Below are 72,089 nucleotides of genomic sequence, written 5' to 3'. Positions count from 1 at the left end.
CCAGCCCACTGCCCTGCCTTCTTTCTTTGGCCTGTGAAGGGCAGGACCCTTCCGTTCCTCCCTGTCCCTCAGCTGGGCAGGCATAACCTGCCAGTCATCATTAGGCCTAGATGCCAGGCCATGTGTGTGAGGGTCTGCTTTCTCTGGGCCTTCGCTGGCCCACTTGCCACCCATCTCTGCTTGCTGCCAATCTTTCCAGCATCACCTTCATGCCCCCGGGAGGTGGGTCCACCATGGAGGCAATCTTTGGCCTGGGGTCTGGTTCCTGAATTGTCTTGATGCCCACAGTGAATAGAAGGGCAGTGGTGGTGTGCTGGGCAGTCAGGATTGGCTGAGGAGGCCCTGGCTGGGTGCTGGCAAAGTCCAGAGCAGTGACTGCTGCTGTCTCCAGACAGGTGTTAACCTTTAAAGCCCTGAATGGTCTGGGACCCTGGTAGCTACACGACCACAGCTCCTTTACCACCCCTTGGAAGGCACAACACTCTTTTGGAAGTAGCCTTCCCTGGCCCGAAAGAGGTTCAATTGGTCTCAACCAGGGCCAGGGATTTTTTCATCTTTTCCCCTGCCTGGTGGAACTCTCTGCCACCTGAGGCCAGGGTCTTGTGGGATGTGGCATGACTCTGCAGGGGCTGCAAGGCTGAGATATTCTCCAGGCCTATGGTTGAGTCAGTTTGGTTCTACCAGCTTGCCTGGCCTTCCCTTCCCCCCTTCCCCCCTTCCCTCTTCTTTTCTATTTTCTTCCTCCTCTTTCCCCTCTCCCTTCTCTTCTCTTCTCTTAATCTTTCCATTTCCCTTTTTGTCCTTCTCCTCCCCTCTCCCCTCCCCTTTTACTGAGTAATCTTAGCTTGGGGGTGGATGAGCTACATTTGATATAGCTGGAATTATCGACTTATATTCCTCTCGTTTGAGAAATAGAATGAAAAATGATGGAGCATTAAATTTTTGTATATAAATTAAACTGTATTGATTAGTTTGAGTATTTTAATTGTTTTATGGTACTATATTAACTATGTCTGTGATATGTACACATATATAGTTCACAGTGTTTTAAGCCATATATATATATATATATATATATATATACACACATATAGTAGCCTGCACAAAGGGTGGAGCATGTTACATAAACTCATTTTAGCTAACGAAACTGATGGGGCCTGTACTATTGAGTTTGCTGAAAGTTTGATAAAAAGAAAGGTAATTTAAAGGGCACCGAGAAACGAAACTCAGAGCAGCCTGACACTGGCCTTGAGTTGAAAGAAATAGGGCCCCATCAAGGAGATAAGAAATTAGCAGAAGACTTGATTGCTATAGAAACCAGTAGTTGTTATAGAATTTTTATACATGAGGTGTTTTAGACTCAAGTTACATTAAAAATATGAGAAGAAAAGGTGTGGTAAGAGGTGGGATAAGATGACCAGGTCTGTACGTTTACTTGACTCAAACCAATGAGCAAGAAGACAAGGAGGGATGTTGTAAGAAGGTATAAATTATGTTACACAAGCAACAGCCCCTTTGAACCTCCTCCCTGTTGGTAACAGAGGAGAGTTCCCTCTTCTGCGCAGAATTGAAACAATAAACTCTGAACACTGAAGAAGCTTATGGATGGTTATTTGTGAGTAACCGGACAGAGCTTAGCTCTGAACACAGGGCTCTGCCCTGTCCCTAACATCTGTACATTGGATTGTGAATGTTGAATTGATGGGTTGCGTTGTAAGACAACCTGAGCGCATCTCTTGACTGGAGTAGAAACCAAAGTAAAGTACAGTAAAAAAGCTAGTGAAATGCCGATTTATATAACCTTAAGTGAACTGGAAGAGCTGCAGCTCTTGCAACAGTTGTGACACAGTGGGAAAAGAATAGCTGTTTGCAAAAGTTTTCCAGGTACAGGAGCTTATGCTGACAGCCAGTGACAAACTGGTCGAAACCACCTATTACTGTTGCTGCCTCTTTGCCCAATGCTGAACACATCCCTAAAGCAATCAAAATAAGCACAGAAATATCTCTGCAGAGTCTGCAATGAAGTGATATTCAAGAAAAATAAATGAAAAGATGCAGAAACACAGCCTGCATGACAAACAGAGCCAGGGAGGAGAGGCTGAAAGCTGCAGCGGGCTCCGTCCCTGGCACTGGCTCTGAGGTAGCCGGCCGCTTCTGACCAGGCAGCCAGACTCCTGATATTCATCCAGGCCCCCTTTCTACCAGCCCATCAATGAGGCCGAGGTTAGCCCCTTGTTCTTATTGATTTTTTTAAAAATTATATCCTGCTACTCTTCCCATCAATGCGACTCAAAGTGGCTCATATCATTAAAACCACAGGCAGTCCAATCCAAGGAGGTGTGGTGGGGAATCAGCTTTTGGAGCTGACATGGGGCTGTGCTGGTGCATTTGTCCACCCCGTTGGTGTAAATGGCACTTACACCAGCAGGAAGGGCAAAGAGAAAGGCGAGCAGGCACCGCAGAGCTCTGCAGTGCCTGGCCCAGAAGTGGGCTCCGGCCTCAGAGCTGCACGAGCCCAAACCTGTCTGCCAGCACAGCTAGGGCTGGGGTAGGGACCTCCCATCAGTTGCCTTTTACCAGACATTTGGCCCAGGAAAGCCTGAGTTCAGGAGTCTATGAAGGGCTTTCGGGCTGCCAGGGATTTTTTGCCTTCTGCCGCCAGTGTTTTCTGCCTTCCTGTGGTGCCTGAAAGCCCTCTGGAGGTGGTTCAGTGGCATGGTGGTGGAGCCATCCCTGACATCCAGAGCCCTCTGGATTGGGCTGAAAAAATCTCATTTCATAACAAACACTCTGAGGAAAGCAAGCCATTTCCCCCATGTATTAACTGATTTTCACTCACAAGCTGCCAAAAGCATGTCAGAAAAGCTCTGCCTTACAGATCCTCGGAAATTAATCTGAGGCTTGGACTTTCCTCACATTCTCAGGAAACACCTTCCATGAAGCAGTTGTGGCCATTGAGAAAGCATGATCCAGAGCAGAAGCAGTCCTTATTAACTTGGGTGGAGAGGAATTGTTAATAATCTCTGGTCTGATAATCAGAGCTGCTGTGGCCCATATGCGAGCAAAGGCTTCTCCATTGCCAAGGCTGTTGAGAAAGTGGGCTAAAAGCAAAGCATATGGTAGACATAACTAATCCATTATTTTAAAAGTTATTTTTAAAAGCTGAACAACAACCTGTTGTGGTCAAAGAGAGCCCAGAAGCCTGAGTGCACACAGCCACAGGTAGCTTACTAGATTGCTTTCCAACCTCAGCTCCCACACTCCCAATTCAAGCACCAATCCTCATACAATTCTGGAGGGCTGCTTCAGATGGGATTGTTTCACATGAGGAGATCAATCCCACATCAGAAAGCACTGCGGACCTAAACCATAAGACAAATATTCAAGCTTCCCACCATGTCTACATAAAGTGAATCAGTCTTACACGCATTTACTGTGTGTTTTGTGTACACAGCTGAATTTTTTTGTATGAAAATCATATCTGTGTAGGAAATTGTTTCTTGCAAGGTGCCATCAGTGTCATTACTGTGGGCGTAGATGGCTCATGACTTTGGGAAAGGGGACAGGCATGTGTTGCATGTGTGTTGCAGGTAAATTAATTCCTCCATGGCTTTATTTAAGTTCATCATTATGAACTATAGTTCATCATCATAATGGCTAACTTCACAGCTGCCATAATAGAATTAGATCAAGTTTTGATTTCTGTATCCATAGGGATATTCAGGCCTTTCCTCCACTCCAACCTTTTTTAAAAAGTCAGATAAGAATTGCACAGTTGGGCAATCTACCTTTGTTTTCAGTGAAGGGAACCAACTTTGTTCAAAGCACAGCAGTATGCGATTAAATTCTATGACTTGGGATATCAACCAACATCTGCTTCATTTGTATTTTACATCATATAGGTGTATGGGAGCTATACATGTTGAAAGAACATTGAGATTTTGTTAATGAGCTGTCTCATTGGGCTAGTCACAGTTTTTTGGACCTCTCTCAGCCCCACCTACCTCACAATGTGACTGTTGTGGGAAGAGGAAGGGAAAGGAGCTTATAAGCCACCTTCAGCCTCCTTACAGGACAGAAAGGTGAGGTATAAATTCAGACTCCTCCTCCTCTTCATTAGTAGACATAAAGTTGAAGCCTTTCTTTAATCCAAAACATTTTTTAGCAGGGTCATGTTGGAGGACCTGATCTGGATGGCTCAGGCTAGCTTTCTCTTGTCAGATCCTGGAAGCTAAGCAGGGTTGGTCCTGGTTAGTATTTGGATGGGAGACAAGGAAGTTTAGGATTGCTATGCATAGCCAGGCAATGGCAAATGACCTCTGTTCACCTCATGCCTTGAAAACCTTAGGGGTTGCCATTGTCAGCTGTCACTTGATGGCACTTTCCACCTACATTGAAGATGTACTTTGAAGTGTACTAAAGAGTCTCTGGGATCCTGACAGCCACTTATGTTCTCATGGAAGAGAGCCATAAAATACACCAAGAGGTAAATAAGAGCAGATATAAATTTCTGCAGACAGATAACCATTGGCACTGCCTGCAAAGAGGGTAGCTTCTGTATTGAGATGTGTGGGACACTGGGAGAGGCTTCCCCTCCCCCCAACCAAGGCAGGAAGGGTTAAAAGACTGATGCCTCCATTTCAACATTGAAGATAACTCTTCTGTACTGCTTAGTGTTATGCTTTCTATTCGTTTCCTTAGATCTATAACCACTAGGCATGACAATTATTTTTCATGTATCCTGCTGTAGCTTAATCTATAGCAGTACAATACAATAAACCTTTATTAGGCATAATCTATAGCAATAAAGTATTTTCTTGTTCCAGAAAGCCGAGAGCAGACTGTGGTTCAGCTCCTCTTTGAACGTCTTACATCACTTGCTGACACTTAAATATGCATGTACAGGAGAAGAGCTGGAATAGGAAATTTCCCTTTGCACATGCTCACAGATAGCCTTTACTAGTGTTCTCCAAGTTATTGGTGTCATGGGACACTGGATTTCTAACTTGGGGTGGTGGCATGAAGAGGAAGAACATGCTTCATATGTCCCTTAATACACCACATGCATGTAAACATAACATACATAGATTCAGAGAGGGTTTATCTTAGAATATGCATATACATTAGCATTTGTAACTGGGAGATTAGTTATTTATGTGTGCTGTAGTTCTGTGTTAATGAAGAAAATGCTCAATCTGTAGTATTGGATATGTAATTAATTATCAAAGGCAAGTTTCTGGTTTTTATGGCTGCAAACATATGCTTGAAAATATGAAATCACAGGAATTAAACTTGGCCGACTATGACTTCTTAAGGGCTGGGTGATTGGCTTTCAGCATAGCATGTACTCTCAACGCATTTAAAATTTATGCCAAATAGTAAAAATCATTGAATAAATTTTGAAAAATAAATCATATACAAACTATCTCACTTTAAATAATTCATAAAAGACAGACTTGAGTTTCCCTTGGTACAAATTTTCTTTTAGAATTATAGAATACATACAGTTATATATTATAAGCATCTTCAATTGCTGGGAACCAATAATTAAGGTGTAAGTGCTCCAAGAAAATATTGTGTTGACTTGTGAGGGTAGGGTTGCAGAGAAACATGTTAAAGAATGTTTTAAAAACCCAGGAATCTATTAATGGATATTTACATTTTTAGGATGCTTTTAAAAGATATTTTTAAGATGTTTTCTGTCCTGTTTCTCAGCACTGCCACTATGCAGTTCCAAGAGCTTGCTTAGTAAAGAGACATGAATGTTTGAGATAAAGGGTTGCATTCTTAAACATAATTGAATGTGTTTGAATGTTTCAGTGTATATTTAAACTGTTTGATGATCACTGTGAAGTTCACCAAAATATGTGTTTTTGACATATTGTTTTTCATTTCTAATGCTTTGCTCCCTTGTTGCTTGGAATAGTTACTCTGAATAATGTTCTTTCATCCTGTGCTTGGGCTATCCAATTGATGACTCATAAGAAACCTGACAACTTCTGCTGGAGACACCCATAAGCAGGTTGAGGCAGAATGCTGAATGCATGGATAATAGAATGGCCATTGAACTCTGAAGATGCATATTTTTAAACCCAGAACAACAAACATGTTTTCAAGCTAAACAAAACAGACAATACAGAATACAGACAACTTAGTGCATTTGAAATTTGCTTTATATATTTGTGCCAGTTTTACTAAACTCACTGTTACCTTGGTGACTGAGGCCCTGTTACCTTGATTTCTTGTCTAGCATTGAAATATTGGTGTCTATCTTCATTTTAATAAATGAACACTGTCTGCTGGTGTATTTAATGAGATATCAGATGCATTTTGAAAACACAAATTTAAGTAGGTGTATGTGAAATAACAAGAATATTATTTGCCTATTTACTTTACATTAGTCCACATATTGCATGTCTGGAATATGGTAATTTTCCACAGGACAGATACAGCCTTGGCTCAAATGAACGCTTTGCTATAACTTCTATTTGGCAAGCAGTATAAAGCTCACATCCTGTGACCTGCTGGAACCATTCCTTTCAGATTTCTGAAAAGCCTGGCCCATAGCCCTTAATGAGTAAAAATCTAGATTTTGAAGGATTTTGTTATAAGAAGGAATCAACAGAACAAAAGTAGAAACCCCAAAGTGATGGTTAAAGAGCAGTATAGAAGGACACGCTTGAGTTTGAAATAATTAGACTGCACACTTCCATTCCTTTAGGAATAAATGGAAATATGGACCTCACAGGTGAGGACTTTTTTTTTAGAAGAACAAGTAATCAATGTCTTGGCCACCATGCCTTTCTTAGAAGAAGTCTGTTCTGAGATTTGTTGTACAAGTCCCAGCCTAATGGTTCCCACTGACCCTGAGCCATACGTTGTACCAAACAGAGAAGCAATGAAGGAAAAGGTTTGAATGTGCCCAGTGACATACTTAGGGAGGACAGCTGCCACTGGAGGGGCACAAGGCAGCCCAGAGCCCCCACCACACATCCTTCCCCAGTCTCTCTGCCTGGCTGGCTGCCATGGCAGAAGCCACCCTACCCCCACACCCCCAGGCAGAAAGGACTTGCACTGCTGGTGACCCAGCTCAATGCAAAGCTCCTTTCCCGAGCCATAGGAGGAGTATGGAGGAGGCTTCCTTTCCCTAAAACCCTCCCCCACTCTCTCCTAGTCCCTCCAGGGGCAGCCCACACTCCATCTGCCCTGCATAGTGGACAGAGGCTGGTTGGGGAGGCATGGGGCTTGGCTGGTTGCCAGGTGGGCTGTAGTGCAGACACTGAGGTGAATGTGCAGAAACACACAGAGAGATGCCTCCCTGCCTTGCCTGTGAGCTCATATGGTGGCACAGGAAGCATCACGCCTGGGATCGGAGATGTGGGGGCTTAGTACAGGCATCACACAAGAAGGTGCCCCAGCAAGGCTGAGGCAGCTGTAGGAAGTGGAGGTGTATGGCCGCTAGCAACTGAGCAACAAGACAGGAATCAGGCAGGCTAGCGAGGGGGTGGTCGGCTGAGGGGGAGGTGGGCAGTGGCCTCCAGTGCCCGGGATGGTCAAGCAGCTCAGCATGAACTCTGATCAAAGGAGTGGAGCTGACTGTTCTCGGATCCCTAGAGGAGTGGGTCCTCAGAGTATGCAAAAGTGAAAGCAGAGTGGGCTGTGGGGAAACTTTCAAGAGAGATCCCAGTTCAGAGGGTGTGGAACCTGGAGCCCAGGGGCTGCCTACCAAAGGCAAGTCTTGCAGTCCTCTCCCCAGCCTCTTCCCCCCCAGCCCCTGCACTGGCCGTGTCTCACCGCAAGCAGTGCAACCCTCAACAGTTCATCACAGTCTGAAAGGGTTCCACAGCCTTCGAGAATGGTTGTTTCCCCAGAGTGGGCTGGGGGGCTGGAATAGTCATCACAGGTAACCCCATTGTTTGATTCCTCTTTTTTCCTTTCATCCACTTGTTCTCTTTCCTTTCCTCCTTCCACTTCCTTTCTCTTTAATTTCATTCTTATCTCCTTCCTTTTCCTTCTTTCCTTCCTTCTACTTTTTCTCTTCCTTTACCTGCCACTTCACCCCTTCCCCTATTTTCCTCTCTCCCTCTTCTCAGTCTACCAGATGGATGAACAGCTGAAAGAACTGCCAGGTTTCTTTCCTCCCTCCTGAACCTTTTGATCCACCCACCCACCTACCCATGCAATTCAGGCTCTTGAGCCTCCAAACGGTGGGTGTTGGAGGCTTGCCATTATCTGTAGATACGCCTCTGACTGTGCTTGAAGAAGGGCCTCTTGAACTTTACAACAGATTACACTGAGCTTTAAGCAAGTATAGGTGAAGAACAGTGTATAGTTTGTGCATGTTTAGAAGTTTTCCCGAAGCTCTTCCTCCAATAGGATACTCACAAGGAGCTGAGTCACACTTATAGCATGTGATCGTAAAGCACATCTGCCCATCTAGTTCAATGGTTTGGTGCAAAATGAACATGGGAATCAATCCCTGAAAAAATGAACAAATATCTGCACTGATCCAACAAATTCTCCAGACTGGTGTTCGGGTAAGGGGAATCTTGTTGACTGTTTGTGGATTTCATATACTTTTCAAACATCAGAGGTAATGAGTTATAGTATTAATATCTTCCAGACACCCCTCCATTAATGTCTCTTGACTTGGAAAATGCATCATAGAGGTTGTGTGTGTGTGTAGAGTGTGTGTAGAGTGTGTATATAGTTGGCTTGTAGGGTTTTCAAGGCAAGTGACTACTAACAAAGGTGATTTGCCATTGCCTGCCTCTGCATAGAAACCCTGGAATTCCCTAATGGTCTCCCATCCAAATACAAACTAGGATGACCCTGCTTAGCTTCCAAGATCTGATGAGACTGGCTAGCCTGACCCATTCCAGGTCAGGGCAGGCCACTTATAGCCTGTCATAAAACAGAACTTCCTATTGCAGATGGATGTGCTTAGAGAACTCTAAGCAGTTTCATAACCTTCCTAGGCAGCTGTGCATGTAGTTAGTTGGGAAGGAGGGAAAATTGAACACAGGGGTCAGATAAAGGTAAATTAGATTGAAGGAAGGAAGGAAGAAAGGTGGAGGGGGGAAGAAAGCAGAAGAAGAGAAGAGGCTACAAGAGCTTTCAGGGAAGTGAAAGCAGAAATAGTAAGGGGGGGGGGGAAATGTTGCCCTCAAGTCCTATATGGATCATCTTAGGTTTAAAAAGGCCACAGTATTACCCAATTTGGTCTGGTTTCTTGCTTTAATAGCTGGGGGAAATAGCTCAAAACAGATTGGCAATGCGAGAGGCAAGTAGTGGATTTCCACCAGTGTATACAGAGGTTGATTCCCTAGGAAATCCATTCAAAACCAGCAGCAATGCTCCCCTCCCACCGTGCATCTGACTATAGGCTTGCTTGGTATCAACAGTATCATATTCTTGACATGTGTAATTTGTCATCCACTATAACCTGTAAATGTTTTCCAGAAATCTTATTCCGCAGGCAATTATTAAGCCATCAGAAATATAAATGAAATGTTTATGTACATACATAAAAATATGCTTATGTGTCCTCATTCACTTTACTCTGATATAACCAGCCCAAAGCTCCATGTTATTGAAGCCATTGTGATCAGGGGCAGAGTGAGGGGGAACTGCTCCTGGGACACGTGTGCGCCCTGCACCCCTGCCACACCCTGCCTGCCCCATCCCGGAACGCCAACACCACGCCCCCACAGGGGTGCATGCCCCTTTGGCACTACGCCACTGATTGTGATAGCTTATTATCTGCAGGATTTGCAGTTTGTCCCAGTTCTGTGTAAATTTGATGTTGTCCACTATTTCATCCTCTTAACTAATGAAGATGCAAAATATGTTTCAAGGTACAGCAACATTTATCGAACATTTAGAACTTCATTTATGGTAGAGATAATATATGTTATGTATATTAACTCAGATAAGCTTCTTGATCAAAGGACAGACATTTTTTGTTTGTAATGTCAGACCCACAAGAGTGGAGGTTATCCCTTGACAAGGATGCCTTTGTGCCAATTTGAAATGTAACCAGAATGTTTATCCTTCAAATCGCCTAACTACTGAAAGTCCTTGCTATTTTTGAAACTAGGAACTTTTTTCTTAAAGAGAGGGCTATCTTCCTCCTAGGCAAGCAATGATGAGAAGGACAATTATTTGGAACCCAGCTTTCTAGATGCAAGGAAACTTACTTTTCCATCTCCTCCTGTCAAAGCATCCTAGCATAGTTTGTGTTTGTTTATATTCTTGATTTGTCTTCTGCTGTGTTTTCCTGTCTTTTTTCCACTGTCATTTCAGATCTGTTTTGCCTTATGTTATTCAAAAATGTTTATTTACCATTATGCCCTGTCTACTTAGTCCTATGTCATTTGAGGAAGAATGGTATAGTTGAAAAGCCCTCCTTCAATAAATACAAAGGGAGTGCACATGCTTCCCATCACATCTAGCTATTCCCACTTGTGAGTTAATTAGGAATTGATACCTTGATGTAAACATGAAAGAGTAGTGGCAGCATGGTAACATTGATAAAGCACTACAATGAAATGTGATGGCTACTTTAGTCTTCCAAAAAATCACAAGTGAGCAGAATCTGATTATCAGAAACACATTGGTTTAGCTCCCGGTCTCACAAGACTCTTTCTCTGTGGCAGAGAAGATATCGCCTGCAAGCATCCCTCAAGGACAGAAGATACTATCGTTCTCTCAGACTGGAAGAACTCTCCCAGAAAACAGGCATACAAAATATACTGATGGACCATGGCTGTCTTCAGGGGAACCAGAAAAGATGTGAAGCGCTGGGGAGATTTTCATGCAAATGTACCCATAAAATTAGTCTCCAGGCTTCCCACAGAGTGATTATGAAATCCTCAGAGGGTTGGCAGATTGCTGCTATAAAAGTTAATGGAACAAGAGAAGAAAATACAGATGATTGTTTCCCTTCTCTATTTTTCAAAAATTATGAGATTACTCTGCTTTATGTGGGGGATCCCCCACGATCTATCGGTATCCTATTTGTGTGTTATTCACAAAGAGATCTTTGGACAGAGTGGGATATATTTCATACCTGCGAGACCGTCTTACCCCATATGTCCCGAATAGGCCTCTGTGTTCAGCGGAGGCCAATCTGCTGGTAGTCCCCTGCCCCTCATCGATGCGGCTGGCCTCTACCTGGGCCAGGGCCTTTACAGCCCTGTCCCTATCCTGGTGGAATGCTCTACCATCTGCTGTCCGGGCCCTGCGGGACCTTGGTGAGTTCTGCAGGGCCTGCAAGACTGAGTTATTCCACCGGGCCTTGGAATGCTAGCCGCAGTTTGCCTGCCCCCCCTCTGAAGCCCCCACCATAGCTTGCCATCTTCAGCATTGCCTGGTTACTGATTCCATCTATTTTTGGGCAATGCTGACCCTCCTGGCCTTTGGTCCGAGCGCCATCAGTACTTGTATTTGGATTGATATATGAACTGCTGCTATAATGTATTTTAATGTTTTTTATTGGTACTCTATTTTATGATATTTTACATTGTAATTGCCTTTTACATTTATTGTACACCGCCCAGAGCCCTCCGGGGGTTGGGTGGTCTATCAAGACTAATAAATAAATAAAATAAATAAAAATAAATAAGCCAAATGCATGCCTCATCCTATACACATCACTTGATACCACAATGTTAATATCAGTGGGGTGTACTTCTATATAATCACTGTGAACCAGGTTATTGACTGTGTAGAGTTCCTGCAGCTGTGGACAGAAATAAGGAAGCATCCTGTAACAACATTAAGGTACCGTATTTTCTGTCCACAGTTAAATGGACAGCCAATGTGGCCTGTGTTCTCAGTTCTGGCTGAGTCCTGTCCATGCCTAATATGATACTGAGTGGACTGATCTGAGCAAATCATATTGCACAGTGTGAACATGAGTGTTCAGGAAGCTGCCTTCTCAGTGACACACAGCTGCAATCCAAATTCCTTAATCCTTCAGTGCTGTTGCCCTCTAATGGTGCAAAGAAGGTAATATAAAGTGAAACCTTTTTGCTACCTCACAATCCTGCCTTTTTTAAAACAAGGACCTGTCAGGAAGATTCCTTTGCTGCAACCAGTGTGGCTTTTGAGCCACTTTGCATAGTTGATGCGGCCAGCGTGGCTGATAAGCAGGAAAGAGATAGCATTTAATGTTCTTTGTAGCAATAAGCTTGATTTAGTCAACCAGAAAAGGCAGGAATTTAAGGAACAATTTGCTGCTATTAGAAAGCGTTCAAATTGGATGTTCGAGCTCAGAGAAACATCTGCCACTTTCCTGCAAACTAGAACAGCAATTGACTGCGAACAGTCAAGCCATTCAAAAACAAAGGTTGCCACTAAGCTTAAATATGGATTCAGCATGGGTGTGTATGTGTGCATGCACAAGCATACATGTGGGCTCTTGATGCTGTACCAAGACCTACTTAAGGTCTTGTATAAGACTTAAAGATCCTTTCCAATCACAATTAACATATGTGGCGCTCACAATAGGATTGTGGTGTTTTTTTTTTCCTTCCAAGTGTTTCAACTGAGCCACTCCCAGGGGCTTCCCTAATGATCTTTGGCATTGTGGGAAATAATCCACTTGCAGGCACTGGTTTTCTCTCACAAACATAGAATTGCCTCATTTATTTAGCTTGTCTGTGGGCATCTAAGGAAGCAGGCTGTAGTTCAAGAAAGCAGGCTTAAACTGAAACAGTACTACTTATTATCAAGAAAGCAGAATTTCCTAAACAAGGACTGGATAACTTGCAAAGTAGACTGGTAGAGGTTCCTGAAGACCCTCCCTAATCATTGCCTTATTGAGTGGCAGGGGAGTGAATTCTGATGGAGGTACCCTTCCTCTGGGCCCCCCTATTTCTTGTCCCCCCATCTCCTTTCCCCCTTTCTTCCTGTCCAAGCGCACATCTTCTCACTGAGTTCTTCAGGTGAAGTTTTGAATTCCTCTGAAAAGGCATCAATTTTGTATTGCAGCCAGAGATCTCATTCCTCCTTCAAAAACAAGGGGAAATTCACCAACCTTGCTTAGTTTCTGAGCTCTAATGAGGTCCCTAGTCTGGGCTATTAGGGCTGCTACAGCATTTGAGTCAGAATATTTATTTATTTATTCGCTTAATTTATGCCCTGCCCTTCTCTCCAATGGGCACTCAAAGTAGCCCACATTATTCTCCTCCATTTTATCCTCACAACAACCTTGTAATATAGGTTGGGTCAAAACTGTGTGACTAGTCCAAGGTTGCCCAGCAAGTTTCCATGGCAGCGAGGATTCTAACCTACCCACTGGGTCTTTGGAGACTTGCTTTAACATGCATAGATTCTTCGCTGTGAAATATGTGTGGATATCAAAGCAGAGGGTGGAGGTGTTCCTCATCGCCAGGTGGGTGCAGATGCAAGGGGCAGCAGGAGAGCAGCTTCTCACTGCTTCTCCACAGGGCCATCTTGTTGTTTGGGGTGGGGGAGGTGCTGGGGTGCCCCGCTGGCTGGTTGGGACCTAGGAAAGGGCAAGTGGGGAGGGTTGGGCCAGGAAGGCAGTGCTCTGCTGGCTAGCTCCTGGGTCGAGGAAGGCGGGCTGGGTTGTGGGTAGAATTTTGGGAGGATGACCTTTCCACCAATGGGTGTGCAGGAGTGAGTCCTGCGTACCATTGGTTAGGGGTTCATCATTGGACATTCCATCCCTTAGGGAATGATGTATAAGGATATGTATTTCATGAGACAGAACGGACACAAAATGGAATGCTGAACATTGAGCTTGATATAAATGACACATATGGCCAATTTATTCCTTTATATACAAATTCAGCCACAGGCTGAGACATTAAATTACTTCATAGCAACAAATACAGCCTTGCACACAGGTTCACAGGTATTACGAATGTATCTCTTTTAAAGAGCTTAAGGGGACCTGCCCCACATCATATGCAAGGAATGAGCTTATCTCTGCTTCTTTTTCCCTCCCCACCCCATCCAGAAGAGCAGAGGTTATTACAGAAGGTCTTGTCTATGGCTTTCTTGAATTGACAAGGCACTGACAAAATAAGTGGTGTCTAAATGGAGGACTGAGGACCACTGGTGAATCTGGACTCCTGCAAGTCAAGACCCAAAGGAGTAAAGGCATTCTCAGCATTCTCAATCTGCAGAGTGAAGCCATTGGAAGACCCACAGTACAGGCGTGCATAGGGCTGTGCTGGACTCGAATGTGTTCCTTCAAAGAGTATCCACTTAGTATACAGCAGCTGCTTCTCCTTCACTAGAGGAGTCCGGGTCATCTTCACAGTGGACTGAGGCAGTGAACAGCTGACCTTGATTAACGTTGACATAGGTAACATTGAGGTTAATGTAATGTTCCCCTTTTAGACAAGACATAATATGCTCCAGTTCCTGGATCAGGGTAAAGAAAGTTGGCCGTTTTTCAGGACTTGGATCCCAGCAGTTCAGCATCAATGTATACCTGCCTCAAAAAACACAACTATATTAGAGCAGAAAAACTCCTTGGACAAGCATGCTAGTTTCAGATTGTAAGGGTAGCAGAATATCATGGTAGTGCTAGACATAGACAATGTCCTCCACACATGAAGAGTAATTAATGGCAGCTCTCCTCCCCAGCTGCCATTCAATGAGCTACCCCATTCCCAACGCCCTCATCTTAGTCCTCATTCTTTCCAGATCCACCAACTTTTTGCTAGTTCTTGTACTGTGGTATGCTTCTAGACTCTCTTATGCCACATAGACCTGAGGGGAGACAACAGATATGTAGAAGTGGGAAGGAGATGCTATTTTAGAGATTCCTCTGTGGAGTTGGGAGTCATGTTGAAAATGAGGGATTTGGAACATTGGGCAAGTAGGCTGAGTGACTGTGACATATAAGACTGTAATGAGGAATGCAAGGAAGGGGGGAAATGCATCCAGAGATCAGTTGGGATAATCATAACGACTACATGTAGCAAAGTATTTAACACACAGCACCGGGTTTCTGGATTTTGCAAAAATCCAAAGGGTGGGCAGATAAGTTGTGCTTTGGTTTTTTGCTTTTTTGTGGGGGAGGGGGCAATTGCCAGGATCTAAAAGGCTCACCAGATTTGTCTTCCTGACCAATACTCACTTAGCAATCTCATCAAATCAGACTGTGTTCAACATGTAGAGGGCCCTTTCACAAGAAATAGATCTTACAAGATAATGAATGCAAATAGATAAATCAATACATACAAATTGCAACACATTGGCTATCCAGTTCAGCTGAACAGAATCAGCTCTCATTCAATTAGGCATTTGTACAGTTCTAGCAGTCACATTTGTGAGGGCTAGATAAAAGTCAGATAGAAGTTCTGACAGGAGACAACCTTTCCCATGGCCCTTTCATTTTTGCTCTTTAAACCTAGCTATCATCAGCCCACTAAACCCAGACATTGTGGCACACCAAGATTTGCCACAAGCACAAAGGCAACTTGTTTCTCATGCCTGTGTAGGACTCTTTCTTTGTACACTGAGTGCAATTATCCATTCCTGGGTTGAAACTACCTGGGTTCCTCTGATATAGTAAGGGCTGTAAGCAAATTCTGATTGACCTGGACACACACCTTTGTATGTCATCACAAAACTTTAAACAAAGAATCCTTACTCATGCTCTGTGTTGGAAAGGAGGGGGGGAAGGGCAAAATTAGCAAGTCACACTCATGCCCACGGAAGCTCATCACAGCTTAGAATGCAGCCGTCATCTGATTAATTGTTCCCATCCATCCCTTTTTACTTTTCCCTCTATCACATTCTCATCCAAATAAACCCCCAAAGTCTGCATTTCCCCTAGTTTCAAATCTCCCAAGTAGCAAATCTCTTGAACTGTTTAATTTAGCACAGAATTCTAGACCACTTTTCTGACATTGCCTGCTCTTCCCATGATCCTAGAATCATAGAATTAGAAGGGGCCATAGAAACTGTCTAGAAGTCCAATACCCTCCTCAATGCAGGATCAGTCTAGAACACCCCAAACAAGTGTTTGTCCAGCTGCCACTTAAAGTCTGCCAGTGAGGGAGAGCTTGCCACCTTTCTTGGCAGTCAATTCCACTGTTGAAAGCTCTTACAGTACCCCCCCCCCTGCTCCCAGTATCCAGCCAGTACCTTTCCACCTGTGATTTAAACCCATTACTGCCAATCCTACCCTGCCAACCAGAACAGCTCTCAGCCCTTCAAACTCCTGACAAAAGCAATCATTTCCCCCCTGAACCTCCTCTTCTCCAGACATTGAGATATAGGTCTGGTCTAGTTCTTACTTGATGGCTTTCTATGACAAAAATCAGCTGGATGCTATCTTATCCTATTACTGTACAAACTGCAATGGGTTTTCCTCCTTAGAGTAGCCTTTTGGAATGCCCTGTCAAATATACTCACAGAGAATCTGGGCAGTACTCAGGCTGGGGCAGCCGCCTTCCTTGCAACAAGTAGCAGGTTATATCATACGGATCCACTCCTGGATATGGGGAGGCCCCTCGTGTCATCAGCTCCCACATGAGGATCCCAAAAGACCACTGGGCAAAAAAGTGACTCACACATATCAGAACACTTCAGAGAAGAAAACAGATGGCCACAGGTGGAGTGAAACAGGTATCAAAAGCACCACCCAAGAGAGGGTCATGTGGTTCTTCAGCATTCTCTGCCACTTCCCCTTCATTTGGCACAGTTCTACAGTGTTAAGATGTGCCTTTTCACACAAGGGTTGATAAAAACATTCATCAGAGGAATCTGGGTTATGCATGAAGCTGACTGCACAGCCAAGGGGGAGGGGGTGCTTTATGACATGAGCAGATAATAAGGACACGAGAGCGTGGAATTGCCTTAAGCATTTTTATAACACCCCCCTCCACTCACCCTCACAATGAACAGGGGAACAGTCCTTCCCCGCCGCCCTCCTACTTAACCCTGAGATCTCCCAAGCCTTGATCGTGGCCCCTCCACCACCACTACACATGCCTCCAACTGCAGCAGCCAGCCAGAGCTCCTGGCTTGCTTGTCTGCTTAGCATTTAGACAGTGCTTTTAGACAGTGCTTTCAATGTTCAAAACACTTCACATACACTTCCGGACCTCCCTGCCATACTCTTCATTATGACTCTGTCCAAGCTTCAAAAGGCCCATTAGGCCCAGCCTCAGCTTCCCCATACCATTCATAAACCTTTTCTTTGAATGACAGGACACTTCCTTCTTTTCTTTCCCCCTGCAATTTCAGAAGAGCAGAGCCATGTGCACCAAGGCAGCAATAGTAAGAGAACATATACATCAAAAGTGCTGATCCAAACTGCTCCTTGGGCCTCTACTGGCAAAAGTTTGTATCAGGTCCTTTGTGTTCAATCAGTCACAGGCACAGCATACACAGGTGTGCTCTCTGCCCATCTTTTTTTCTGGCAAATCTGACTTGAATGAATAACTTAGTTTCTGCTGCTTTAGGTTCAGTGTGCAAAAAGAAAAGAAGAGTAGACATAGGCAGAACCTATTCATTGCTGAGATGATGAGAAGCAGAATAGGACAGAGGTGCATTGTGAACCATGAGGTCTAGAAGGTAGTGTGTGCATGTGATTGACAGAGAGACTGTGTTGAATGTTTTCTGCAGTGGTATCCTTTAACACAGTATGAAAACAGGACAGTACTGAAATACGGTAGGAGAGCTTTGCTGCTATTCTAGGAAGAAGACAGTCTATTTGATTCTTATACTCTGGGAACAGGTGCTGAAAGCAGAGATAGAAGGCAGACCCAGCAGGAGCGAGATTCTGCTAAACAGCCTTTCCCACCAGACCTCCCCTTTTGCTGTGGATATTATGCAGTCTGGAGAGGGAAAAGTTGAGGATTAATTTGGAGAATCATGGCTCCTGCAGGCCAATATAAACCATTCTTTTCATCTGCACTTACTACGTCAGACTTGGTGGTAAATTTTTGGGTCTGCAGGCTCTCCAGGGCCATCCACTTGACTGGAAGCTTGGCTCGGCGGTGTCGCTGGATACTGTAATACTCTTTGTCAAAGACGTCTCTGGCCAACCCAAAGTCTGCCACCTTCACTGTAAAGGTCTCATCTAGCCTGAAAAGCACAAGGAGGACTCTAAATGCCTTAGAAGAACAGGGTAGCCAAGTGAACTGCATCTTTTGGGCATGGAGGCGGCACTATTCACAGCAGCCGAAGCTCACAGGTAATGAGCAACTATTGGCACTGGCTGAAAGAACAACCAAGAGCCACCAGGCTGAATCTCATTCTCCCAGTTAAGGGACTGTCCTATGTGGAACCAGCTTAACCAGCTGACATCTGGGGTGAGTCTGCATGAAATAGGTAACAGCACAGTGTTTGTTAACTCACTATTAGATGCTACTAAAATAAGCCACAGGCAGGTTAATAACAACCATCACTTCAGAGACAATGTTCCAATGGAGACACAGGAAATCATTAGGAAGCAGGATGAGGTGGCTGATGGTGCTGCCTAGATCAGGCTAGAGCAAAACGGCCCTGCCAATTTCCTCCTCATAGTAATATTCTGTGTGCGTTCACAAAGACGCATGCCTGTTTAAATACTTACATACAGTTTCTGGCAGCAAGGTCTCTGTGTACAAACTTCTTCTGGGCCAAGTACTCCATCCCTCGAGCCACTTGCAACCCAAAGCCTATTAAATCCTTCACAGTAGGATTCTGGGGAGGGAAAAAGGAGGCAGTCAGACATTCAGGAAACTTAAAGTGAGTTTTCCATCTGGTTCTGGAGTTTATATGCCTCTGGAGAGCTGAGCTGCTCGCTAGTGAAGCCCTCAAGCCAATGCTGCTGAAGTTAATTTCAGGGCCACTTCACGCAAGATGAATTTTCTGTACAGTCATCACTTTTCCATGGGAAATTGAGGGTATTCCTGGGTGTATACTATTGCATATCTAGTGGGATCCATAAATATGTTGTGGATATCTTCTGTCAGCTGATGCTCCCCTGTTATGTGTGCACAGAGCAAAACAGAGACTTGTCTATCACCTGACGATGTACGCACAAGGGGCACATAACAACCTACATTGATGTGATATCAGGACAGGAAATCAGAATTGTGTAGATCTTCCCTTCTTAAACTTGAGTGTCACTTTGTGTGTGTGTGTGTGTGTGTGTGTGTGTGTGTGTGTGTGTGTGTGTCTAAGCAGCCCTCTAGTGGGCACTAGCTTTCATTGCCTTTTCCCATACAAGCTCAAAGTATGACCCAACAACATTTTTAACTCTTTGTTTGGCACTGTTACAAGTGACTTTTCAGTTAGAGCAGTGTGACATTCTGTCTGCCCATAAAAGTTTCAAACTTGGCATGATGACAAGGAGCAGCTAATGAAATATAATTGAGATGGGGGGAAGGAGTTGCGTTACTTGGTACTAATTAGTCACAAATTGAACATAATAAGTGCCCACGCAACATGGCTTACAAGCCTTACAACAATATTCCACACTGTTTCAGTAGCAGTGAATCCAGCATACAGGGATGAGGGGAGAGAAGTATATATATTCACAAAAAACAAAAAGATGACTTCAAAATGCTGCAAAATGTGCTGTTCCCCAAACAGTGCATAATTTAAGGGAAGGAATGTGGATTATAGACTGTATTTTTAAAAAAATTATTTGAGAAGAAGCGTAGTTACTAGCAGCTTCTTAGATGAACCTGAAAGCCCTGGCTTTAGAGCCCATAAAGCGTTTGGGCTCTGTGTAATATATACTTATTAGTAAAAAGAGGCTATTGCTTTATGGCCTTCTTCCAGAGTCCTTTAGATAAAAATAGCAGCCACCACCACAAGTCTTGCCAAACTTTCGTCTCAGACAAGATTTAAAAGTTTATGCTTTAGTCCTTCCACCCTAAGGCCTCCCATGCCATTCTGCACCAATTGAACGAGTGCTGCTTTTATATGTTAGACATTTCCTGCATAGAAAACATGCCCATGTAGAAAATAGCAAGAAACCTGCAGGTTTTATATAGATAGATGAATCTGTCATATCTGAGAACTGACATGAGGGTTTCATGCTATGTCCTGCACAAATATACTTTGCCCTTATATGGACCTACCATGGGATCTGCTGGGGGGTTCTTAGGTCAGACCCACAGTTCTGATGGTTATGTCTTTTTGGGAAAGCAGCTTTGAGAATATATAATTGAGTGCAAAGAAGCAATGAGGCATGAGGTAATGAATCCTTTCCCCACCATTTACCTCTGCAATCCCCTCTCACCCTAGTGTTCCCAACATGTGTTTTCCCATGGAAACCTACTGAGGGAAACTGAATGGGAAAGAGTTGCAAGGTGGAAAGGCAGACAGGAAAATGATTAGGTGGCCATCTAATCCCATCAATGCTTTTTCGCAGAAGCTGTCAGGGCTTTTTAAACGTATTAATTAAAAATGTATACTTCTGGCCTTAGAAGACTTCCCTAACATGGGTGCAGGTCAGCCCTGCTGTATATCATACAGAGTACTCTCCCCAGTTGAAGATAATCAGCAAAATTGGAGGGAGGGGTACATCTCACAACTGGAATTGCAAACAGCTATGTTTCAAGGCTGAAGGGCACTGCTGAAACTTTATACTAAGGAAGGAAAAAAAGAACATACAGCCCTTTGTATCAGCAGAAGTCTTGATTTCTTGCTATTAATCATTGTATCACATATTTGATTATTGCAAACAAATATAGCAAGTTGACAATAAACATGGGGAGGGGGGTTAAGTCTACAGTTTGCCTACAGTGAAGCTTGCTCCAGCTCTGTGTCAGGCTACTCCCCCCCAACCCTGCCGACTAATGTGAAAGAGGGAGGAAACAGACTGCAGATACAACAGAAAGCAGCCAGTTCTGCACTGTCCAGGTTGGGAGGGAGAAAACAACCTGCAGTGCATCTCTACCAGCTGATGCATCAGCCACCAACTCACGTTCTTCCCTAATCAAGAAGACTCAAAGTCAGCAAAAGGGGTGGGGGAGGTGAAGCCTCTGCTCCAAGGACCCTGGAGCTCCCACATCTTGTTGCAGCAGTAGAGGCTGCTGCAGATCAGACTGTTTGTACATGCGAAATGCTCTGCCAGACACCTGACAAGAATGTCTTAGCTAACCAAACACTGCTGTGTTGCAGCACAGATTTCACCACCTCCTGTCTACCACACCCAGAAAAAAAGTCCCACTGCTTCCCCCAGGGTGGTGAACCTCTGAAATAGAGAAGATGTACTAATTAAACAGAAAGAGACACTGAGGTTATGTGCGTGAGTCTCTACTGTATCACCCATCCAAAGCAAAATTGAACTACAAGAAAAGGGAAAACAGACCCACAGCTCTCTGTAACCTCTTTCCTTAACAACCAGCTACAAAGTGGGCCCTACCCAAGAGCAGGCTGAGAATCAGGATGGCCTTAAATGCTTTTGTTCCACTCAGTGGAATGGAAAGGAAGGATCTTAAGGGCTGGCTTGCTGCAACAGGCCCAATAAGGGAAACTATACACTGAGCAAAACTCAAGAGACAATTGGTGCAGTGGAAGAATTAATTTTAATTCACTCTGAGATCCTTACATATTTTGCATATGCTTCATCAGGGACAGGGGAATCTTTAAAATATCATAGTCTGAACACTTTCCACAGCAACAGTGTTTGAGGCGAGAAACTGTACACACCTTCTTCTCAGAACGCACAAACTGTCGCAGATCTCCATGCTTCATGTATGGTAGCACTACCAGTGGCAGCCCCTCTTTTGGTAGGGTAATTCCAATGAGCGAGAGGACATGGGGGTGGTGGAAACTTTTCATCAGAATCCCTTCCTTCAAGAACTCTTCCACCTCCTCCAAGTCAGTGATTCCTAAGGGGGGGGGGGGAGAAGAAAAAGTGACAGTTTGAAGGCATTGAGGCAACAATTCTGTTTGCTGCCATATAAAACTCAAGGATTCAATTATTCAGAAAATTATTCAGAAGTGGAACATAGAAGGGCTTCTCAAACATGCCAAAACCAGTACAAACTTTGGAGGAAAGAACTAACTCATTGGTTTTTGTGGAAAAACACTCCAAACAGATAATCTGCAGGCATGCTATTAACACTGAAGGAAGAAAGGGATTGCCAGATGAACTGAAGAAATCTAAATCTAACTGGCAAAAGGATGCATCTTCTTTCTGAGATTACAGGGGAACTGTGGCTTGACCATGCACTCGGGGCTGAACATACTTCCTCTTTTGCTAAAAATTCTATCTGTGTAAGGGTTCACTGAGAACCATGGATCTTGTGCAAACAGAGGTTTTAGAGGAAGAGGAAGTGCATTTTGCAGCACAGATCATCTTGCATTCAGGAACTCATTCGTAGGATTTGAGCCTGGGTTCATAAGAGGAAGCTTTGCCAGCCAACACATTGTGTATCACTTAAAGACTAGCAAAGCACTGAGGACAGGCTGGCTCCACTGGGAGGCTGATACTGTACATTGTCTCATTTCAGATGTTTAGAGCTGGATACAAGAACATTCCTAGTTCTCCAGAACTTGCCTGGGATTATGCCAAAGAGTTTCACAAAGGAAACTTTGATGGTATGTTGCAGTTAGCAGAATTTACTGCCACACTGACTTCAATGATTTCCCAATGGCAAAAGGACACTGAGACTTTGATGTACAAAGATGGAACCTGGTGGTGCCTCTTTGTAACATTTCATGAAGTGAGCAGCAGAATGCAAAACAAGGCAGGTCTCCCTAGTACAGTGGTGGTGAACGTATGGCACGGGTGCCAGAGGTGGCACTCAGAGCCCTCTCTGTGGGCACGTGCAAACAGAGTCTCCCCCACTCCCACATACATATCTAGGCTGGCCTGGGCTGCTGGGCTTGATTATTAGCATTAAACCGAAGACCTAGTTTTGGGGAAGCAGTGTAGGTCACCCTGTAAAGAGCTGTTAAACCCCACTGATTTTCATGCGAAGAACTAAAGCACGATCCTTTACCTGGGAGTAAGCTCGGTTGCTGGCAATGGGGCTTGCTTCTGAGTAAACCCTCCTAGGGTCGTGATTCACCCGTTGGAAGAGTTGCACGGTTGCTTCAAAGCAAAGCCACCGACTACTACCAAGCTTACTCCTGAGTAACGCACGACTGAGCCAACCGTTTTTCTAAAGTAAAACCTCAGCATTCAGGTTAAATTGCTGTGATGGCACTTTGCGATAAAGAAGTGGGTCTTGGGTTGCCATATGGGCACTTGGTCTCGAAAAGGTTCGCCATCACTGCCCTAGTATGTCCTGTTTGAGGTGTGGTTTTTGAGGGCATGTTTAAATGAGCATTAAAATGCCAGATCGTACTACAGTTGCATTATATTTCCACAAGCACCAATCTAGCTGCAGCAGCTCAATATCATGAAAATATGAGCATTTCAGTGCTAGAGAAATGTATGTATATGGCTTTCAAAACAAAAATAAAAGGGTTCACCACACAGTGCCACATTGTTGCAATGCAGCTGGGGGGTCATAACCACCGGGAGTTCACTGGGTTTCCTTTAGCAGACCACTAAGTATAGTTGCCATCACTAGGGAGGAAAGAGGAATTACTCACGGTTCAAGGATTTAACAGCACAGCGTATCTCTCTCTGGGATGGATCTATATATATGCCATGGTAAACGCTCCCAAAATGCCCTGGACAGAAAAGGAAGAGCAGCATTGGAAGAACAAGTCCTACACTTGCCAATAAAGAAATCACCATACCCAATATGATCCATTTCTTTAGGTTTTTGCATCAGCTGGCAGTAAGAAGGACAAAAGCATAAGACAATTTGAGCGCCTGCTTCTGCAGGCTGTTGAACTAGCAGGCTAATATCTCTCCTTCTAGTGGGGGACTTGAAGGGTCCACAAAAATGTGGCAATCCACAAAACAAAACAGAAGTTCTACATAACTGAGAAGACTCTTCAGGAAAGTAGAAACAATATTGGTTGTCAATATAAAGAGGGAAGAAAAGTTACTCCCTAAATAGCGAAAAAAGTTCTGAGCATGCTCATTTGTTTTTCAGAAGCCACAGACTGATGAGGGTAGTTGGACATCCCTTTTTGTTTGTTTTTTAAGAAGAATGTTGGAATTGGCTCACACATGCTCCTAACAGCAGATGCTATCATGGAGGGAAAGATTAGGAAAGACCCTAATTCCCTTTTGACAACAAAGAATGCTTTAAGTTTTAAAGGGCACTGATCGTTTTGCAGCTAAAACAGTCCTGATGGAGACATTAATCTGGATCAGAGGAAAAATGCTCCTCTGTTTAAACTGAGAGGAGGGTGGAACCTCTAACACAATATGGCAAGGATCACCTTTTTGAGCCTGGGGGTGTTTCTAAAATTTTGTGAGAGAGTAATGGACACTGCCACAAAATGAGCTTCTCATGGGGGTTGAGGTTAGTTCAGTGGTGTAGTGCCAATGGGGGGGCCCAACACCCCGGCGGAGCTGTGGCAGGGGCATTCCGGGGGCAGGTAGCACTGTGTCAGGAGCACAGGGTGCAGTTTCTCCTCGCTCCACCCCTGGGTAAGTTACAAAATGTTGGGAGATTCAAAGTCAAATATCCCCTTGTGACAGAAGAAGCTGGTTCTGCATGGACATTCCTTATAGAGGCATAGATGATGTCTGGGTCTGGGTGAATTACCTTCTGGTTCCAAGGAAGTGAAAACATTTTTTTCTTTGGATCTTTTACTTGGATAAGAAATGCCATTTGATTTCAGTTTCCAAAGAAAGGGTTTGCTCCGTGAGCAGCCCATAGGGAGAGTTTTACCTCAGATAACCACGCAAGAAGCCTTTTAAAAAGTTTAACCAATAAATTACAGAATTTTATTTACAACTTAAGGGAGTTAGGTAGGAATTGTCAGTATAGATAAAAACAGTTTTTATTTACAGATATTTAGGTGTTTCCAAAGTTCAGCACAGATAGCAATTGGCTTTTACAAAAGATGCCAGTTTGTCACAGAGTTCTTAATAGTTGTGAAATATGATAGATTTTCAATATGTTTCATAGAATATATTCAAGTTTGAACTCAGTGGTAACTTTGGTGCCTTTTATGGAAACTACATGGAAAATATGATTTCTTAACTTACTTTTCCCTTCAGATTTTTAAACTTTAAGATTACCTCACATTGTTTGAAGTAAATCCTACTACAGAACTAGAGATGGGAAATCTCTCTCTCACACATACAGTGAGATTCCCCTTCTGACAAAAGAATTGGCCCTTCTCTGACACAATCTCTTTCCCTGTTCCCTCAGTTCTTCCCACTCTGACCAGAAGACTGATCAGCTCTGTTCCGACAACCTGGGCGAGGAATTCTCTACCTAGAAGTAAACTCCCTTCCTGGATAGAGTTTGGGACTCTCTGCAAACCTCTCTTCCTGCCAAAACCACAGACCTCTCCCAGACACTAAACACGCTTGCTCTCTCTGAAACTCAAAACCTGTGCTAGACAAACTCCTAGACTTTGTGAGGGTTGAAAGCTTTACATTCTGGCTTTTATCCCTCTGCCTGTTACTCAAGTCTGTCACAGTCTCCTTTTACGGCATCACAAGTGATACCCTGCACCCCATAGTAGAGAAAACAAATAAACAAATATGAGGCACCTACCCCATGAGCCTAATTCCCTTCCCCACCATCAAGAGAATTCTAACTTGGAGAGGTACAGAGTGGACAGAGAAGTACAAATACTCCTTCCTTAGGTCTGGGGCTAGGTGAGTAGTTTCCTGCTCACCTAAGTTTCAACCTCTGCAGTCAGCACTACAGGGAAATTACATAAAAGCACTTGAGTGCCAGTATTCAAGGCTAGGCAAGCAGGAAACTACTACTTCAGCTCTAGAGCTTAGCAGTCTCAAAACACTGCAGGAAATGCTGGTTTTCCTCACCATTGCAATTCCTGATGGGCACCAGGTTCATGGCTTTTTACCTCTTTTCTTAGCTCCTAGGCCTGAAGAAAAACGTCATGTCACCCCAAAGCTTGCATGCCAAATAATTCAAAATCAGACAGTCTGATAAAAATATCACTCATCTGATAAAATTATCACCTATTTTTGTTCTGAGAGACAAACAAGAGTTCTTAAAGTCCTGCTCAAGCTATGTGATCAGCAGCCCCATTTGCAAGGATGTAGGTAAGTGGGGGGTTCTCAGGTTCAACCCCCCCAATTACATGTCTGAAGTTCCACCCTCCGTTTGTGATTTTTGTATTTTGTAGTGTTTTTTCAGTTTCTGGTCTTTAGGGGGTGCAGTTTTTAGGCTAGCAGCACTGAAATTGCAGGGAGTTGTTGGGAGACTCTCCTGATGACACCATCCAGGTTTGGTGAGGTTTGGTTTAGGGGGTCCAAAGTTATGGACTCCCAAAAGGGGTGCCCAATCCCCCATTGTTTCCAATGGGAGTTTATAGAAGATGGGGGCTACACTTTTGAGGGTCCATAATTTTGGACCTCCTGAACCAAACTTCACCAAACCTGGGTGGTCTCATCAGGAGAGTCTCCTAAAAATACCCTGAAATTTTGGTGGTGCTAGCTCAACAATTGCAGCCCGGCAGCAGGCACCCACCAAATTTCCCCAGATTCTCCTTTTAAATCCACCCCCTTCGGCATGGATTTAAAGGGAGAATCTGAGGTCCCCAGTTTAAACATTGAAAGTGATGCTGTTTAAGGGTGGGGAATAATCCACCCCAAAACAGCATCACTTTCAATGTTGTTTCAACTGGGGACCCCAGATTCTCCCTTTAAGGTGGATTTAAAAGGAGAATCTGGGCTCCCTAGTTTAAACACAATTGAAAGTGATGCTGTTTGGGGGTGGATTCCAGCATCACAGCGGCCGCCCATGGGGGGGGGGGGGCAAAACTCAGACTTTGCACCAGGTTCCATTTTCCCTAGCCATGCCTCTGCCCGGAGGGTAGGGTAGAAGGGACTGTTGGCTGCCAGCTGGGAGCCCAGCCGGTAGGGGGTGGGCAGGGCAGTCTGCCATCCCTAGACTTGAAGAGCTGCTTTTATAAGCACTGAGGCAGGGGGCAGGGCTTGGGGAGGCATGGCCCTGACCCTGAACCCCACCCTTAAAAATCTATACCTATGTCACTGCCCAGCTGCATTAGTTTATGGACTCTACCACTTAGGCTGCAGCTGGGAGCAGATTGTTTTAATATTTCCACATACAAAGTACCTCCTTTTATATACAAAGCTATCATGTCAAGAAGGAAGTTCTTCCATTGCTTTCCCACTGAAGTGCTAGCTTTTTACATACAAGGTGTTTTTTTTAAGGAGCATTTGAAGATTTGATATCCTCCCTTCAGTACAAAATGGAACAGATCTGCAGTAGATGCCACCAAGAAAGTATTTTGATTCCAAGAATTTAGCCTATGGGGTAAAAGCAGGCCATTCTATGAATGCCCTAGATTCCTACTGATACTAAGCAAGTTTGCATGCTGGGATTCAGTCTTGCAAGGGCTATTAGATATGGGTGCCTAGTGCTGCTGGCATTTTTCTCTCCCAGGGATTAATTTACTCTGTAACCATTAGACTACAGAAGAGTTCAGCTGAATTAACATATTATAAATGATCATGAAGAGAAAGAATATTAGAAGTGTAAATCGATGTAATACTGAAATTACTATTTTATTACCTGAAATATCATTTTACATGTCTAAAATTCATTACGAAAATTGCAGGGAGTGGTCACTAGATTTATAAAAGGGACGAGAACAAAAATGAAAAGACTGCAAAAATCATGAATGGAAAAATGTCAATGTCAAATTTAATTAAATATTTCATTGCATGTTGCAAGGGGCATTGCAATTCATTTGTAGAAAAGGGCTACATGCAATGTATTGTACATTTGCACTTATGTGCAAGAAAAAAAATGATGCAATACCATATCTTAGACCAGAGGTCTTCAAACTACGGCCCTCCAGATGTTCACGGACTACAATTCCCATCACCCCTTTCCAGCATGGCCCAATGACAGGGCTGATGGGAATTGTAGTCCATGAACATCTGGAGGGCCGTAGTTTGAAGACCCCTGCCTTAGACAAAGCCCCTCTTTAGAACCTGGAATGAACATTAGTTAAAACAGACATACCATTTTGCCCCATAGAGCTGCTATTTATTCTGCATGCAAGTAGGGGACCAAAATAAGGGCTACTTTAGATATGCTAATATGCCAGTTGGTGGTTTTATTTTCAATATGAACACTTGGGAACATAATTGCAGTAAATGAAAATAATACTGGCACAATGTCTTGTCCTAAAAAATGCTTTGTGAGCAACATCCTAGTGGGGCACGAGGGTACCAATGGGAGGAAAACAGACATTTAAACTGTCACTCTCAGAACTGCCACACTCCAAATTGCTAATGTTTCACTGAACTGCGGTTCTACAGCAGAGGAACCCTCCTCAAGATCTTACTGGCTTTCAGCCTGTCCTTCTACCTCCCAGTCTTGACCTGAGCCTGTCTCCCCTCGACTGCCAACTTTTGGAGTAGAGCGAGGGTGCTGCCATGTTGAGTAAAACAGTCTGTTTTGCCACTGCTCAGCATACTTGCAAGGGCACGCCTGTCCCTAGCCTAGAAGCTTGGGGCTAGATGAGCAGTTTCATCTGTTTTAATTCCACATCCTCCCGGCTAATTACAAAACATGTATTCTCTGAAGTAGAACAGTACCTTAACGATGGTCCCCCCACCCCACCCCCAAACACCAGATTACAGAGCCTAACTTCTAATCCTAGTCATTTTGTCTATATGGCAACTTTCCCCAGAAACTTTAGATTAATGTAAAGTCTGAAAGATTGCAGCAAAGATCACAGAAAGATTGGAATGCATGAGAAATAAGGAAATGTTGAAAGAACTGGAGGACAATTTAGTTTACAAAAACTGGCTGATTGGAGCTTCGTAATAGTTTCCAATTACCTAGCAAAATCTTAGAAGTGGAATGGTAAGCAATTTATCTGTATCTGCTCTGGAAGAAATAAGGAGTAAAATGTGAAGAAGAAAAGATCTGAGATTAGGATATTTTCTCTGGTGTTTAACCTTAGTCGGCAATGAAATGAATCACCAGATTTCTGCCATCCATCGCTACAAGGTTTTTTAAAGTGACTTGATAAACTAAACTATCACTTAAACTAGCATAGTGAAGTCACAATGTCCTAGTTTAGACAAATCAGAGAGCATACCTGGCTTCATTTGAACCCAAGATAGTCTTAGCTATATGTATTGTCCTAATTCCTAATGGTTCATAATATGCTAATGGATGGCTTCCTGATATATCCAGCCTTGGCCAAAAAGGGTGAGTTATCCCCCAGTTCAAACCTCAGCTCAGTCACAAATTCTGTAGATGACCTTGGAAGGTATCTATTTCTTAGCCCAACCTCATGGGAAAGTACTGAGGTGGAAACAGCCCAAACCTCCTCAGAGAAAAATGGGATACAAAGGCAACAAATGAAAATAAAGCCCTTTTCAGGTGACATGTCTGACTGTGTGTTTGGAGTAAGTGGGTTACACATGACCCTTCCAGTATGCACTATCACTACCGGGTCAGAAAGGCACATTGTGGGATTTACAGTACTGAAATGCACGTTACAGAACCCTGTTCCAAGGCTGTGGCTTTGAGACAACATGGCTGGCAAACAAACATACTTGAAAGATTTCACGTAGCTTGTTTGCTTCATATGCATTGCCTGAAAGGGATTTGCATGGTCACCAAAATAGAATAGTAAGGCTTTCAAATTCTGCATCCTGTGACACAAAATTCATTAGTTCATGTTGGAAAATATATCCCACAGTTCCTCTCTGGGAATAAGGTTACCAACCAGACAGGGGAAAAACATCCTCTCCCTTTCATAGAGGTTTTAGAGTGGACACGGACACTTGAAGCTTTTTATGGCATGCAGTTAAAAATATTATCTGATCATTGCTGCAGGCAGAGCTGGTATTAAAGGGACAGCTGGGGGGGGGGGCAGTTTAAAAGGAGGAAGCCATGCTCTGGGAATGACAGAGATCTCGCTCTCATGCTGCTCTTGTGGAAAAGTTTCTGCATTCAGCAGACATCCTAGGTAGCCACACTATCCATAGAAAAATCCAAACACAAAAGTTGTGTAATACCAGCCAAAATTCTATGCTATCATATTCTCTGTACTCATATCAGATTGGATATGAAAAACAAATAAACAAAAATGAGTTGGGGAGACATTTCAGGCAGTGGTCTTGGGGTTTCTGGTTTGTCGCTTGTAAAAGATGTTGCAGACTGCATTAGATGAGGAGTGCTGGGTACAGAAGCTAGTCTCTGTTACACAGACTTCTGAGAAGGAGGAAAATGGCACTCTCCATTCAAAAAAATCAAATATCTATTCAATTTAATACCAAACAGAATGCAAAGGGAAAATGCATCAGCCCTTGCAGGAACAAAATGAAAATTTAGATGAGTGCTTTCTCAACTTGCTGTTCCAACATTATTTATTCACTGAAACAAGAGAGACACTGATCATCTCTCACTGTTTTTGCCATCCATCCAGGGAAAAGCAGACTGGAGCTCCAGTAAGAATACCTGCCACTGGAACCTTACAGGCTCCGTGAGGTTCATACACCAAAGAGGAGCAACAGTAAGCACAAAGTGTCAAGACACTGAGCAGAGAGGGAGTGGCTGCAGTGATGGAGTGAGAGGGAACTGCACCCAGGGCACGACCTGCCTGCATGCTCCTGCCCCTTCCTTAGTCCACCCCCACCTGCCCTGATTCGCCCACATCCTGCCCAGTGGTGGGATCCAAAAATTTTAATAACAGGTTCCAATGGTGGTGGGATTCAAACAGTGGCGCTGCCGCACACACGCACCTCCAGTCCCTATTGGGCAGGGAGGTTGCTTTAGTAACCTTTTCTCGGTACTCAGAAAAAATTAGTAACCACTTCTAGAGAAGTGGTGAGAACTGGTTGGATCCCACCTCTGATCCTGCCCCTGGGAGGGAGGTCTGGAGGTGATTTTTCTGGGGGCCCCCACATGACACCAATGGCACTCGCCTGGGGCATAGAGCCCCCGCCCTGTTGCAGCTTTGCCAGTATTTGATATACACGGTAAAACTGTCTGCTAACAAAACTTTGCACTGGTCTCACCTTTGCCAATGATCTGATCCTTGTGCATTACCAGCTGCTCTTCTGGGATTAGGACATCCTTCACCTCTTCCAGCAGTTCTGGGCGAAGATTTTCAATGGAGCAGGATGGTATCCGCATGAGGGGCACAGAAGAACCATTGCTGCTGCCTGAGAAAAAAGGCTGTTGGTTAGGCTCCCTACCAGGCAACATTCTCAAAGAACAGCGGAGAGAAGAAATGAAAGTCAGATGCCAACAAGTCCATTCTTTTTTTAAAAAATAGTTCATAGTGGCCCATTATGCACAGGAGCTTAGCCGCAATCCCAAACAGAATTCACAGCGGAGTGTTTGTTTCAGGGCATGTTCATTATCATTACCCACAGCTCTTTCCCCCCACTGTTTCTCACCATGTTAGCAGTGGGCCAGGTGTTTCCCATTTGGTATCTGTGGTGTTTTTTGTTCTGCAGCTATTGCATCACCTTCATTTAAATTCTGCCCCCTCAGACCCGTCTAGCTTTTTCACTTGTGTCCATGAGAGGGCAATGTGCGCTTGTTTGCCCAAAGACAGCACTATGAAGCACCATCAAGCTCCCCAAAGCACAAAAAAGGGCATCCTTTCGCCATTGTTGGTTATTTTACACAGATACATAAGGAAACCATGACATTAAAGACATGATCTACGAAAACCTTTTGAGAGCAGGAATAATGGTGGGGTGCAAGCTGCAAAGGGACAACGTGATTCACCATTTGAAAAGTTTTCCTGGGGGTTTTCTTCAGAAAGCATAGGGAGCATCAGCAAATTAGTGAGCAGCATGGAGAATTGCCGAAGCATCATGAAATGGCAGGCAGAAAAGAAATGAAAGGGAGAGATTCAAAGTCCGGTAGGAGAAATAAAATGTTTGTTCCCAATGGTCCCTTTTCCGATCTACTTGGTACACCAAGGTTGACTGGGCAACCAGTCAAGGATCACTGGAGGAAGGGGAGGTCATGGGCAATGAAAGCATTCCAGCGGGAAAAGAAAGAAGTGGGAAGGAGTCAGCAACAGGGAGGGGGGGTGAAGGGGAAGGCATACAGAGGAAAGCAAGGCAGTGGATGGGGTGAGGTAGGTAAGTTGGCCCTGTGGGGAAGGAAGAGGTCTGGGCAAAGCTGTGCTCACTGGCAAATCTGCCCTGCTCTGGCAGTGAAGCAAATTAAAGTTGTGCTATAAGTGGATTTGCTTGCCGTGAAGAGAATAGAAAGTGAAATCTGGGCTAGAGGAAACACATCTGTACAAGCAATCTTGCTGCGATGGACATTTGCCCCCACCACACAGCAGACACTTTGTGCGTAGTTGGCCAATGGCATCTTCTGCCACTAGTCTTTTCCAAATTCCTGACAAAATGAGCTCCCTGCACTCTAAGCTCCTTTCAACCAAAACAAGCAGGGGGTTGAAGGGAAAATGAAAGATCTCTAGATCCTGAGTAGATTAGGCATTTGAGCATAGCTGGGGTTTGGCAGAGAGGGGCACTGAGAGTAAATTGTTGCAGGTATGGAGAAGGCTATAGGAATCTTGTCCCCAGAGAGACAGTGAGAGGTCACTGCTGGTGTACAGCCAGAGAAGCTATCTGACTAAGCAATTTGCCCCTGCTTAGGAAATCTTCTTTTGAGGAATCAGAACCCCAGGCTGATCTTAACATGTTCACATCCTTTAGTATAGAGAGTACAAACACACCAGTCCTTACCAGTACCATTTGTGTAACCAGTGTTGGAGGGAAAGAGAGGGATGGTTGGCGTGCCCCTGTTGAAACTTAATCTTTCCAAGTTTGAAGTACCTGGAAAAAGCACAGCGAACTTGTCAGTAGTACACAGCCTCCATGCAGAGGCATTCACAGAGACCAGGGAGGGCCCCTCAATGGGGTATTGTCCATGGTTTCCTCTTGTGCCCAAACATCCCTAGAATGGTGTTCTAGTGTGTTTCAGTCATCAAAATCCCTACCAATGGTGAGGTTGCAGGCACAAGGAGATACAAGAAGAAAATGGCATCAACCAAGGGTGAGGAGGTATGAAACTTCAAAACCCACCTATCTACATGGTGAACAAAGCCACTTTAAATATATTTGGAAAGACCTGCCAAAGCAGGCATCCAGAAGGTGGATGATTGCATGACAATCCACCCAGAAGCTTTAAAAAACCCTGTGCAGTTTTTTGGGGGGTGGGGCAACAATGACACAGACCTAAAGGTCCATGTGAAAACAGCCTAAGGCAGACTGGAGACATGGCAAGTCTCTGATCAGAGCCCCATGGTCAGACTTAAATCAGCACTGTCTTGAAAAAAGTGCAGAAATATAGCTGAATGGATACCACTGATGAAACACTTTCTTGAAGGAATATTTTGAAAGGCTTGTAGTTACCTATCTTCTTCCTCCTCCTCCTCCGCATATATTTCATTAGCAGAAATCCCAAGAGGCAGAGGACTAGGATGGCCACAATGGTCCCCAAGACAACAGCAACAGGGGACAAGGAGGAGACCTCAGTCACAAAGCCCACATCTGTGCAGTTGTCATTCACACAAATCTAAAAGAAGGAAGGGACATTTTGGAATTGGTTATCAGACATGCCACAGCACTGACGTCCACAAGAGAAGCACAGGAGCACTTAGTGCTAGCAACCCAGACTTAGCCTTTGAGTGGCATTATTGTCTGCAAGTCACATTTTGTGGGTGCAAAATGCTGTCAAGTTGCAGTTGATTGATAGTGGCTCCCACAATATTTTCAAGGCAAGAGATGTTCAGAGGTGGTTTGCCATTGACTGCTTCTGTGTAACAACTCTGGACTTCCTTGGTGATCTCCCATCCAAATGGCACTGCATAGTTTCCAAGATCCAACAAGATCGGGCAAGTATGGGCTCCCCAAGTCCTATATTAGTATGTTTGTATTCTTGGTGTTGACCACTGAACAGGGGTGATGTAGAAACTTGGAGGGCCACTGTACTGCCTTGAAAAATACTCTTGTTTCTTCTAGTATTTTGGGTCAACTTATAATCAATTCCATGTATAAACATAACTGGAGACCTGCCATGGCTGTTGTGGTGACATATTGGAAGGGTGCCATTACAATCCATCTGTAAATCTCCTTCCAACCATTAGACTGCTAAGGACTGCAATGGTGGAGCTCAGGAGAGCAGTGGGGGAGGGGAATCATGGGAAAGGAGCTGCAAAAGACCCCTTCTCTTCCCCCAAGAATCTTTAAATCTTTCCATATGACTTATTTGCCCTAGTTACAATGTTGTTGGGAAGTGGGTTTTTTCTCCTGCTTCCCTGCAGCTTCGTGGTGCATGAATGCACCTCCCTTTGGGTTTCACTCCAATCTTTCTTTGCTGTAAAATGGAAAGTGGCAAATATCGCTCCAATTTTTGTTTTAAAAAGTCATGGAATCAAGATTGAAGGAGATCTTGGGGTTCTAGTAGATAGCTTATGTTGAATCAGTGTGCAGAAGCGGTGTGAAGGAGAAACTCCTTGCTGGAAATTATTAGGATGGGGATTGAAAATAAAACGGCAAATATTGTAATGCCCTGTACAGATCTATATAGTGTGGCCTCATTTGGCTATGTGCAGTGCTGGTTGCAATATCTCAAAAGCATATTGCAGAGCAGGAAAACAATTCACAGGAAGGGAGCCAACTAGATCAACAAGTTGGAGCATCTTTCGTATGAGGGGGAATATGTTAGAGGTTTATAAAATTATACATGGGGTAGAGGAAGTGACTATAGGAAGCTTTTTCTCCCTCTCCAATAAAATGAGAATTTGGAGGCACCTAATGAAATTAATGGCAAGAGAATTACAGGACAGACAAAAGGAAAGAGTAGGCTGTGTACCTGCATTCCACAGCTGTCTCCAGCAATGACTCTAAGAACAGGAAGTACTACACTGGCAGCATTTGATCCGTGTGGCTTCAGACTGGGTGTGTCCTTGCCAACAATGCCATCTGGGATGTGGGTAGTGGGGTAACACAACCTCAGGCACCAGAACTGTTATTCAGCATGTGTTGTAAGTGCAAAAACAACAAAGCTCTGAAACTGGGAAGCTCATGCTGTCCACTGCCAAGTGCATTTTTTGACCTCAATGAGATTTTCAGTGCTTCCTCCCCAATTCCCCTGCCAAAGTTGCATGCATGAAAATCAAGAGAGAGTATTAAAATCCCCTGCTAAACTCCAAACTGAGGAAATGCTTCTCAACAGATAAATGAGTCTGATGAACAATGTCAAGACAGTCAGAAACATTGCCCAATGTTCTCCTGTAAAAATGCATCCCTGGCTCATTTAATTTGGCCTCGACAAGAATTCCTTTAAGAAATTTTAAGGTCAGAATTTACTCAACTCTGAACTTACAAGTAGCTCTGAAGGGCAGATTTCCTGGTACTCCTCAAATTCACCAGAAGATGTAATGGAAAGAACTTGTGTGACCTGATTTTAGGTGAAGGTCACTTCCTTTAGTGATTCATAGAACCATAGTTGGAAGAGACCACAAGGGCCATCAAGTCCAACCCCCTGCTATGCAGGAACACACAATCAAAGCACTCCCGACATATGTTCATCCAGCCTCTGTTTAAAAACCTCCAAAGAAGGAGACTCCACCACTCTCTGAGGCAGTGAATTCCACTGTTGAACAGGCCTGACAGTCAGAAAGTTCTTCCTAATGTTTAGGTGGAATCTCTTCCTACACCTTGAATCCATTACTCTGTGTCCTAGACTCTGAGGCAGCAGAAAACAAGACTGCTCCCTCTTCAACATGGCATCCCTTCAAATATTTAAACAGGGCTATCATATCACCCGTTAACCTTAACTTCTCCAGACTAAACATCCCCAGCTCCCTAAGTGTCTCTTTGTAGGGCATGGACTCCAGACCTTTTACCATTTTGATTGCCCTCCTCTGGTTCCCTTTATTCCATATCATACAGGGACTTGCTACTGCCTCCGCATTTAAAAAGGAGAGGCTAACAGAAAAAGTGGGTAGAAGGTAGAGCCAGAAGAAGAATTGATGGAAATACCATTTATCATATGAATAATTTTTGGCATGCCAGGCTGCTCTTGAGCAGAAAACCATACTTATGAACAAAGAAAACAAGAGAAAAAGCAGGAGAGGCCAGCAGAAAAACAGACCAGAAGCAGCCATGGCTTGGTATTGGTATGATGACAGAAAACTGTCACCAATGTTACCTGAACAGGCAAATTATCCAGAGGGATGTTTAGGCTTTTGGGGATTCGACAAGTCACCTCATTCTTCAGCACACTAGGGTGGCACATCCTGCCAGCTATAGTCATAGAGATATTCATGCAACCTGACAGAGCATCCAGACCTCTATGCTGCACAAAGACATAAAAATACATACAAACTATCATCAGGGGAGGCAGGAATCTCAGTTGCTTCCAACTCCTCCCCCCAGATTTTCTCCATTACATCTATCTTGTCTCACAACTCCATTTGTCTGTCCAACTATATGCATGATAAATTGATGATTCTAATTTGGCATGTTCATCTTTGTCCCAGTTTTCTCCATGGGTGCAAAGGTCTCTTTCCACAATTCTTTCTCATTATAACCTAGAATGTGAAATCCTATCAAGTTACCAAACTTAACAGATCCTACTTGTGCCATCTGATTTAATAAGTCCCTCTCTGTTTTGTCAGTACGAACTGATATTACCAGTTGACTTCAATGTATGTATCAGTTTATGCAACTAATGTTGTTACAGGAAACATACAAGGTTGAAAACCCTTAGTGCCACCCCAAGCAGAGCTATACTTTTTTAAGCAAATTGACTTCAATGGACTTAGAAGGGAGTAACTCAGCTGTGGATTGATATTAATCACAGATGATGCAGTAAGATACTACGTACTCATAGCAGTCCACTCACAGAAGTGCTGCTGGTTCTTCTGCAGCTAAACACCACATTAGATGGATCTCCCAGTGTGGCTTTTGAGCCTGAACAGCATCCTGCATTTGGCCTGTCTTGTCCCCTACTTGACTTAAAACAGTTGTGGGAGAGAGGGCTCTGACCCAGGAAACACAACCCCACCATTTATGGCTACTTTTTGCTGCCAGATTACATCTCAGGGAATCCAATCACAGAATTCCATTGACATACATAGTTTAACTCTCATTTACACTGCTTAGGAAAATAAGCAACAGATGTCAGTCATAATATGAACAGGTGTCCTTTTATAACTATAATAATGAACAAGTGTTCATATATAACTCATCAATTCACAATGTATAAATCTGTTCTTATTCTCCCACTCCACCAAAGTAATGTAGAAATTAGGATAGAAAACCCCATTGCATACATTAATCTTGATCTTATCTTCTCCTTGTATGAGTGTGTACAATCTGTCTTCATTCTCAAAGGGATAGATCTGTGGCTTGGGGTAGTAACAAGTATGAAATGCCTTGCCCCCCAGAGCACCATCCATCAAGATTCTCAGGATCCCAGGAACACTTTCAATCTTGTTCTCAAACCGGTAGGCAGGACTTTGGCACACCAGGGTGTTTGCTGATGGTGGCCTCTTGCATACCTAAAGGTATCATACCAAAATGGAGGCAATAAGGAAATGGTTTAGTTTAATTCAGCTTAATTTTATCAGTCTGATAATTGCAAGAGTACTGTGTTTATAGCAGGGTCCATGTTACCAAAGTGTAGAGGCTAAACCTGGAAGGGCTATAAGAATTAAATCAGAAGGATGGCAAAAATGCCTCTCAATGAAAGGCACAAACCTTCATTCATTCATTCTGAACCTGCTGCCAGTCAATTTCATGGGCTTCACTGATACTAGATTAGATCCTGTGAAACATTTCCATTGATGCAATGGAATTCCAGCAACAGAGCACAATTTCCTCATCTTCCTGCACTCCAGAACAAAATCCCCTCCCCTGTTTGTTTGCCTACCTGCCATCTAAGCAGAAGTTCACCTGGTGAGCTGCCACCTGCTGCCCATGGGAAGGAGTGAGAGTCCTTCCCCACCCACCCCATTGGAAACACCTACAGGGGGTGGGGTCTTGCAGCTACAACAGGAGTTCCACCAGCAGCCCAAGGCAGCTGACTTGGGCAGCAGCCGAAGGGCACCACCCGTTCAGGGACTGTTTGGGGAAGGTTGATTGAGCAGACTCTATGCTTGTTCACTGTATTTTAGTTTTTGTAGTTGTGGGAACTGTGATTTGGGGGTTAGCTGATATAATTGGTTATTGCTTATAGTATATTATTGTTTGTTCACTACTGTTGTTTGCCGCCCTGAGCCCTCCGGGGGAGGCGGAATATAAATTAAATGTGAAAATGAAATGAAAAAATGCTGTTCCTAAGGAACAGGAGACCTCAACAGCATTGAGGTGAGGGTAAAGTGGTCTGCAGCTGGACAGGCAAATTAATGAACATGGCCTTCCCAACTATTAGGGAACCATTCTACAGCATCTAATCCACTGCTTTTTAACAATGCTTGCATTGTCTTGGATTTGCTTGGTGCCTTTTCTTATTTGTGATATAATTTTTTCGGGATCTATTATAATGGTTTTAAATAATCTCCAAGCATCCTGAATCCCTCTTTCCCTACTGAATCTCTATGGGCCATGTTCCTACCTACAATAACAACATATATGGAGATTTTATAGTTGGCTTGCTCCACACCTGTGGGGTTCTTTTCCCCAAGAAAGGAACACTTGTCTGGGATGCTCTAAACTGATCATGCATTGAGCAGGGGGTTAGACTAGATGGCCTGTATGGCCCCTTCCAACTTCATAATTCTATGATTCTATGAAATGTACCAAAGTTAGAGACTGATAATATTCTGAAATCAAACCTCATTTGGGCTGTCTTTTGGCAATGAATGTTTTCATAGTATTATGATGGTGCTGAGCAGCTTCAGTGACTGTATTGAGCAGATCTTAGTGACTAAAAATAATTGCATCTATTTTTCTTCTGAATGGAATACTCACTTTGGCTTCTGTTTGCACTCCTGCAGCCACAAATTGTATCTTTGCCTGATACACTGAATCCAAATTGGTGCCAAAGATGGAAATATTTGACCCTCTGAAAAAAGAAGAAGGCCATGAAATAAAGGCAAAACAAAATTGCCACACCCAGACAGACTTCAAAGGTATTCTGTTGGTGCGAACCAGGGGTCCCCAAACTACGGCCCGGGGGCCAAATGTGGCCCCCTGAAGGCATTTATCCGGCCCGCCAGGCATGGCGGCGATGGCTCCATTCATGTGCAGTGGGGGCTCGAGGGAGAGGAGGAACTGGCCCCAACGGCCGTTGATTGCAGTTACATGATGGCACCCCCAAATCTCCATGCATTTTCTGACCCAGAGTTGGAAACCTTACATGTGGCAACGCCTGCTCCACCCTTCCCTCTCGGCTACTCCATGTGCTGCTCTCAGGCTTTCTGTTCCGCCTCACTCCCATTGGCATCAGCCAGGCTGGCGAATCGCTCGCTGGCTGCTAGGCAGGAAAGAACCCAGGAAGATACCTGATCCTGGGTTAGATGGAATGCTTCATTGGGAAAGTTCTGCTTTTTTTTTTTACAGGGGAAGGTATTCCACAGCCTCCCCAACAATATTTGGAGCCCACCCTGTACTTGACATACTTTGGTCACTGTTCTAAAAATAGACCATGACAGAAAGGCTGAAAGGTGAAATCAAACATTTTACAATCATTTGTGCATAGGAATTTGTTCATAGTTTTTTTTAGTCCGGCCCTCCAACAGTCTGAGGGACAGTGAACTGGCCCCCTGTTTAAAAAGTTTGGGGACCCCTGGTGTGAACAATAAAAGATTAGAAACTGATTTACTGTATTACAGAGTACTCAATTATCAATGCTACTGCTACCCAGGTCTGCAAAGGCAAAACAGATGGTATCCTCTCCTTGAAATTTGAGGAAGTCCTCAGAAGTTTGTTGACTTGTGACTCCAGCAATGTCATTTCATCGATAAATTATAATAAACAAGTAGGGAACTGCAAGAAACTTCCAGAAGAAGCCATCCCACCCACCCCCTTTGATTCTACCCCACCCCCTCCCAGCCTCTTTAGTGCCTTGATGGTTCACCCAACTTCTTGCCTGTCCCCTTTGCTACTTCAATCACCACCTTCCCCCGCCCACATGCAGTGAAGGAGTATAGCAGCTGTGCATCAACAGACAACACTATTGGTTTTGAAAGGTATTTTTCAATGTTTTTATATTTTTCTGCAAACCTGGAAAAGGGGTTCCCCCAAGTTTACAGAACTATCTGTTTTTGGTAACTAGGGGCCAATCTACAGAATTAGATACCTGCAGATCAGCCCACACTTGATTATTAGAATTGGTGCATAGTATACATCACAACAAGCCATGGACAGGAGATGTGATGTGATGTAAACAAAATATTGTCTTAGAAACTGAGGCATGACTGAAAAGGCTGACTTACTCATAGCTGCAGTTTGGAGATATATGATGTATCTGGGGATCTTTTCGATAACTGAAGTGCTGTGGGGAGAGAAACTGTTCTTCATCTATCACTACAGTCACAGAAGCACTGGTCAGGTTGTTTGAAGCAGGACTAGTACAAATTATGGCCTCTTCTCCTTGGCTGGTTAAAAACGAGATACACAGAATGACATGGCTTTTCTCAGATATCTATCGCTTCTACCTTCCTCTATGCTGTTGGTCTTGGGGCAGACACTGTTCTTTGGAGGAAAGGTTGCTCTGCAAAATTATACTCATGCAATTATACTTATGCCTGGCCAACTGTAGAAATGGTCCCCATACTGGGGGTAGTTCCATGACCGTAACTGTGAGGATTCCTGACAAGATTTATATACCACAACACAATAAAAAGCACCAATGAAACCTTATGAACCGTATGAACACTTATTCCAAAATCTTTAAAATACCACCAGACTCCTATATATTTTTGCAGCAACAGGCTTTGGGATGAAACCACATCATATGCCAATGAAATGTTCTTTAACCCTTGGTCAAAGCTGAGTAAGAGAATGGTGAAATGATATTAACAGCTACTAATATACCTGCAAGATAGAGGACTTAGACAGTATCTTTCAGAACCTGTCAGCCTAGGGGTTGAATTCAGGACATCCCTTCCATATGCTTCACAAAGAAGTAGCTGTTGTTCTTCTCCTCACATTTGCTTTTCTTCAGTTCTGTTTTTTAGATTTCTGTTTGGTCCTACAACCCAAATCCCATTTCAGTGTTTACTCGAGGTCCCATCCTGTTGATTTTATTGACTATCTTGTGTCATCTGCCTTGCATCCCAGTGAGAAAGCACTATTAATAATATAAATAATAGCTAGACTGATAGATAAATTATCAAGAGCGAACATCAGCCTGGGAGTACCGAGCCACTGTGAAGAAAGCGTGATCAACTACAGGAGCTACATATGGCTGTGATTCCACCACTTAAATTCTTAGACACAGAAAAACAGACTTAATGCCAGACTTCTGCTAGACCTCACTGAACCACTGGGATTGTTTTTCATCATGAAAATATGAAAACTGGGAGAGCAGCTAGCCATATACACATTCCAGTCCACAAGAAAGAGTTGCCACTGCAACTGATCTTTATCTTTATATTCTAATTAGGGTTGCCAGTCTCCAGCTGGGTCCTGCATCTCCTGGATCTATAGCTAACCTCCAGACTACAGAGATCCCTTCCCTTGGAGAAAATGGATGCTCTGGAGTTTGGACTCTATGGCATTATACCCTGCTGAGCTTCCTTCCTTTCCCAAGCTCCACCTTCCCCAGGCTCCACTCCCAAATTTCCAGGCACTTCCGAGCCTGGAGTTGGCTATGCTATGCTGAGGAAATTATAACTCTGTTACTTTCTTCCTTCTCCTTGAGTGCTTACCATCATAGCTGGAGAAGGAAAGAGTCACTTCGGCTATGCCTACTCAAAACCAGCCAAGCTAAATATTTGTGATGGGTCACATTTATTTCTCACTGACAGCGTACATACTGCTTAGAAATGAGCATATTCAATTTTAACTCCTTTGAGGACTGCATAATATGGATTACTCTTCTAAATGTATCTTGTTTTAGAATGCTAGTTCCAGGCATTTTTTATAAGGCTTTGCATTCAGCTCCCAGCCCAACAAACCAATGCCATCCTTTCAGGTTAGTACTTGCCATACCTTTCCCTTTGCTTGACCACAGGGCAATTTAGGCCATTAATTATTATGGTCCTTGCATTCCCAACCAGGAGGTTTCTCCCCCAGATAAAGATCTCTGTTCCTCCAGCTTGTGGGCCAAAAGTAGGATGGATAGATGTTACTTTCGGCTCCTGTTAATAAAAAGAACAAACATTTAAATACACCTTATTTATTTAAACATTTATACCCTGCCTTTGCTCATGGTTCAAGATGGCTTCTATACCACTGGTCCTAACAAGCATCTGCCTCTGCACAACTACTTATAGAGCATTACCATACCTATAATTAGCTGTCAACAAGTCTATCTGGAAAGTTCTCACAAAGTCACTGAATAACAGACAAGGACCATGCAAGAGCTGGTGGAGATAAATTTACCACAAACACAAAGCCGTCACGGACTGAAGAGCCACTGATATAAAATGGGGTCTGTCTCTTCTCTATGATGGTGACTTCAACTCTTTGTGGCTCCAGATCCACCTGTTTGTCCTGTGGTTCTAAAGCACAAACAATAACTTCACCAGAATCCTTCCACGGTGGCACTTGGCTGTACCTGAAAGACAGGAAAGATGGTGAAAGGTTCATTGCCCTGAGTCCAGATGAAGAAAATGTCATCAATTAATTTTAAAAAGAGGTGCCAATGCTGTTCTGTTTCACAAGGCTTTCAACAACTTCCATCCCACCATCAATCTAACTATGAATGACTATGAACTTGAAATACACTTCCTAAATACCACAGTACAGACACATGAGGGACACACAAGCACCACTTTACACTGGAAAGTGACAGATCAGCAAACATATCTACATGCCTCCAGCTACCATCCCAACCATATCAATCAGTCCATTGTCTATAGCCAAGTCCTACACTATAGCTGCATTTGCTCCAACAGAGATACTCACTTGAAGGACCCTGCCAGAATTTTTCACAACTGCAATATCCTGCTGACATGGTAGGAAAGATGACATGGTAGGAAAGATGAAAAGAAGACATACCCCACTTTTCTCAACCGTAAAAAGTCTCAAAGCAGCTCTTTCTTTTCCCACAACAGACACCTGGTGAGATAGGTTGGGCTGAAGGAGTTCTGAAAGAGCTGTGACTAGCCCAAGGTCACCCATCAGGCTGCATGTGTAGGAGTGGGGGAAACAAATCTGGTTCACCAAATCAGAGTCCACCTGCTCTTAACCACTATACCACACTGGCCAGGAGGGAAAAGACAGAGCAGAGAAGTCAGCAGGGAGACAAGGGAGAGTATATAAGATTATTAGGTAAGAAGGAAATCAGAAAGGATAGGCTTAAGATCTAGAATAGAAATGCAATAGTGCAGGTAACCTCACTAGCTGCTCTTCCATTTGAGGCAGAAAAAGAACTGAGGAGGAGAGGGTGGACCCATGTCCTTCAGGATGGAGAAAGAATTGTTTCCTGCCTCCCCAGTTGAATGGTGAGAATCACCCACGAGATGTTCTCCAAGCTCAGAGGGAGAACAACAACTCACCCACAACGATAAGCTACTTAACAGAAACATGGGCTCTGGAACCAAGGTCTGCAACAAATCAAAATGCCAACATTGCTCACATAAAGATCCTAACAGTACTATCACTGGGCCCATTAACGTCAGCCATACTATCTCAGGTTCATACTCCCACTCAACTTCTAAAGTGACTTATGCCATTGCATGCCACCAATGCCCTTCCACCCTCTACATGGGACAAACAGGCCAGTCCCTGCAAGAAAGATTAAATGTGCATAAGTCTGACATCAGAAACCACAACATTCAAAAAACAGTGTGGAACATTTTAACCTTCCAGGACATTCAATTGCTGATTTAGGAACAACAGTTCTCTTACAAAAAAGTTTTAAAGGGAGATTAGAAACACTGTTGAATTGCAACTAATTACAACTAATAATGAAGCTCAATACATTCTCCTGGATTGAATAGAGACCTAGGATTCCTGTCTCATTACCAATGCTGATTTCTCCATGCCTACTATCCCTCTTCAAATCACACTGTCATTTACCTTCTATTGATATTTACATGCTATTGCCACTGGGTCATGGAATTCACTCTTCTCTGCTGAAGGACAAATGGACTCACATTCTTGTTGTATTTGAAGAAGTGAGCTGTGACTCACAAAAGCTCTTATCCTGCCAGAAATTGTGTTAGTCTTTAAGGGGCTACTGGACTCTTAACTGTTTTATATTTTCTACTGCTACAGACAGACTACCATGGCTACTCATCATGAGGCAAGGTATGTTTAACGTTAAAGAAATAAAGACACTTTTAAGTTGGATATTGCCAAAATCTAGAAATAAACCAGATGCAGATAGCAGATTCTCAAATGCATACCCATATAGGCTGATTCTGCATGGGCCAAAAACAGTGGTGTGAAAACAGTGGTGTAAAGCCTTTTACACTGTTTTAAACCCTTTTACACCATTTTCACACCGCTGTTTTTGGACCATGTGGAATCTACCATAGAGTCTTGGTAGAGAGCTTCTGGAAAAAGTGTAGAAATACACATCCTGTACACTGTCCTTCCTGCCACTATTATCACTGAGGAGTAAACAGCCTCTCCTCCTCTATGGTTAGCTGGACCTTGCTCAGCCCAGTAACATCCCTGGTTTAGAACTTATTCAGACCTGCCAGATTATATTTAGCCTGGGGCAAAGGTGTCCACTAATCTCTATATGTTGGTACAGTTTTTTTAAGGCATTCCTTTTCCCACCTAATGTGATGGATTCTCCTGCCCACATACCAATCATTTCCCTATTCATATAAAAAACCTTCCAGTCATACCTAGTTGTATTACTTTAAACAAATACAGATCGAAGTTCACTAGACTGTATGTCTGATAGAGGTCAAGGGGGAAACATTTTGCACTGCTGCTTCATTTCCGTTCTGGGAATACTGCCAATGTGTAAACATACAAAATGTATCCAGATTTCAACATGACAACTGAGGTGCTTTTATGCTGCAACAAATATCTATGATATCATCTCAGGACTTCACACAGGCCGAGAGATTCTATCAGCAGGAATTCTAGAAAATTCCATATCCTAAAAATAAACTGCAAATTTTGTAATATAAATAAATCAAGTAGACTGAACAAATGTATTTAACTCTAAATGCAAATGTCGCAACATGCTGATTTGTGAGCTGTTAATTTTTTTAAGAACTTGGTTTTTTTTTTCTTTGCAAGAGCATTTGGAAAATGTTGGGTTGTGTTATATAAAAAAGATGAAGGGGGAAATTAGAAAAAAAGACTTGGGTTATATGGACAGCACTGAATTCAGCAAAGGGGCCCTACTTCAAAACCACTGAACCTAGCCTCACCACAAATTGCCAACATGAATACAATCATGAGGATCTGAAACTTCTTGGGTTTTTTTTTTTAAAAAGGACTATCCAAGGATCCTGATGAAATAATTACATTTCATATTAGATGTCATATTTTATATTCTGAAATACCATCATGCATATCACAAGAGCTTCAAGTACTACTACCAAAGGTACTTGAGCAGTGGAAGGAAAGTATAATAGGCCACACAAAAATCCATGGAAGTTGAGTGACACAAATAATCAGAAGTAAAAGACTATGTGATCCTGTTCATCACCCCCTTTCTCTCCTAATGACTCCAGACCCTCAAAAGAGTTTTAGATCACTGCTGTAAATTCTTCAGTAGAACTCAGTAGATTGTGTGAGTGCAATCCCATACAAGAAGAAAAAAAATTCTTCTCCTTCTTACCCCTGCATAACTTATTATCTTCCAGCAGATATTCTGAAGCCATGCTGCAAAACTTCCATTAATTTGATGGGGAGAAATTAATTACTATGGTTTCTGAAGGAGCTTATCAACATGGAAATGATGGAGGTGCAAGATCCAGGGTTGCTGAAATATTGTTTCTGGGTGCAGTACCTCAAGCAACTTGGCCACAGTTTTCCAAGGCTACTGGGAGAAGAAAGGGAAGAAAAGCTGAAGCCAGGAACAGAGATGGGTAGGTTGGCTGGTTAGTGGGAAGAAGAGAAGGAAGCTTGAAAGGGGGGAGACTAAAGGGGCTTTCAGGGAAGAGAAAGAGGAAATAAAGGAGGAGTGGAAAAAGAAATCCCCCAAGTACTTGTGGGTCTCCTACTTGTTGTACCTATTGTTGGACAATATATTATGACATTTCCCATATTGTCAAAGGGGAAGTCAACTTTTCTTAGAGGGAAGCTGGATAGCAGGAGTTTGCCAGGCTACTGACAACCCTAAAGAGATTTTTATAAGTATAAACATTATACTTTACAAGACGGAATTCAGTTATACTAAGTTGCAAGTCTAGATCAGCTCAATGAAATCAGCCAACAGTATAAAATTCATGATCAGCAGATACAATTTTTTTTGCAGCTGAAGTTCTTACAGGACACTGCAAGTTCTGCAGCATGCTTCTGGCACGTACCACTAGCAAGCACTGGAAGATGATGCCAATGGCATTCAGACTTTTAAAGGTAGTCTCTCAGAGGAATTATGGAGTATACTGTAGCAAAGTAAAGTGCTCTCCTACTATCTCACCTACTTTTTCCTCATGAAATTCTTTCAACCCTAAATGATAAATTGAGACACAGAACTCCTGAAAGAGATGACAAGTTAATATTGTACATTATAGGCCACTGAAGCCTATATTTATTGTATATTTATACTCTATACTACCATGAAGTCTCAGGCTAACTAACAATCTTAAAAGCATAACTTTTAATATAGTTACAGTGTTGGTGGATCCCCACCTTTCTGCTGATTGAACTCAAGCCTCCAAGACCAACCCAAAAGGATCACACAAGACTTCTAAAAGGTGGTCAGGCTTTGACTGTGGTGTATCTTAATGCATACCTGAAAAACAGTTACTAAGAACACCTCTCTACACCTCTCTAGCTGTAGGTGCATGGGCATATTCATTCATGCAAAGAGAAATCAGATGAGGGAGAAAGAAAATTAATTAAGGAGAAGAAAGGGGCAGAATCCTGTTTTCAGAGCTGTGATTTCAAACCTTTTGGACTCAGTGTGTCATTGGAAAATGCGTCACTTGACTCTGCTCATGTGTCACCCCTCCCTCTCAAACAAAAGGGAAACAATTCCTTACTGTGGGTATCTCCCCTCCCCACTGCCCTTGTCATGTAAGCCAGCACCCTGATGGGCCACTGACTGGGTGAAGAAGCATGATGAGGCTAGCAGTTTCCAGCAGACAGCTTTAATGGCAAGCAGTTTACAAAATGCTTGCACACTTCTCATCCCTCTCCTTACTTCACTCTCCCCTGGCCTCCTCCTGTGTCCCTTTTATCCCGCCTGAAAGGGTTCCTCCCTGCTTGGGGCTCCCTATTCCAGAGTATTAAAGGTTGGTGGGCTGTTGGTTGAGCCCTGCTAGCTCAGGAATGGCCTCTCAGGACTCCTGTCCCTTCCCCTGATTGCAGCCTGGTCTAGGTTGTGCTGTCCCCGCCCTACTCAGTGGAATGCTGAAGCCTGTTGATTGTAGCTGGGTCAGAGCTGGTTCAGTCCCACCCTCCTCATGGAAACTACTGAGGCCCACTTCTGCTGCCCAGGCACTTCAGCCAGCTCCCTGCAGCCTCTCCTGACCTTTGGCTCCCAAGAGGTCAGTGTGTTCATTGGTAAGTCCAAGGGCAGGATTGCCAGTTGCAGGGCATCCTGCGCTCCCTGGGCCACCACCTGGGAAAAGGACTGGGATGGGGAAGACCGCTGGGAGACATCTCATTCTCAGACATTTACATATTTATTTTTTTAAAATACAGTCAAATAATTTGTGCTGCTGTATATTATCTAAGAAACATCAAATAATTACAAAAATGGCTCAAACTCAAACAGGGAGAATGGTTGTCAGGTACTGGTGAACGCTGGCATGTCACCGAAAAAGCTGTGATGTCTCACCTTTGTTGACATGTATGTCATAGGTTTGCCATCACTGTTATAGAGCACCATTATAGAGCTCTTTAACTTTAAAATGTACCTGTTTGCAAGGCTCTCTTCAAACACCACAGTGCAATTCTTCTGTCCCACTGTAACCCAGTAGTCACCAAGGGGTGTTAGTGTGTCAACAATGCCAGGGAAAAATGGACGTGACTGAAATCCCATGCCACAAAGTGTAATCTTAGTGCTGCCATGCAGTGGTGCCTTCTTTGGATAAAACTGTGAAAATAGAAGATATACAAAGCATTACATATACTTGCACAGTTCTAATAGCTTTCTAGCCCAGCTTTCTGTTGCTAAATAACACTAAGATCCCGTTATTGTACAGGATAGGGATCCTGCTAAACAAAGAGAGCACACTGGGGAAGAGCAAACTTCCTCCAGGCCTTCCTTCCAACAGAACTCTGCTAATGTACTTTACTTGGGCAAAGATGTCAAAGTACTTATTTAGGGTATCCGTGCTCTTAAGTGCATAGAGTGAAAAAAAAAAAGCGTATCTGGGGCCCCTTCTGGATGTGCAGAATAATCCACTTTCAATGCACTTTGTAGCTGAATTTTACTGTGCGGAATAGCAAAACTTACTTTCAAAAAATTGTGAAAGTGGATTGAAAGTGCATTATCCTGCATATACAGAAGGGGCCTAAATGCAGATAAAAACACTTTACAATCTGTATTGTGAACAAATCCTGACAGATGTTATTGACTATATCTAGTTGTCTACAGTTACCTCACATGTATTTTCAATTTTAGTTCAGCATCTGATCTCTCAAACAAACGCTACAGAGGAGAGAAACATGTTCATTTCTAAAAGAAAACACAGGAATATCAAATGAAGGAAGACTCAAATGGCAAGAAGAAAATCACAATAAATGGTTAACACAATGGAGAAAGAATACAAAAAACACTCAGCATGAAAACAAATCTGAAGGTAAGGCTCTTTAGTGAAAGATTCTGCATTTGCACTGTGTGAATTTGGTCTCAGGTGCTGAATTCAGGATCCCAGAATTTGGCTTTCTTTGTTATATTGCTAGTTTCTACTCTCTGTGATTGCGCCACTGTCTTGAAAATGTGCAACCAATACCTAGGGAGAACTCTGAAGAGACAGCCGATCAAGTCAGACTGTAAGGCTTCAGAACCTTGCATAGCTCCATGAACCACGCAAAATAAGCCAATAATACTCATTTACTTTCATTCTGCTGAGGTGTTCAGGAAACCAAAACAGCAACCAAGATGTTGCAGGAATCCCTTAAATTACAAGGTGCCATTTTGGTTGCCTAAGTGTCTTCCACACATCGCAAGGCATTTTCATTCTGTTTCACCTCAGGGCCTGAACGTGAGGAGTCCTAGCATTCTCCTTAGGGAGGGATTCCCCTCATTGTGAGGATCACATGGAAAATTATCCTACAATCTTGTCAGTTTCCTCAGATACATAAGCCTTTGTGACTACCCTCTTGCACTGCTTGTGTTGCCCACATGTGGTCATTACTATTGTGTGTGTGAAGTGCTGTCAAGTCACAGCCATCTTATAGAGATCTCATGGAGATTTATGGAAAGAAAGGCTTTCAAGGCAAGTCAGAAGCAGAAGTTATTTGCCATAGCCTTCTGCTGCAGAGTCTTCTTTGGTGGTCCCCCTTCCCAAGTACTGACCCTGCTTAGTTTCTAAGATCTGATGAGATTGGGCTGTATCAGGCCCCTCCCCTCCCCAGCATTATTAGATATGATAAAGAGTCAAGAAGGTATAAGCAAGTAAAGCTTAAAGAAACACGTAAGACAGAGTTATACAAACAATATAATCAAATCCTTGGGGTCGGAAGAAATAGTGACAAGTCTGTGTGTAAGGACAGCTTTCTGCTTAGTAGGTTTCCTATGTAGATGTTTTGATTATTTGTTTTCATCAGGTTAGATCTAAGGGGCCACAAACTGAGCCCCATGGGCCATAGTGGAGCTAGACAGCATCACAAGGTGGCCCACTTAACTCCAATCAGGATCCATTATAACCCACATAACTGTCTAAGTTGGGCACCTCTGGCTTCCTCTGTGAAGGCATTTCATGTGGGAAGCAACTTACAAGGCTTCCATGTGGTCACTGTTTCTTACGCACAGCCTCACGCTGTATGGCAATACCCTTGAAAACTGTTCAGAAACTTGCTGCTGTTAGCATGCTGAATGGAATGGGTCATAGGTCACTTATGTTAGAAGTGCACATTAAGCAAGAAGTTAAAGAAAATAGAAAGGAAAGAACGCAAAACCTGTGAAAAAAGAAAACTACTATTGTAACATTAAAGTTGTACAGTTCTAATGAAAAGCATGTGTTAGAAATGTAGGCATTATAATTCCTGAGATGCTTGAATGCTTTAGGCATTTGACAACAAGAATATTAGAACAGACATTAAAATCCTCTCAAAGCACCAAATGAAATTTGGCATGGCCGCAGAGAGCATTAGCTACTGTATCCAATTACTGTTGGTTGATCTCACAAATATGGACATGTTTGAAAGTTACTTGCGTACATCAGTGAGGACAGGGGGGCAGCTGTCCTTGTTCCACAGTGTCTTGCATTCTTCCCGACGAGTGCATGAATTTCCACACCACCCACACTGCATAAATTTCTCTGCCTTTAGGCAGCGAAGGCAGGTCAGGAAATGGTGACAGCCTGGGCCAGTCACGCTCACCTGTGATACCTGTAAGAAGAACAGACACATAGAAAGAGGATGTTATAGTACTACAAAGAGTAGCTGAGATTTACCTTGGCTGCTGTTGCTGCCCCGAGGTGGGGCAGGGAGAGGGGCAGGCTCAGTGCCAGCATCCAGCCCAGCGTGGGGCTGGACCAGATGCTGGTGCGAGTGAGTGATGTGCCATCTGACAAACTCCCTGCCTGCAGAAAACTAGCCTATCATACAGAAAGGCTTTCATCCTGATATGTTGGGGTGGGGTGAGGGTGTTTTTATGCAGGAAGATTTCAAGGATTTCAGCATGCATTCCCTGCAGGCATTCTGAACTTGGAATGTTCCATAAAGCTCCTATTAGTGGATTTTTCTCAACATTTCAACATGTATGAGGCATTTAGCTATAGATTAGAGCACTCTCCTACATGGATAAAATGATCTGTTATCATTCCTTGGAGGTCTAAGGCCAAGCACAGTTAGGCATATGTGTCCCATATACTTCACCTTATTCCCTGTGGCAAAGAACAAAGAATCCTGTAGCCTATTGACTTCTTGCATCACTGGTAATCTCTCACCCAATGAAAAGTTGGCCAACGTGATTGTATAGGCCAGGGATCTCTGAAGCACCACCTAGGAAGATAAAAAAAGAGCCCCATCAGGAGTTTTTACTGGAGGAGGAAGCGCTCTAGGGAACTTCATATCTAGTTTGGCAAACATGCTGTTGTCTGCAGGAGAACTGTAACTTGACATTTCCAGGAGCTTTGTCAATCAAAGCTACAGGATTAGATAGACACATGGAGGTGATTTGATCACAAGGAATCCATGCTGATCATTCCCATCTCTCAACTGACCTACTTTCAGCAACCCCAGTATAAATACAATAGTGACAGATTCCTTGCATAGCATTCATCTTCACCTGCATTCACAACCTATATCATTTTTTTTAACTTCTGTGGCTTCCTGCAAGGCTGCTGCCGTTTTTAAGGATGCCGAGATTTCCCTATCTGAAATTCCTTAGCCTTCCACAGCACGGTTTGTTATGGAAGAACTGTGACAATCAAACCAGTTTGTATTTGTAACAAAAACACTTGCTAAACTTCATGGACTGGCTTCCAATTGTAAGACTTTAAAAAACATGACAAAGAGACGGTATCCTTTCTGTTAAGAGCAGTATCCCCATCTCCGAAAATGAAACACATGACAATATAGAATAGAGATGCACCTTTGAGCATTACAACTGACCTGCATGACATGTCCTTCTGAGGTGCCCAGGTGAGCAACAGTCACATCACCAATTGCAGTTACATAGATAGAGGTGAGCAGAACTCCAGCCATACGCCCATTGAAGAGGTCTAACCTGTAGCTGTCCGTAGTGATCATGGTGGGCTTCTTCCAGCAGCTGGTGTCTACCACTGAGGAATTCACCTGGCATAATATACACACAGAAGTTATTGTGTACTGTGAGATATCGTATGAGACTTGGAGAGGTTTAGTGGAAGGGATCTGGAATGAACACATACATTGCACATGTGCAACCTACCGAGGCTAAGAAATATAAGACAAAATTATTAACCTACTGACAAAAAACAGGAGTCCAGTGGCACTTATCCCAGCATTAAGAGATCACTTAATCAGGTGTATTCAAATGTATATTAATTAGGTTGATGATTTATATTCACAGCAGAAAGATAAGGAGGGGAAGAGATGTTACAAAGATAAGCCTGGGGTCTTGTGTGGTTTCTGGGCTGTATGGCTTTGTTCCAGTAGCATTTTCTCCTGATGTTTCGCCTGCATCTGTGGCTGGCATCTTCAGAAGATCTGATGGTAGTAAAGCAAGTGCAGTATATATTCTGTGAAAGCCTTCAACAATACAAAGATAAGCCTGTTTAAAACAAGATCCAAACAAAAGGCTTGTGGTGGAGTGGAGATACCTTGGATTCCTCAATCACTGTAGGCCTATCTCAACCCTTATGGACGCTAGCTAGTTTAGCCATACTCCTCTCATTTCATATTGCATTTGCTTATCTTGCAGTAGATTTTATGTTAATCCTGCTCTGCCTGTCTATCAATAGTTAATTATGATTATATGGTTGTTTTGTTAAACCAGCCTCTCCTGGTTAACTTTTAAGTTGTTACTAAACTCCTGTTTTCTTTTGCTGATACAGACCAACATGCCTACTCATCCTGAATAATACCTGTATGCAGACAATGTTTTTCCCTAGCCTTGTGCTGGATCCTTACAAGAGGCAAGAACTGTAGATATGGATGCAAAAACATCACCTTTATACAATTGCCCATCACCAACATGTTCCTCACCTGTCCTGTAGTGTTCCCCTACCCACTACTTTTATAATTCATATCCCTACAACAGACATTTTCCATATCCCTGCAACAAAAAGCTTTGATCCTGTTATCTATGCAACACATAGCGGCTAAAGTCACAGCAATAATCCCAGTGAGAACCTCTCTAGCTGGATGTATTAATATTACCTGCTATCTTGTAAAGGGCTTGAGAAGGATTAAGCAATATTTTCTTCTAGTATATGCAGTTTAGCTTGCCACGCTTCAAATCAGTGAATCTTCCACTGGCAACCCCTGGATTGTGCATTTGTTTTTCCAGCATGTACACTAAATAAACTACAAATGCTTCACAAGAGTAGACAGTACAGTTAGTTACAGTGAGAGCTAGCAAAGTTTTAAGAAGCTGTTACAGAAGAAAGGTCAGTTAATGTAAACAGTCTTAAGGACATTTAAATTATGCAATATACTCTTAGCAAATGGAAAAAGGAATCTGGAGTTTAAATTTGCTGGTAGTCAGATTACTGAGATGCTCAGTATTAAAAACAGGGTCCAAACAACTAAACTAATATCAATAGCAGAAAGAAAGAGAGGTTTGATCTTTCATGTGGGTGGGAAAAGAACTAAAAAATGAGGCCCATCAGTTTACATGTTTAGACAATTTCTCTTTAAAAAGAGGGCAAATGGGCTATCACACCACTGTTATAGAAAAACAGAACTTGCCAGAGTACCACCTGAAGACTTAATATGTAGGCAGTGTTGCTTTGATCAATTGTGCATAAAGGTCCTTAGCTAACCAGTCTGCACTCACTATTTTCCCCACTACAAGAGCAAAGAATAGAATGCCTTCTCCTCTAAATAACATTTGGTTTTGTCTGGTTTTGCACTGAAAATACGGCTACATTCTTTGCAGTAACATAGAAAAGACCAAATTTGTTTCTGGAGTGGTCATATAAAATCATTAAGCATCAGAGTATGCCAAAACATATGAAGAAACTACTTCAGGAGGAAATTCTCAAGAAATTCATTAATTTAACAGATGAACTCACAGTGAATCTAGCTTAACAGGACTGCATCATCCCATGGCACGGCTGATCACTGTACCACCCTATGTAAAAAATTCTAACCAGCTTAACCTAGGGTATGATTATGGGCTGAAATATTTTGTGAAAACCTTTGGTTGAACGTATGATTTGCTCTGAGAGTAATAAGCACTCCCAGCTAGAGAGCATTCCACACAGACATCACAGGATCCCTAGTAGGAAAGCTACAATACTTAAACTAGTTAAATTTTGTCATATAGTTTCAGTGTCCTGCTGACTCAGGGCCTCACCTTTCTTTCCAGCTTCTGGAATGTACTCACTGTGGGAATTCCCTTAAAGTGCTTCACACCCACCTTGTAAACCTTGTCATGTCCTCCTGGTTATCAACCACTGAGTTAGAACTTAACTGTAAATCTAAGTTAAGAAACCTCTTCTTTCAGTATGTCCCAAAATTATATGGGTGGTCAGACTTCTGGAAATTAAGTATAACAGCAAGTTGATGCAGGAGGAAGTGCCTTCAACATAGAGGGATACTAGTGGCAACAGCACGAAAGGAGAGGAAGAGAAAGGTGTGCCTGCTGAATTAAATTAGAGTGATTTACAGGAAAGGGAGAAGCTTCCATGACAAGATGATTTATATACAGTAAAACAAGGATCACACTATTTCTTTCCATTATAAAAACTGTCCATTCACTCCTATCCTCTGCTGCTCACTCTTAATCTTTTTTCCCTCTTTTTGCTGTAAAGTCACATCTGGCTTATGGTGACCCTGGTGGAGTTTTGGAGGAAAGAAACGTTTACAGGTGTTGTGCCATTGCCTGCCTCTGTGTCACAATCCTGGTATTCCTTGGAGGTCTCCCATTCAAACACTTGCTAGGGTCAACCCTGCTTAGCGTCTGAGATCAGGCTAGCTGGGCTATCCGGTCACCAATCAATTACTGGATCTGAATACTTGCCCATCACTACTATATTATGTTTTCTTAAGAGCCTTTGATGGCGGCCTTCTCAAAAACTGCTATAAAATCCCAGCTAAATAAAGCAGATTCAACAATTCTGTGTATGGATTTTTCCTGTACTCTTCTGGGTTCTGGCAGATCTTTCAACCCCCAGTGAAATCACTCCCAGTGACAAAGGATGAATGGGGAGGAACAACTCATCTGTTTCTGACCACGAGTGCTGGTTCTTAGCTTTAAAGGCTTAAACAACTTAGGTCCACAGTGCCACCTCCTCCCTTATACACCGGTCCATCAGCTAAGGTCTTCTCCACAAACCCAGGTTCCTGTGCCCCTGCCTTTGGAGGTGAGTTTCTTCAGTTTCTTCCACTTTTCAAGTTCTCCACTCCACAGACCATCAAGACCCCTTTCTATATTGTCTCTTTGTTCCTCCTCCCCATCCACTTAGCATTGCTTTTTATGCAGTAATTTGTACCTGACACTTAGTATCTGGTACATAGATACACACATGCAGAACTAGTTGTGAGGTTCACACTGCTATAAAATTTGCTGCTTGTCCTTAAAGCGACATGGGAAAGGCTGTCACTTCTATGTATTTTAAGGGATAAGAAGCAAATTAATGCTTTACAATGAATGCAGCATATATAATTTTTTTCGAGTGACTCCATCCAAACACAGTTTATTCACTTCATATATAATCCTGCCTTTCTCTACAAAGCAGACACAAAGATTTTTACAACAATACCAATTTAAATATGCCATAACCATTAAACATGAATACTTAAACAGCTATACTGAAAAGACTGAGCCATATTTCAGATCTTCAGTTAAGAGCTCTTCTGAATGACTGCATAAGGATTCATTATTACAGCTTTCTTATTTCCCCAGGTCCCCTTGGCTGCCCACTGCCTCTAACCTTTGCTGCCTTACTCTCCTGCTTCCTTCATTCTGGGATTACCTGTTAGAGATGTCAGCCTATGGGTGGATTGTGGGAACTGACCAGAATTACAGCTCATTTCCAGGCTACAGATAGCAGTTCCCCTGGAGAAAATGGATGCTATGGAGGGTGAACTCTGTTGCGCTGTATCCCACTGAGGTCCCTGTCCTCCCCAGACTCCACCCCCAAATCTCCAGGAGTTTCCAAGCTGGAGCTAGCAACCCTACTCCCGCTGTCTCCTGCAGGGAGCTGGCAAGTATCTCTACTGCCACCCCACCTCTTCTCTCTCCTCAGCTCCCCTTGTAATGTCACATACACAAAATTTACCCTCCCCAAACTTTTTTTTGCTCAACAGACTTACTCTTTATTATGCAACAATGCAAAAGCAATTTCCAATATTCTGAACAGTTTAAACAAAGCCCTCCGGTAGCATGGTTGTAGGAGATGAAGCAGGGAGAGTTGCAAAAATTTGAGAAAAACCTTCTCAACTGCAAACCTTCCTATCCAGGCAGATTACTAACATGTTCCTTCCAGAAAGAACAACAGGTTTGAAGAAAGTATATACAAAGGATGGGGGAAACCAAAGCAGAGAAATCTTCCATTTGGATACAGCCCTGGCGAGTTTCAACCACATGTCTGTGGCTAGTTTACACGAACAAACTCTTCCCACAAGCAGTTTAATAACAGAAGCAGGAGAGGTAAATTCACACAAGATCAAGGTTCATACAAGTTTGCATAATATACTGAAGACCACGTGACTCCAACAAACCAGACGGTGACTCACAGCAGCCACAGGGCAACTGTACCTACAGGGCCTAGCTATAGTTACACAGTGCTTCAGCATACCCAGCCGGAAGATTGCAATGGGTCACTGTGTCATTGAGCTGCCAAATTAGTCAACAGTCATGGTTGCCACCTCTAAATAAGGAACAGAAGTCACTGAAAGTTTTAACAAGAGGAAGATGGGAGGAACGGAAAAGGAGAGTACACCCCATGCCTAGAACTTCCTTCCTTTCTTCCAAAAAGAGAGCAGTGAAGAGTAATTTCCATGACCACGTCACAACAGTCTGATTCAATCAATCTGATCCAGCACTGATGCTTTGTGGCAAGCTGTTTGGCAAGATTGTGGCTGGGAAATGGGTGGGTGAAGAAATATCAGGCATGTCCCAACAGATTTCTCAGGACCCTTGTACAGGTTCTATATCCCAAACACAGATATAGAACCTGTAGCAGGGTCCTGAGAAATGAACAATTTGCCTTGGTACAGATGAGCCAAGATATCAGAACATACATCAGAACATACATCCTTAGATATATTAATGTAGAGATATTATTATTGTTCATGAGAAACTGGAGAACAGACGAGTGCTGAGACACTGATGCATTCTTCTGCATTTCCAGCACTGAAGAAAGGCATTAAAGGTGGTTATTACAAATTTCCTTTATTCCTCCTTGTAAAATAATATTAATATCTCTGCAAACTTTCTCACTGGAAGATTCATCAATACTTCACATCTTATAATTAATTCTGTCAGTGGTGTCCACCATGGCCATGTCTGATTTGTAGCCAACTCATTTCACCAAATTGACAGATTTTATTAAAATGGCCATTAGAGAAGGCCATCCATTCTAGAAGTAGTTAGCAACAGAGAAGTAGTTAACAGCATATTGTCTGGAATGCAACAGAATAGAAAGTGTTGATAGAATATGTTGCTGATTAGCCAGGTTACAGGGAACAAGAAAGAACTTTATATATGACAGGTTATAAGACAATAGTAATTTATTGCTGAATCTTTAGGAAGGAGTATATCTTTCTGGAAGAAAGATACTTAACAGACACAAGTGGATAGGAGAAGCAAATGCACGTCTATGTGTACACAGTGGAACATACAATAGTAGTAAAGGAGTGGCCATGAACCTTAAAGTATAGACATCAGGAGGTGTGGGCTCCCAATATATCTTTCAAAGAAACTGCATGTCCCATGTTTTGTTTCTTGTTGAGCTACAATGCACTACCTGATGGGGTGACTGTGGTTATTCCAATCTTCTACTGTTTTTCTGCAAGGCAGATAGAGACCCTCCCCAGTCAACAACAGACAATCAAGAGTTTTCCCCCTACAATTTCTGTCTTATCTTTTTCTTCTGTACTCTTTTTATTTCCTTGATATTAGTAGAAGGCAAAGCAAGAGCTAACAACTCCAGGATTCCATCCATTTTTCTACTGTACACAAACATCCTTTACTTGTAACTCCTCTCCCAAACACTCCTCTATACATAATTCTGAATAGAGGATTATGTGTGAAGAAAAATATGAAGAATACATAGACTCTAGTGCAGTCACACACATCCTTCCCTGTCAAAGATGTTGATACTGTTCTGGGAAGTTAGCTTTGATAGCAGAGTGAATAAAGCTAGGATGCCACAAAAATTTAAGCAAGGTAGGTCCATGCAGAAAAAGGTCCATTATACATGGAACATTTACCTCGGGGCTCTTCACTGCACAGTGGTGTTGTAGTGGGATCTCCTCATGTTTCTCTGTTTACACACAAGGAGGCACTACACAGCTTGTCTGCTGAACTCTCCTGTGTCTGCTTTTCCTGATTCTCTAAACTCACTCTTAAAGGCACAGATCTCATCACACCCTGTAGTCTCAAGATTGCTGGCTTTGTAAAAGCCTTTATATTACTGTTATGTCAATACTGCTGTTATAGCAGTGATATCAATAGTAGCCCTTTCCAAAAAACAATCCCTCCCAAATGAAAGCGGCAATGCAATTCCCTGGGCCACACACTGCTGAAGAAGGGGACCATGTCCTGTAGCTGATATTCTCTTCTCCTCCCTTCCCCTCCCCCCCCCCCCACATATTTCTTGCTGCTGGTGCCATAGGAGAAGAGGCCTATTATTTCGATATTCCTGTGTTAATATATCATTATTTCAATAGATCTAATATAGTACAAATGCTTGAAATAAAGTTTTAAAAAGCCCTCCTGATCATCTTTTAATACCAGCTGTCCTTCCCCTCCCGCATCAGTAATCTGTATAAGTTACTCACCAGTAAAAAGCCAGAATTCCTCATAAGCAAACTGGGGTTAATTGTAGTTCTAGCCATGATTTTAAGTGGGAAATTTGAGAATAGAAAAATAATAATATATATATTTTTAAGGATACAAGGTCTTATTACAAACTCCAGCCAAGTATTGCACATGAAGAACAAACGTTTGGTTCAGGCACCTCCGTCCTGAGAAAAACCAGTTGCTAAAAATTTAGTTTCAAATTTCCCACACTATGGGGAGGGGGCAACAGAGAACTAGCAGCATTTTAGAAAATAAAAATGACTGTAAAACTATTTTGCAGTAACTATCACCTGCACTGGCACATGCCAATGCATACTCTTCCCACTGACACCCTGTTTTGCCTGCATCCCCCCACTTTGTTGCCTCTCATGGAACATTCCTGAGGTTGTAGGTTAGTCTTCTCACACTCTGTAAAGTATCACACACACTAATGACACTACATAAATAAACAACTTCTCAGAAACAGTATGAACAAAGCAGGGCTTCTGTTTGGCGCTAACACTTCAACAGGCATTTAACTCTCTCAGTCTAACCAACCTCACAGGTTGTTAGGAAACAGAAACAAGTATTTTGTCCTGAGCTCCTTGGATGATGACATACGCTGTTCTTTCAACAAAGCCAAGCAGTCTCATGTCTGAGCGCTCTTATCTCTAATATTAATGATATTAACATATGAATATGTGTAAGGTAGTAAATCATAGCATACATGCGGGGAGTACAAAATCTGACTTGTACCGTCTGGTCTGAATGTGTCAGGGACACAGGACTCCCAGGTGAGTTTATTTGTCTAAACGTTAGAAAGGATTTCCAGGTAATGAGTCCAAAAATACATCTACTTATCCTGGAAGGACTTCCACAAAGATGGGGTGAGTCCTTTGTATTTCATAGGCATTGATATTATAGTTCCTAACCATTAACCCTCTAAATAAATTCCTTCTACTGCTTTAGATAGGATGTCATATGGTGGCAGAATCACTTGTTCCATCTTTCAGAAGTCCAAAGCTAATATCACAGCATAGACTACCCTTGTCAATACAGAAACACAGCCTCTGAAGGCTGTAGAACCACACAATGAGTGGCTCAATATGGCATCCTGAAAGAAGTTTCTACCATTCTTTACAAAGAGCCTTGCTGCAATATCAGTACCATCCTAGGCAGAGTTGTACCCTTCTATGTACATTGAAGTCAATGGGCTTAGAGGGGAGCAATTCTACTTTTGATGGCACTGTGTGTTTGGGAAAAACCAAGAAGGACCACTGCCTCATTTAGCATGAAACATTAAGGCAGCCAGTACCCAGTGATATAGATATTCTGGGACTATCTGTTAGAGAAAACTGAGCTCACTGTTCCAAACCCTGTACCCCAAGGATTCTTTCTCTGATTCTGTGCTTAATAGGTTCAATGAGCAACAGTTCTTTCTACTACTCTTTGAACCATAGAAAATATTAACCACACAACTGCTTACAAGTACAAAAGACATTCACTGATAGGTGTTCCACACAATACTCCTAATAGCAAATAAAATCCTCCTGGGAAAAGAACTGCATTTTCCCCAGAAACAAAATACTGTGGTGAAGGAACTGGGCATATGTCATATTTCTACAAGGCTCATTCCGCACACGCAAAATAATGCACTTTCAAGCTGCTTTCACAACTGTTTTTGCCATTCCGCACAGCTTCAAAGAGCCCTGAAAGCAGCTTGAAAGTGCATTATTCTGCGTGTGCGGAATGAGCCCAAGAGAAGCACAACCTGAAAGGAATACACATGAACTGTATTTCACACATGAGAAACAGCTGTTGTTGGAAGAAAATGATTGCAAATAAATATCTATTTCTGAAAACGTATCTTTGTGGCATATACTACATATAGGCTCATTCCGCACATGCAGAATAATGCACTTTCAAACGGCTTTCAATGCTCTTTGAAGCTGTGTGGAATGGCAAAATCCACTTGCAAACAGTTGTGAAAGTGGTTTGAAAACGCATTATTTTGCATGTGCGGAAGGGGCCATAGAGTTAATACAGTAGGCATACTGCTTTCTATGTTCAAAGCCTGGATACTTTATTTTCACCCATTCCCTTTTCTTCTCAGTGACGGAACTTGTCCTTCAGCCAACACCCATATAAAGATACAGACGGAGCAGGAAGAGGGTGTGACTAATTTTTATTGCATAATTCTCAGGCTGAAGTCACAAAACCAAAGAGGCCGTGTCATCCATTCACTGTTTATTTTTCTTGTGTATACCTAAGCAGATAGGGACAAAGGGTGTGTGTCCAGAAATCAGATCTCAATCAGCCCAGATTTTACTAAAAATCCTTCTAATTCTGTTCATATCACTTGCTAATGTGACCCAAGTAGTACCTTTTAAGGTTTTTTCTCTTTGCTTGTTGAAAGGAGCAATGATCTCCTTTGCCTTTCCCCCCTACCTCTGCAAGCAGTTTAATCAGATTAGTCAACTAATTGGTAGGTCCCACTTTAACTGATTAAGCTGACAGTGGAGGCACACTTACTATTCATTTGCTGAAGCTATCTTGATTCTGGTGATTAAACAACAAGGTATGGCAAAGAAAAAATGTAATTATATCTTCTATTTAACATTACGACCTAGCTCTTTATATAAAATATTAAAATCTCATTAATGAACAGGAACTACCACTCTTTCGGCCAAGCCATATTCACCACAATGCCCATGGAGACAGCCCAAACACATCAGAACTAATTCCAGAAAAGTAGTTGCATTTGTCTGCAGAAGAAAATTAAACAGGAGTCTTACGACACCTTAAAGACTAACAGGTTTTTGTTCTAAATTCCAGCAAAGCTTTTTACAGATTATCACATTCTTGTATTTGTTCATTCAGAAAAATGACTTAGGGCCTAATCCAGATGAGTAGGTGAAACATCTTGAGGGAGTGGCAGAGGACTGTGCTGACATGTTTACACTGGCAGAAAGAGTAAAGACACTGGTGTGCAGTCCAGACATGGAAGTGCCTGCCACCAGTAGTTTCACTGGTTTCTAAGACTATGCTGGCACAATAGGGATGGAATCTCTTTTCCTTCATCTTAAACCCATTACTCCTTGTCCTAGTCTCTGCAGCAGCAGAAAACAAACGTGCTCCCTCACCAACATGACATCCCTTCAAAATCTAAACATGGCTATCATGTCATCCCCTAACCTTCTCTTTGCCAAACTAAACATACCCAGCTCCCTAAGTCTCTCCTCATAGGCATGGATTCCAGACCTTTTACCATTTTGGAGCCGTTCCAGCTTATCAATATCCTTCTTGGATTGTGGTGCCCAGAACTGAACACAGTATTCCAGGTGCAGTCTTACCAATAATATATGCACAGTCCTTTTGTCCATTCTACTCTCTATTTATTTTGTGCATCACCTTTCTCTGCCATGCCCAGGTTATTTTCCTCCCTCTGTGCAGACTTCTTTCCATTTCTACTTTCTTGCCTGTATTATTTAGATCTCTGATTTGTAGTATAGTTAGTAACTACCACACTGGTCCCAGATTTTAGGAAACAGAAAATCTAGGCTCAGATTCAAGAGTACAAAAAGAGGTCTGCCCTGGTATGTGCTATGTAATAATGAACCTAAAACTATGTGCTTTTCCTTCAGTGCTTGAATCTATTGCAGTGCCACCAAGTAGTATACAATGGAAAGACCCTGTTCAGGTTACTGCTCTAAACTGGATGTTGTTATCCACTATTGGCCTGATTCTGAGTAAAATGATATAGGGTTGGGTGTTTCATTTCAGTCTGTTTATGAGCTGTCTCTAAAGTGCTCTGAAGCGCTCTGGCCATTTTAAACACTGCTTCCCCCACCCATCCACCTTTTTTTTTGCTGTGTGTTCTTTTTTGGCTTTTTAAAAAGTGTTCTACCAGTACTACAGTGTTATAGTGCCATAGTAATCCAAGACATCTGAATACTGGTGATATAGTACTGAATGGGAAGCACTGAATTGCTGTGGTGCTATAGTGCTACTGCTCTATAGTGTCAATCTCAGTATGTTCAAAGAAAGAATGTAACGTGGAAAAAGGTGGTGGTGGTGGTGGGGATGTACAATCCTTTCAAAAGTGCTCCAGATATTTTAAACAGCACACAGTAACGATTCAGACGCGCAAGGAAAAACTGAAAATGGGAAAAAGTCGTTTTCATTAAAAATAGCTGAGCCAACAGGACACAAGTTACTCTGTCTGAAAAGGTTTAAAAAATTCATTTGCAGCCGGGAACCAAAACAGTTGTCACAAAAATATCACCAAAAAATCCATTAGCAACTGTCTGCTCAAACGGATTATAAAGGCAAATTGAAAAGGTCGCTGTTCGTGACTGTACCTTTCTTAGGGTCCAAACAGGACAGGAATATAACTAATGCTGCTGAGATAATATGTTGCTTATATTAAGCACATTCTCAAAAACCAAAGCCCAGAACTCTGTGCAAATAGTTGACTAAGTACACTAGCCAGCTTTTTAGTATTTTTAAATGAATAAAAGTAATGATAGCTTAATCTTCTGGGCTTGGAGTCAATACAAAATAGCAGGTCTTAATATATGGAATTCTATCTTCCAGTCTTGTTGGAGCTATATAATCCATTCCCTTTCTTCTCTGTTGTGTGGGAGGTGTGAATCTCACAAGGTAATTCGTGTATCTCAGTCATTATTTTACTGGCCCAATCCATGCTGCTAAAAGCAAAGAAGCATATAACAACGAAACCCAAAATTCATACAGGTTCCAGCTTTCATCTCAGAACCAGTACTGGTGATACTTCTGCTTATTTTCTTTACTCATGAAAAGAATCAGGTCCCATAAGCAGCATATGATTCAGCCCATCTCTGTTCAGTTTTGACTTCCGGAGATCACAGAAGTAATCTTGGCTGAGATTCACATGTTAACTGTTCTATGAGTAAACAACTCCCACCAGTAAGGAAGCAGCTCCAAAAATAATACCTAAATCAGTTCTTACACAATTTAAAGCTGCAACTGCTACTTAATCACTTGCCATTAATAAACACACTTCTGGTTGGTACCCAAGCAAATTGCCTGCAGTGCCCGGGGGCAACAGCCACATAAACCTCATTGTATTCTCTCTGCTCAGTCCGAACAGGCCAGGCTAGAAGCACATTCCCAACCTATGTAGGCGATTTTAAAGAAACGCTTCCAAGCTGCCTATGCTTCAAGATGGATGCGGCCCTACTGGATCTCAGCCATTACTACTGAATACCAAGTTTGCTAATGAACTGTTTGCTGACAAGGTGAATCATGGTCTCACAATGCATCCCAGTTTTATCTCCCTGTACAAAAGCAGAGTGATAATAATGTTATCAGATATTCTTGCACGTCTGCTACTTACTCACAAACACACACTAAAGCCAAGCCCTTTCAAGAAACAGAGGCATATTTGTTTCAGCAAGTAGCCATAAAACAGTCACATGTGCTAAAGAATGGTAATGAAGCTAACAGGCACAGAACAGCATAATTCCACAGCTTTTATCCTAGTGAATAGTTTAGTTTCCAAGATACTAGGTGATATTAGATACTAGTTTCAGAGATACTAGAAGGAAATCTGGGACAGCTGATGAAAATGTAAAAGCTAAATCAGACACTGCAATCCTAGTTTTACCAATTGACCTCAGTGGACTTAGAAGAATGTAACCCTACTTAAGGTTGCATTGTAAATACATTGAAATTATGAGAAATCTCAGCTTTTAGCAGGGTAACTTATGTACTAAAACTCCACGGCTAAAAATGTCCATGTTGATCTGAATGTTGCTTTAAGTGTTCTATGGGAAACTAGTATAACAAATAGAATCCTTATTAAAGTTGAAAAATTCCTCTTGGACATTTGGATAGATTTTCTCTATTATTAACATATTAATTAAATTGTTTAGAAAATTTCCCTTTATATGCAATACGGTAGCAAAGTTGGAAAATTATCCTCCCCTCTCCCAAATACTTCATAGGAACTCTAACTCTGAGCTGTTATATCATGCCATTTCGCATTTCCCCACTGCCCTTATATTTTCTAGAGTAGGGAAAGACACAACATGATGCCATGCTACAGGTGAATGTCCTATGAATTGCAAGAGGACAAAAAAAGAACCCAACATGGGATGCCATTTTTGCATTCTGCAATGTGCTGCAGTGTCCACAACACTGACAAAGTAATGAAAGTGCTGAACTGTATTTCAGTTAGTGTTGCACTTGTACCTAGGAGATTCAAACCAGATTCCTGCCATGCTCTTGTATATTTCCCACCTTTATGGAACAATCTACCTCAAAGATTTGCTGTGAAGAGGAATAAAAACGTGTGAGCACTTTGTACATTCAAACATTTGCTAAAATATGTGAAATCACAACCTAGCTCCTAAACGTAAATACGATGGGCAGTGTTTGCTGGGAACTCACATTATGTGGGCAGTATTCAGTATGCTGATAAAACATCAGTCCTCGAAGCATCTTATCATGGACATTCGAACTGCAGCATTTATTCATCCCATTGTCAATAGCCTGGTTGATCATGCTCAGGGGGAAAGCACAAACAGCAGAATTCTTCTGTGGCATCATGCTGTCTACATGGCTTTCAGCAAACACACCGAAGAGAACCAGATCTGTTTCACGGGCACTGATCTCTTGAGCCAGCTTTGAGCCTGGCTTGGTTGCATGAGCTGCCTGCAGGACATTAAAAGCTACATCCCTTGGATTTACTGCAAGTCCCCTCCTCCGCCTCCGCTTGTATTCAAAGCGACAATCCAAGTTCAGCTCACGGTACTTCTGCAAGTCATTATCCTCAATGCTGAGTCGCACTATCCTAGTGTGATATGATTTGAAGCTGAGGTTTTCTCTTTGGACTGTCAGGAAATAAACAAAGTGCTGGTCATTAAAGGAATACACGTAGTTAATAGGGTATGTGTCTTGATACTCAGGCAGAACAGTTAAGTGATGGAAAGAATGGTCAAATCCATCTCTCGTACTCTTCAGTCTTCTTATAGATACTGATTTAGGACTGTATGTCTCAGCTATGCTCCGGTTGACAGTAGAGGCAACATAGAAATACGATGCACTTTTATCAACAACTACAGTTCTAGTGCCTAAGGCACTGGCAATACAATCTGGACACTCATAAGGCTTATTAAATTGGGCTGAATACAAACATGTAGTTTCTTTAATGACAGCAATATTGCTCTGGATTTCAATCTCATGCAGGAAGCAGATTCCATGCTGAGAAGTCCCACAACTGTAAAGCCAGTGTTCAAATGGATCCATCACCAAAACTTTGTTATCTGTGTCTTCAAAATTCATTGGACCTTTCATTTGGCACTTGGCACAGATCTTGCATTGGTCACTACCCCAAGGACCAGTCACTACAGTAGAGAGAATCACTAAGTTTGAGTTCAGCATGTAAATCTTGTTCCGGACAGCAACAAAGATTGCATCAGCAGGCTCATATGTGACTATGTTCTGGATGTTACCCTCAGCCATGAATGTAGGCAGGTGATATTGCACTGTATAATCTATGGTTGAATTGTAAGGAATATACGGACATTTCCAAGTGTTCCCAAGAGTTCTTACAGATAACAGTGCCAGCATGAGACAAAGTTGAAATGATGTACCCATACTAGGGAAATCAGCAGCAGCAATTCAAAGTCCCAGGTTTCAGAGAAGGCTACCTCAGTTCTTCAGTTCTGAATGGAGGTGCAATCCATCTACAGTGGCCTGTCATTGCATTGCAGCTAAAAAGGAGGAATAGAAAGAAAAATGAGAACTGTCTCAGCAATGAAAAGGCCAGATTTTAATGTTTTAATGTTCTTGATCATTTAACAGAACAGCAACACTTAAAACCACCATGCAGAATATTTAAACTATCCTACTAGGTAATAAAAGATTATATTTCCTCTCTAAAGATTTTCTGCACACAGTAATCCTGCCTGCATAGCAATGTAATTTATGTATTGTCGAAGGCTTTCTCGGCTGGAATCACTGGGTTATTGGGCTGCATGGCCATGTTCTGGTAGCATTTTCTTATGACGTTTCACCTGCAATTGTCAGGAGGTGAAATGTCAGGAGAAAATGCTACTAGAACACAGCTGTACAGCCTGGAAACCACATAGCACCCCAATGTAATTTATGTCATAACTGTGTTTTTAGTCCTATTATTGATTATATAAAGCTTCCTGAAGTGCAGGATAAGGTGAGGTGGAAAAATGTAAATAAAGTAATTGAATAAATCATAGATTGTATACAAGAGTCATAGTACAACAAGTACAACAAAAGTGGTACTGCTGGAACAAATATCCCTACAAAGTCCACACGCTGAAATAGCACCTGGCATGAAGTTTTACCACTTCTGAATTTCCAAGTGAATGATAAAGCCCTCCACTGGAAATGAGTAGGAGATCACCATGGCTCAGGGCACCAAAGCTCATTAAATTGACACAAACTGTATGGCTTATGCTGTAACAAAGGAGAAAACCCCCAAAATGTGCAGATTTCTTGAATTAATTCATAGGAAGAGAGCATTTTGTTTCAGTAATGAGTTAACTGCTTTGGTTCTGCATTATGGGGAAAAACAACATAGCCCACAAAACAGAAGCAATCTAGACTAGATATTGGACTGGGCTACACAGCACTTCTGTACCTTGAAGTGCATGGATCTAAAATTTAAAAGAAACCAAATCAAGCGAACTATAAGGTGAGTAGAACAGTTTGTGTTTCAACTAGGGGGTGGGGAACGCTACTAAATATTCTTGATGCTTTGAGGTCTTTTTTTGTCTGCCACACTCCTCTAGTTTGACTAAGTTAGACAGAAAGTAGATGTAGCAGCTGAACATTACAGGTAGTAATTTCAAGAGAAGCCTTTCCAGCCTTGCATTTTACTGTAGTACACTTCTCCATAGCCTTTCCTAGACAGAATCTCTATAGTCACTAAAACCAGTAGAGAAAGAACTATTCATGAAGGCTCTGCTACAGTTTTCCTTCTAATTCTTGCAGTTCTCCTGAGCTCCATCTCCTCATGCTAAAGAGATAGATATATAATGCGAGACAAATACATGAGCTAATGGCATGTGAATAAATAGTACTGAAAAAAATAATCACATGTTTATGCACACCTAAACTAAATTAAAGTTCAGTAGCACCTTACATATCAACAAGGCTTTCAAGTAATCAAGAGTCAAAGCTCCCTTTGTCAAACAGCTGAGAATCTCATTGGTCTCCAAGGTGCTACTGGACTCTAATTGTTCTACTGCAGACCATCATGGTTGCCCTCTGAAATTATATTTAGGCACGGTTGTGCTCTTACTGCCATCAGCCACTCCATGCCTATGTCCTAGCTTCAGGAATGCCACAGTAGAGTTAATGTTTTGCTACAGCAAGCCAAGTCAATCAAATAGTTTCCCAAATAGTTTCTCAAAGGCCCTTTCCGCACGGGCCATAAACGGTGGCTTGGGGATGGCAAAAACGCCGTCCCCAGGCTGCCGTTCGCACAGGGGGCGCAACTGTGTTGCAGCCGCGCCGCCCTCGCGCTGCCCGCCCGTCCCGACGCCGGCGTTTTCCCAGTGCGCTTCGAAGCGCACTTGTTGAGGAAACACCAGCTGGAAGCTGCTGCCGTGCGAACGGCAGCGGCTTCCTGGCGCTTCCCCCCCTCCCTGTACTTACCTTGTCCCCGGGCCTCCGGCGCGTCGGCGAGGCCTGGGGACACGCCCCCCAGCTGGAAGACGTTACGGTCCCCAAACCTCACCGACGCCGGAGGTCTGGACACGTTGGCAGGTCAAGGCCGCCGCCGCGCGCCGGCTCTTTCTAGAACCCGTCTGGCGCGGACGGTCCCAGTGTTCGGGCCGTCGAAGTATCGCCGGACTCCGGGCCGCTTCCGCATTCGTGCGGAAACGGCCAAAGGGTTTGTCTCATAGGCAGATTTGGCATGAGCCAAAAACAGCAGTGTGAAAATGGTGTAAAATGGTTTAAAATTGTATATAAGGCTTTACACTGTTTTCACACCACCGTTTTTGGCCCATGCGGAATCCGCCATAGATCAAAGCCCCAAGGAGAAAAAACCCAACCCAATTCTATTTTTGGTAACAACAATACCACAAAGGGGGGTGGGTCATATTAAAATGTGGAGTATTTCTACAAATGATGTTTAAGTCACTGTTTGCTTTTCCTGTACTCATAATTTCAAAAGGCAGACCTTTCAAAAGGCAGACCTACGTACAATAAAATTAACAGTCAGTTTTAATCTAACTCTCCTCTACTTTGTATGTTGCATATTTAGGGACAAGACTAGAAAGCATTCTTAGCATCACATACGGAAGTGTATATGTATGAATAACTCGAGAGTGAATGCCCACACTTAGATAAATGTATATTAAATGAGGCCAACGTATCTCATGGACTCTTTTTTTTAATCCATTCTCATGAAAAAAATTATTTCCATCAGTCACAGGGATTTCTTAGAATCACTAAACAGGGTTACTGAAAATTAAGTGCCATGAAGTCCAGTGAGGCTTTGCCTAAGGTTCAAGTGCACAGGGATGCAGAATTACCTATCAAGATGTGTGTTTTTTTCTCTAGTACACAACTTAGGACTTGGGAGGAGTCAAGAGGTATTAAAGTGATTTCAAGCTTCATGTAACCCAAAGCAGAGCAAATCTACTTTCGACACAAAAGTCAGTTGAGAAGCCACAGCCAATCCCCAGCACGCTTGGCAAGAGTATCTGCTTAACTCTCATTTGAAAACATGTATTCAGTCCCCAAATCTGAACCAAATCATTCCAAGGCGGAAGACGTTTCCCAAGCCTGGCTGGCCCCATTTTTTTAATGGGAGTTCCTCTAGGCATCGAGTCTCTCTGGGCAGCAACGAAGGGCAGACTGTTGTCCAACAGATGCTGCCTTTCGTGAACCCTTCCCTCAAGACTCAAGAGCCGTAGTTTGGGCAACAGGTGAGCCTGATTGAACCACACCCGTTTTCCCCTTTTGGCAGACGGAAGCAGCGGGCACCTGCTTTGCCGAACTAAAAGTCGACTAAGGGGAAACCAGCCGCCCAGGGACTCGAAATCTTCCGCGCCCGCCCCCTTCCCCCGCGAGGCTGTGGTGAAAAAAGAGGGCGCCAACTGCGGTGGCGGCAGCAGCAACTCCAGCACGAGCCCCTCTTACCAACAACGCCCCCACCCACCCCCACTCTCGTGCTCCCAAAAGACTCACCTCGCCGCAGTCGCGCGCTCTCTAAACTCAGCGCCGAGGGCATACCTGGTGTTGAGGCAGCAACTTCCAGAGGAGGAGGCAGAAAGAGGGAGGGAACCAGGCGGGGACAGACTCCGCCGGGCGGGACCCAAGAAGACAGCCTGCCCATGCCCATGCCCGCCCTTCCTCTCTTTCTTCTTGCGCTCTCGCCGGCGTCCAGGGCAACCTGCTGCCCCACTCGCAGGGCACAAACCGTCCTTTAGCCGGAACCCGCCGTTCCCAGATGGGTGGCGCCGGTGTGGTTAGTCAGGGCAGCAAAGCCCTTTATGGGAATCCTGCAAGCGTGTAGTGATAGTCTTTTTAAAACACACACACAACAGCTTGAGACTAATAACCAGACTTGCGCTGAGAGTTTCCAGCATTTTTTTCTTACGCCTGAAAATAAATTTTTTTAGAGGCGAGGTTGACCTTCCTGGTTTCTTTTTCGCTTGGGAAAGGGACATCTACATATCTCATCGCAAATGTTTGAACTCGAAAAAAAGGAAAAGATTACGGGCTGTCAGTGTCTGAACCCCCCTTTTCTCATCTCTGCCACAACAGACTGTCCGTGAGATATTTTAGTTGGTGTGCACGCGCGTGCTTTTTTCTTTCAAAAACACTGAATTGTATACATTGCAGTTTGAATTATGAGTCCCACACTACATGGCAAGCAAGTTTTTGTGTGTGTATAGGTCGTCAAGTAAACACTATAATGTTTGAAAGGGAAACATCTGTAAACACTGGGGATACGCTGCGCTGCTGAGGGCAGCTTTGCTTGTTTATCCATTGAGAACATTTGTTTGGCTGGCTCAGACCAAGCCTCCATCTCTTAAGCAATCTATATTTTCCCTCTGTTATACAGTTTCTATCCCAAAAATGGTGTGCGGAGTTAAAACTGGCCCGCCAAATAACCAGTGCACATGTCCAGTTACTTTTAAAGAAAAGCAAAAGATATCTGAAGATCCCATCATGGATCACTAGCATCTCATCTCTGCATCTAGTTCGGCTGCACATGTAATCTAGCAGATCCCTGCCTATATAAATCTCTATTGGTGACTTGGTGGGAAATTTAAAATTAATAAAATGACAGCACCTTATGACTTGCTAAACAAATGTGAAATTGCTTCAACAGAATAACAAACATTTAATACAACACAACTTTACATCAATTAAAACTAAATCATAGTGGCTATGAATATATAGCACAACTCATGTAGACAGAATCTTCTTTGCCCTTCAGGAAAGGCACTCAGAACAATAACAGATACCAACAGTGCCCAGTAATAAAAGAAGAGGGAGAAAGTCCAATATGTTAATTAGAAGGGCAGGGCTGCTTTTTCACTATCTGTTCTTCTGTGGTGGCTGTGGCTGCTGCAAGTCTTTCTCTGGCATAGGCCTGCAAGGAAATAATCAGTTCCCTCAGTCAAGCTCTGGGCATTCCTCTCCTGCTGTGGGCTCTTAGTAATCTATGAGCCAGTTTACCAACTGCTCATGCTCAATAAACTCTTGTTTCTTACGTCCTGAAGACCAAACATAAGTGGCATGGATTATATTCTCCTCCTACTAAACCGATGTTGTCCCCAACATCCTTTTGTGTGGTGGAACTAATCTGTGGACACCACATTCATAATAATGAAATCTTGTAGGAATATGCCTTTGCCTTTGTGATCTGCAAGACAAATTTTAAGTTTCTTCTTCCAGTACTGATGTTCCCATATCTGGTGTCTCAACATGTTTGGCCTC

General features: G+C 42.9%; 1 protein-coding gene across 2 annotated transcripts; it reads right to left on the bottom strand.

Moving 5' to 3' along the window:
• Nucleotides 1-13,771: 13,771 nt before the first annotated feature.
• On the bottom strand, nucleotides 13,772-70,364 carry MST1R (macrophage stimulating 1 receptor). 2 transcript variants are annotated; one of them, XM_048492205.1, is made up of 21 exons: nucleotides 70,329-70,364; nucleotides 65,538-66,862; nucleotides 52,064-52,246; nucleotides 51,326-51,451; nucleotides 50,666-50,836; nucleotides 48,196-48,374; nucleotides 42,578-42,752; nucleotides 42,185-42,333; nucleotides 40,465-40,626; nucleotides 38,999-39,092; nucleotides 37,360-37,587; nucleotides 36,234-36,380; nucleotides 33,431-33,593; nucleotides 32,762-32,851; nucleotides 31,064-31,210; nucleotides 23,542-23,622; nucleotides 21,646-21,827; nucleotides 18,572-18,681; nucleotides 17,916-18,081; nucleotides 16,405-16,541; nucleotides 13,772-14,470 (listed from the first exon to the last, which is right to left on the bottom strand). In XM_048492205.1, the coding sequence occupies exons 2-21, from the start codon at nucleotides 66,744-66,746 to the stop codon at nucleotides 14,242-14,244; spliced, it is 4,128 nt and encodes a 1,375-aa protein (XP_048348162.1). In that variant the 5' UTR covers nucleotides 66,747-66,862; nucleotides 70,329-70,364; the 3' UTR covers nucleotides 13,772-14,241. The 2 variants fall into 2 exon arrangements, with proteins under 2 accessions (XP_048348162.1, XP_048348163.1); XM_048492206.1 differs by lacking the exon at nucleotides 36,234-36,380.
• Nucleotides 70,365-72,089: the final 1,725 nt, after the last annotated feature.

The sequence above is a fragment of the Sphaerodactylus townsendi genome, linkage group LG03 (genome assembly GCF_021028975.2).
Source record: "Sphaerodactylus townsendi isolate TG3544 linkage group LG03, MPM_Stown_v2.3, whole genome shotgun sequence".
NCBI classification, from domain to species: Eukaryota; Metazoa; Chordata; class Lepidosauria; order Squamata; family Sphaerodactylidae; genus Sphaerodactylus; species Sphaerodactylus townsendi.
This window is presented reverse-complemented; position numbering and strand designations above follow the sequence as displayed.

Coding starts and splice junctions, on each gene's coding strand:
- MST1R (XM_048492205.1), bottom strand. CDS start 66,746: ATGGGTACATCATTTCAACTTTGTCTCATGCTGGCACTGTTATCTGTA. Junction 32,852..33,430: donor GAGGAGGAGGAAGAAGATAG/GTAACTACAAGC, acceptor TGCTTTTTCCAG/GTACTTCAAACTTGGAAAGA. Junction 14,471..16,404: donor GAGTACTGCCCAGATTCTCT/GTGAGTATATTT, acceptor TTTTTGAGGCAG/GTATACATTGATGCTGAACT.